This window comes from Cryptomeria japonica, chromosome 3 (genome assembly GCF_030272615.1).
Source record: "Cryptomeria japonica chromosome 3, Sugi_1.0, whole genome shotgun sequence".
Classification (NCBI taxonomy): Eukaryota; Viridiplantae; Streptophyta; class Pinopsida; order Cupressales; family Cupressaceae; genus Cryptomeria; species Cryptomeria japonica.
In genome coordinates, this window is record NC_081407.1 from 646,171,841 (window position 1) to 646,232,788 (window position 60,948).

At 36.9% G+C, this 60,948-nt stretch overlaps 1 long non-coding RNA gene across 1 annotated transcript; it reads right to left on the minus strand.

Moving 5' to 3' along the window:
- Window positions 1-39,846: 39,846 nt before the first annotated feature.
- Window positions 39,847-40,561, minus strand: LOC131874515 (uncharacterized). Its single transcript, XR_009371869.1, has 3 exons — window positions 40,484-40,561; window positions 40,111-40,375; window positions 39,847-40,007 (listed from the first exon to the last, which is right to left on the minus strand). It is a non-coding gene; the product is annotated as an uncharacterized LOC131874515 (long non-coding RNA).
- Between the last annotated feature and the right edge of the window lie 20,387 nt (window positions 40,562-60,948).

A 60,948-nucleotide genomic window follows, 5' to 3' on the forward strand; every position in this document is an offset into this window, starting at 1 on the left:
TAGTTAAAGGTTAGAACCTTGTTAAAGATTACCTTGCAAGAGGATTTGAAGAACTCAATGATTTTGAGTCACCTTGTTAAAGGATTTACAAAAAGCCTGTTAAAGCTACCCGGTAAAGGGATTTTCAACTGCTGAAATGGTTAGAAGTCAACAGGTAATACACTGATTTGATAACAACACTTAATGCCAAGGTAGATCCACTTTAGTTCCTTCACATCTGCAATCGCACTCTGCAGATCTCGTTGCATCGGTTTGGCAAGAATCAACTATCTCTACACTTGGATACACACAAAACATTTGCCAACTTCACAATGCAAATCATCATCAACCTTATAGACAACAATTAGGTCGGTAGCCAAAACCTAAAACCCTAAGCATTAAGGTTAACAATACAGTCGGTCCAATCCTGACCATTTAATCACATTGCATAGAGTAAAACAATCTTGAAAAAATCTCAAGATGTTCTCCATCATTCGTTCTTTGTCGCTTCTAGAAGTTGATAACCCATCACGCGTTCTTTGTCGCTTCTAGAAGTTGATAACCCATCACGCGTTCTTCAGTGTTTACAGAGACTTTGCACATTCCTGAGGTAGATAGGATCAATCTTCTTCATGCAAGATCCTCAAGGAAATTCTTCATGCGCACAAGACTAACGTGGCAACATGATTTGATCTTAATTTTGATGCTAACTCATCACCAAATATCGTCGGCCGAATCACACAGACTTGGAATACATCAACCGGAAACCCTGAAGTTGAGACTATCAACCGGTAGTCATATCAAATGAAACCCCGATACAAAATTTGCATATACCAGTTCACATTCCAACATACCGGTTCACCATTTCACATATATCAGTTCACAGCATCGTACTGGTTCACTTCATACCATCATATCGGTTCTCTTGCCAGTTGCTTTCTTCAATATACCGGTTCATACTTCAACATATTGACATTAATGACAACATACAATATCATCATGTCATCAAACTCTACACATATGATAACAATCTCCCCCTTTGGCATTGATGGCAATATACAAAGATATCTCTCCGCTTCACATCTTCTCCCCATATTATGTCTTCAAAACTGCAGATATCTTCTCTTCTTCACATCTTTCCCCCTTTGACAATAACGCCAAAGTGGAGGCACAGACATCCATGTTCCACTATGTTTCTCCCCCTGAGGAGTAGCATCCTTCAACACACCAATTCTGAAAAGTTTTGAAAATGCAATACCTGACTGATGTGGAGCACATACCTTTAGTTCACCTCTTGAAGGGGCAACACCCCTAATTCACCTCTTAGATAGATAAATGTAGCCTTTGGTAGAGGCTTGGTGAATATATCTGCCAACTGCTCCTTACTGGAAACATGTTCCAATACAACCTCTTTGTTCTGAACTTTCTCCCTCAAGAAATGATAATTTAGCTCGAAGTGCTTGGTTCTGGCATGCAATACAGGATTCTTGGAAATATTAATTGCACTTGTGTTGTCACAAAATATACTCATCGGTTCAGATATAGGGACTTTGAAACCACTTAATACATGATTCATCCAAATTATCTGAGTGCGGTTCATAAATGTTGCTACATATTCTACTTCTATTGTATATTGAGAGATACAACTTTGCTTCTTACTCATCCCTGAGACTAGTCTATCACCAAGAAAGAATGCACCACCGGTTGTGCTCTTTCGGTCATCCACATTACCAGCCCAATCGACATCGATAAACACTTTGAGATTGAAATATTTATTGTATGGATACCACAATCCATAATCTATAGTTCCCTTTAGATATCTCATAATCCGCTTGACTACTACCAAGTGGGATTCTCTTGGACTTTTCTAAAAACGTGCAACAATGTCCACTGCATGTGCTATGTCTAGTCTGCTGTGTACTACATAGTGCAACTTACCAATCTTTGATCAGTAATCTTTCTCATTCACCAATGCCGAGTCATCTTCTTTTGACAATTTACAACCAATCATCATCGGTTTACCAACCGGTTTGCTATCTTCCATGCCAAAGGTCTTCAACACCTCTTTCACATACTTGGACTGAGTGATAAAGATACCATCTTTCATTTGTTGAATCTGTAGTCCAATGAAGAACTTAATCTCTCTAATTAGTGACATCTCAAATTCCTTCTTCATCTCATTTGCAAATGCATGGCTCATCTTGTCATCTCTACCAAAAATTATGTCATCAACAAACACTTCATAGATCAGAATTTGATCTCCTTCTGACTTTGGATAGATATTGCTATCTTCACTTGTTCTTTCAAATCCAATCTTCACAAGATGTGAGTGTAAACATTCATACCATGCTCTAGGTGCTTGCTTCAATCCATACAAGGATTTATGTAGCCTCCACACCATATCACTATCTTCTGATAGGGCAAACCCATCTGGTTGTTCTATATACACTTCCTCTTCAAGTATTCCATTCAGGAATGCAGATTTCACATCCATATGATACACTCGGAATCCCTTAAAGGCTGCATATGCAAGTAGAATTTGAACTCCTTCCAATCTAGCTACTGGAGCAAAGGTTTCTCCATAGTCTTATCCTTCTTCTTGATCATATCCCTTACATAACAATCTTTCTTTGTTTCTTCCCACTATGCCATCTTCAATCAGCTTGTTTCTAAAAACCCATTTGGTGCCAATAACATTTTTATGCTCCCGTCTAGGTACCAAGGACCATGTACCATTCTTTTCTATCTGGTCAAGTTCCTCTTCCATAGCCTTAATCTAGTCTTCATCTTTGTGTGCCTCTTTAAATGTTTTGGGCTCAAATTCAGAAATCATGCAAGAACTTTCTTTGACCTTTCTTCTTGTAAGAATTCCTACATCCTTATCTCCTATGATTTGCTTTGGATCCTGATGTAGCTTTACATACCTAGGAATGATCTTGGCTGATTCCTCTTGTTTTTCCTCTTCATCCTCATCTTCATCTTCATCTACATCAACAACTATTGGTGTAGAAGTACTGTTACTTGTACTTGGTTGTTTTGCAACCGGTTCCAAGAAGGTTACAACCGGTTCATCTACCGTTCACTCACTGTCGATTTCCTCAGGTTTCTCAAAGGTTTCATCAACTCTGACATTGATGCTTTCAACAATTCTCCGAGTCTTATTGTTAAAACACTTGAGATCTTTTCTCTTGGTGGAGTATCCTAGGAATATTCCCTCATCACATTTGCTACCAAACACTCTAAAGTAGCTTACCATTGGAGTTTTACCAGTCCAATACTCATAAGGAGTTTTATCCTTACCTTTCTTGATGAGTACCCAGTTCATAGTGTAGACTGCAGTGTTCACCGCTTCTCTCCAAAAAGTGTGAGCAACCTTCCCTTGAATCAACATTGTTCTGGCTGCTTCAACTACAGTCCAATTGCTCCTTTTTGCTAGACCATTCTGTTGTGGAGTCCGGGGGGGTAGACAACTGCCTCTTGATGCTATTCTCTTCACAGTACTTATTGAATTCTCCAGAGGTGAACTCACCTTCTTGATCGATTCTAAGGCATTTGATCCTTTTACTGCTTTCCTTTTCAACTAGTGCTCTGAAGGCTTTGAACTTTCCAAAAGCTTTAGACTTGTCTTTCAAGAATGCGACCCACATTATTCTTGAGCAATCATCAGTAAGAATCATAAAGTACCTATCTCCTTGAACAGACCTAGTTTTCATAGGACCACACAAATCAGTATGCACAAGATCAAGTAAATTATCTGCTATGAAAGATTTACCTTTGAAGGTTGAGGAAGACATTTTCCCCAGTTGACATTCTCTACACAAAGGATTCTCTGGTTTGTTCAACACATGCAATCCTCTAACTGCCTTGATCTTACTGGCCTTCACAATGTTATCAAAATTAACATGGCAGAGTCTCCTATGCCATATCCAACTGTCATCAAACTTAGCAATTAGACATCGACTGATATTTGTATTTAACTGAAATAGGTTACCTTTGGTCTGCATACCGGTGGCCATAAGTTCACCATTCTTTCCTTTGATTTTGCATACTCCATCTTTGAATTCCAGAGTGAGCCCTTTATCATTCAGCTGAGCAACACTCAAAAGGTTATGCCTAAGACCATCTACCCAATACACATTATCAACACTGCTTTTTCCATTTAAAAAGATGGACCCTTTGCCTTTTACCATACAAGGTGCATCATTACTGTAGTCACAGAAATCTGTCCAATTTAATTAAATGAATATTTCCTATTTATTTGATTAAAAATCCACTAGCCAATAGTTAATTAAATTAATATTTAATTAATTCATCTTCAAACATTCTCCTATTAATTAAATAAATTATTCAATTTATTTTAATTAATTCATTAAACCAAATTCACAATCAATTAAATGAATAAATCATATTTATTTCATTTAATCCCCTATTCCTCTTTTAAATAAATTAAATAAAACGTTTATTTAAATCATTCCCTCCCCCCACTTGTATTTTCCTACAAATGCAACTTGCACACATTTATTGAAATAAATGAATTTTATTTTAATAAAATCCTATTTTCTCTCACCCACCAAACCCATTTGCAATCCTAACCCCCTTCTAGATTCTTCTAAGCCCTTCCTAATTAGCCTAATTCATCCCCTAATTATTGTCACATTCCTAAGCAACTTGGAGTCACTTCTTAAAGACTTCAAAGTCTTTGAAAAACATTTAATGCTTTGTGTGTTCAACAATTTAACCTCTAAAGTCTTCCAAAACCACTAATGGCTCTTACATGACCATTAATGGCTCTTACATAACCATTTATGGTTATTTCAACTTGGACTCATGTGTCTCCTCAAGCATTTATTGCTTTGACCATGGTTATCCCTTTTGCCTTTGCACAAGAGTTTATCCATTGGATAAAAGCTTTATTCTTTGAATAAAGAATTTATCCATTCAACCAACCTTGACCCTAACCCCCAAGTTAACTCCCAGGTCATGTCAAGCATTTAATTCTTATTCCCGCTCCTCTCAACCTATCTCACATTGACACTTGTCATCCTGGGATTGGGTTGAAAGCCCTCACATGGATTAAATATCATTCAATCCTGACCCTTGTTGAGATTACTCAATCTCAACCATCCATTGCTCCATTTTTCCTATAAATAGAGCCCATTTCTTCATAATCCAGATCCTAAAAACTTGTATGCATTTAACCTATAGTGAATTTTAGAGAGCATTTAGCATAAATAACTCATATATTGTCATCTTGGACTAAAATAAATCTTAGTTCTTTTTCATAATATGTTTTATTAGTTTGTTTTACACTTGCATAGCATAAGCTTGAGATCATTTACAATCTTGAACCTCCATAAGCATCCATAGTGCAAAAAGTTGCTAAGAGCTACACTATTTTGGAACTTGGAGAGGAGAGGAACAAGGAAGGATAAACTACCAGTATGGTAGAGAGCGTTTGGAGGAGCTTAGTTGCTTTTTGTAGATTCCTTAAGCTTTCTTTTTGCTTAGTAGTGTCTTTCTTGATATTCTTGCTTAGGATAGTTTTTAATTTATGATTTTCTAACATCTAACAATCGACTCTTGTTGTTTTTTGTTCAGGTGTTTGTTTATCCTAACCTTGTCCTTTTTGCAGAGCATCAATTACCAAATCGACCTACACCTCCATCATACTCTTCCAGAGACAGAAACTTTCTCTGGTCACCAGTCATGTGGTGAGAACAACCACTGTCAATAATACACTCATTAGAATTATCAAAGCAAGAGACAAGAGCCTTCTTGTCTGACACATTTCCTTAACGGCTACAAACACTATGTCTTCACTTTCTTCATCTTCTGATTCATCATAAGTGACACCTTCATCAACTACTACAAGACAGTTTCTCCTATTTCCTCCTTTGAACTTTTTGAACTTCTTTGGTTTGTCCTTATTATCACTATTAGGATAGTTGACAACAATGTGTCCTATCCTATATCAAGAAAAAAATTTCAAATGGAGCTTACCTCTGCATTTTCCAGTTCCCTTAGGAAGTATCTTGGCAAGAAGAGATTCAAATTCCATCATGATCTCCTCATCATCCATATCTCTGCATTGTCTAGGTTCACAGCTAGTACCAACTTCTTTTCCCTTTCTAGATAGTGCAATAGATGCTCTAAAGGCTAAATCAGTCTTCTGAACATTGCCATCAAAATTGTTTAGCTCATATGCGGTCAACTTAGCAATGATAGAATCAAGGGATACCTTTGTCTTGTCAATAGATCTCAACTCCTGAACAGCAGCAACCCTTATTGCATAGACTGGTTATAAGGTTCTCAAAACTTTGCTAATGGTGGAATCATCCATTATACCTCATGCACTCTTGATTTCTCCAACAACAGTTTCAATCCTTATCCCATATTGTTGAATGGTCTCTCCTTCAACCATCTGCATGTCTTCAAACTTTCCTCTAAGGCTTTATTCCTTAGCTTGCTTCACATACTCATCACCACCATAGATAGTCTCCAGAGTATCCCATACATCTTCGGGACTATCTTTTTCTTGAACATCTATAAACTCAACATCAGATAGACTGTTGATAAGAGCTTCCAAGACCTACCCATTCTCCTGAATTTCTCTTCTTTGATCATCGGTGCGAGTACCAGTAGGGACACCATAAGTATTCTCAACATAGTTCCAGTGTTGAGCACCCATGCTTTTAATGTATATCTTCATTCTATCCTTCTATATCTTAAAGTTATCTCTGTTGAACTTAGGACCTTCCCTCTTCATCATTAGAATAGGATCTTTTCCTCAAGCAATTAAGCTTATAACACAGAGGACCTGGAGGACGCTCTGATACCAATTGATGAATAATGATGAACAGTAAATTCTCAATAGATATTGAGAGGGGGGGTGAATCAATATAGACAAAAACTTCTTTCTCAACTTAAGCTGCAAAAACTGCACTAATTGGCAAACAGTATCACCGATCTAAATCAGGGCACTACCGGTAAAACATAGTGAGACTATGAAAGACATAAACCGGTAACACTTAGATCTTCACAAAACCTAATATCTTATTTCCACTTTACCCATATGCATAAATAAGTAATACATCATCAGAAATATAATGACCATTGGATCAACATGCTTTACCACTTAACAGAAAACACTAATCATCACATGAAAAAGCATCACACATGACACACTGATTTTTCACGTGGAAACCCAACTGGGAAAAACCACGGTGGGGATGAATACCCACAAGTTGTTCTTGAACTCTTCTGAAGTCCACTCTATTAGGAGCCTAGTCCAGTTAAGGACTTTACAATAGGTTCTACTAGTAACTGATCCTGCTAGGGATCACCCGGTTAAGGGATGGCTAAATACCTAGTTAAAGGTTAGAACCTTGTTAAAGATTACCTCGCAAGAGGATTTGAAGAACTCAATGATTTTGAGTCACCTTGTTAAAGGATTTACAAAAATCATGTTAAAGCTACCCAGTAAAGGGATTTTCAACTGCTGAAATGGTTAGAAGTCAACAGGTAATACATTGATCTAATAACAACACTTAATGCCAAGGCAGATCCACTTTAGTTCCTTCACATCTACAATCACACTCTATAGATCTCACTACACTGGTTTGGCAAGAATCAAGTATCTCTACACTTGGATACACACATAACATTTGCCAACAACTCCACAGTGAAAATCATCATCGACCTTATAAACAACAATTATGTTGGTAGACAAAACCTAAAACCCTAAGCATCTAGGTTAACAATACAGTCAGTCCAATCCTGACCATTTAATCACATTGCATAGAGTAAAACAATCTTGGACAAATCTCAAGACGTTCTCCATCGTTTGTTCTTTGCTGCTTCTGGAAGCTGATAACCCATCACATGTTCTTCACCGTTTACAGAGACTTTGCACATTCCCAAGGTAGATAGGATCAATCTTCTTCATGAAAGATCCTCAAGGAAATTCTTCACGTGCACAAGGCTAACGTGGCAACGTGATCTAATCTTCATTTTGATGCTAACTCATCACAAAATATTGTCGGTTGAATCACACAGACTTGGAATGCATCAACCGGAAACCCTAAAGCTGAGACTACCAACCGGTAGTCATATCAAATGAAACCTCGACACAAACTTTGCATATATCGGTTCACATTCCAACATACCAGTTCACCATTTCACATATACCGATTCACATCATCATACCGGTTCCCTTAATACCATCATATCGGTTCTCTTGTCAGTTGCTTTCTTCAATATACCGGTTCATACTTCAGCATATTGACATTAATGACAACATACAATATCATCATGTCATCGAACTCTGCACATATGCTAACACAACTTTTCTATTATTGGCCTAAAATGCAGCGAGATGTCAGAAGGTATGTGGAGAAATGTATGGTTTGTCAGAAGGCAAAAGGTACTACTTCTAATGCTAGTCTTTATCAGCCTCTTCCAATTCCTACAAGGCCTTGGGAATGTGTTAGCATGGATTTTGTGGTAGGCTTACCTAAGACTCAAGCTAGTTTTGATAGCATTTTTGTGATTGTGGATAGATTTAGTAAAATGGCACACTTTGTTCCTTGAAAAACTACACATGATGCTAGTCATATAGCCTATTTGTTTTTCAAGGAAGTGATTAGAATCCATGGTTTACCTTCTAGCATTGTTTCTGAGTGAGATGTTAAGTTTCTTGGCCATTTTTGGAAGACATTGTGGAAAAGATTGGGTACTAATATTTCTTTTGGTTCATCTTATCACCCATAGACTAATGGCCAAACTGAGGTGGTCAATAGGACTCTTGGAAACCTCTTGAGGTGTTTGACAAAGGAATATGGCCAAAGTTGGGATCAGCTCATCCGTCAGGCATAATTTGCATACAATGATAGTGTTAACGGGTCAACTGGTAAGAGTCCCTTTGAGATTTTTTATGGTATGCACCCAAGGGGTGTCATGGAGTTAAGGGATCTTTATAACTTGCAAAAAAAGAGTGGTACAACAAATGATGACTCAATTAATGAAGGAAGTTCATGCGCAAGTGAGAAAGACTCTTCAGGATACCTCACAGAAAGTGAAAGCTAGAGAGGATGCATCAAAGAGGGATGTTCAATTTTCAGTTGGGGACTTTGTGATGGTGCATTTGAAAAAGTATATATTACAAAAGGGAGTTCCCAACAAGCTCCAAATGAGGAGTAGAGGTCCTTGCAAGATATTGGCTAAGTATGGTTCTAATGCATATAAAATTGATTTGCCTACTGATCTTTCTTTGTTTCCTATTTTCAATGTTTCAGATTTGGTGGCATTCAAAGGTTAGCTTCCTAAGGAGGATGATAGAATTTCAGATGTTCACAAGTCACTTTCAGACCTGTCTTTGCCTCCTCCATCCATTCCTCAAGCTGAACAGGTGTTGGATTCAAGAGTTTACAAGAGGACTCGCCATCAAGTGTACATGGAGCATCTCATCAAGTGGAAAGATAAACCACTTTCAGAAGCCACTTGGGTACCTGAGTCTGAGCTCTCTAAGTCCAGAATTCCTTCTTCTTTGTTTCCTCACAGAGTCACATGACTTCTTTGTCTTTGGGGGAGTATGGTGCGGGAGCACCTAGTTTTGCTTATACTCTCCATTTTTGGTATTTTTCATGCTTAAGTGTCTTGTTAGTTTTGAAATGTTGTCATAGGTTGTTTTGATTCATTTCATAGATGTTTGATCTCATTTTGTTCTTGAGAGATCAAGTTTTGTTTTCCTAAGGTTTGAGTTGTCAGTTTTGTGCTCCTAGGCCAAATAAGGCTAAAAAGTGGAAAATTGCCTTATAGGCTTAGCCATGCTTTGGAAAGCATTGAAACATGTTTAGAAAGTGTTTTTTTATCATTCCTAGGTGATTTTGGAAGGTTGTTTGAGTTAGGTTGCTCAAATTTCCACTTGGAGCAACAAAAGTTGTCATTCTTGCTTGTAAAAGTTGTCATTTTGGACACTTTTTGTAAATAGAAGACAAAAATGCCTTATGTCCGTACAGGACTTGATAAATACCTTCAAATTCTATTTATATGCCTCCCTCTTCTTGGTATAGGGTTGTCTTTTGTACTTTATATCATAATCAATTGAAAGAGCAAGCAATTTTCTATCTTTTCTCATGTTTTGAACTCCATTTGGACAACAGTCCATACTAGGGCTTCTCATTTCCATACTGTACCTTTTGGACAGTGATTTTTTTGTATATCCAATGCACTTTATGTAATTATTTTGCAGGTTTTGAATTTGGAAGTTGGTTGTACAAAATAGTTTCATTTTTGCTCCTTGACTGCCCTGTCAAGGGTTTTGGACTCCAAAATGCATCAACTTGTCTAAATCCAGGTTTGGGCTCCCATGGGTGGACTTAGACAAGTTGTATTGCATATGTACAGTGTAAATATTTCATATTTTGGCCAGGGTTGTGCAAAAGAAGTGCTTTTGAGCATATGCTAGGCAAGTTGGAGATGGATTTGGCTAGCAAATTTGAACAAAGACTCAAAAAAATTTGTGCTCAAAGGTCAATTGAAAGAACAAACCTAAGAAAGAGGTCTGCACTAGTCTTCTTGGAGTTTTAGAGGCATTTGGAGCTCCAAACAATGTCTTCTTTACCTTGTAAATGTGTTGAGTTATAACTGGCAGCGAGCTCCCTGTTTTGGGAATTTAATGTCTTTTTGAATTCAAAATTGCTTTATGAATATTTCCATGCTTTGGGATCTTGTGACAAGTGATAATAATGTTTTTTGGAAGTTTATACATGCATTGGTGAAGTTTCCATGAAGTTCTAACCTTTCAAAGTGCAGAAAAAATAGTGAATTAGCAGTGATAGTGCACATAACAGTCATCTTATTGTTTGTATGGCAAATGTTTGATATAATGTATATGGTGAAAATGGATTAACAATATTGAAAGACTAAATGAATTCAACCACAAAACCCTAGCCTAACAACAACAAAGATCCACCATAACATATGAAGATTACCTAAGACAATGCAAATCAAATGAAATCACAAAGATTACACCATCACATGTCCAATAGGGTTTGAATATTCATTCTTCCTATCTCCATTGATATTGCTTGATATATTTGCTCTCAGATTTTATGTGCATAAGAGCTCAACAAAGAACGAAAATGTGGTTGCAAGTAGGCTTGATTGCATATGCAAGTTCGAAAGCGTAGTCGGGGCTGAATGCATAGAATGATTAGGATGCATAGATTGATTAGGGTTGATAATGAAGGAAGCATCTTCTTATATAGAAGACACTATAAGAAATGGAGGGATAAGATTGAGAGGTGTAAAAGAGGTTGGCTATGATTAGAGGGTAGGTAGAGAAAATAATAAAATAATGAAAGGGGTAGGTAGTGTAGGAATTAAGAGATGAATGACATGTGTCATGGGTAGAAAAGGATAATGAATTAATTAAATAAATAAAGATTTATTTAATTAATAGAAGAAGTGGGATCAATTAAATAAATAAGATATTTATTTAATTAAGGAAAAGGATAATTTAAATAAATAAATCTATTTATTTAAATGAGAATTAAGGCTAGAAGAGGATAAATGAATTAATTAAATAAATAAGAATTTATTTAATTAATAAAAGAATTAGGATAAAATGATTAAATAAATAAAATATTTATTTAATTAGACTGGACAATTTTAGGTGTCTACAAATGTCATGCAGGGAAGAGTTGGAGAATGGTTCCAAATGATGTGGTAGAGGTTCTACAAGAGTTTGGAGGCTTGGTTTGTGGTTTAGAAGTGACTTCTTTTGTTTCATGAGCAAAACCGTCTCAAACCCCTACTTTCTTGCCTAAAAATGTGGACAGTCATTATACCATCTTCTCAGGAGCTAAAGCCATAAAAATCCTTGAGTTTAGACCTTGTTGACACCTTCCATGTCAGGTTCCATGGTTTTTGTGGCTATCATTTCACTATACAAGCAAAATTCCCTCCAATTAGGCCTCCACGAGCTAGTAGCCTTTTAGCCCTGTTTTAACTAAAAAGTGAACCTGATTGCCCCAAGGGTGTTATAACCTTCCAAACTTGTGTAAAACAATTGAAAGACACTCAAGGAGGCTAATTCAATCAAAATTTACCATTTAGATACCATCTTGCAATGTGGACCTATGGTGGAGGGTTTGAGTAACAAGCTAGTGTAACAACATAATGGGGTGGTTGCTTGAGAAGAGGTGTGGGTGTTGAATATTGGCATGGCAAACACTAATTGAACACAAAGAAAATCATGTCGTTTGGGTCCTTTTGATTGATTAAACCAATTTAGACTTATTGAGCAACTTCTCACTCAATCTCCCTATCAAAAATCCATGCTTATATCCTCCCAAGGTCTTAGCGGTACTGTCAATGGTTTATACAATCCCACACTTTGACTACTACCCTTTGCCACTTGACAAACTTTACAACTCTGCACATATCTCTTAACATCCTTATGAATCTGGGGCCAAAATTACTGCTCACTCACCAATGCTACTATTTTGTCAATGCGAAAATGTCCAGCTAGTCCTCCATTGTGTTTCTCCTTTATCAGATTCTCCCTAATAGAACTCTTAGGTATGCATAACTGAACTCCTCTAAATAACATCCCATCCTGAATGAAATAATCCTTCCATTTTCTTATGTCTACCATAACCGGTTCTCTACATGCTTTTCAAGGTTTTGCAAAATCCGGGCCTTCATCATACAAGATCTTCAAATCTTCAAATCCTAATACTGTCACTCTCATCTCTATCAAAAAATTCCTTCTCCTACTCAATGCATCAACAACTTTGTTAGATTTCCCACTTCTATGCTTCAACACAAAGGTGTAACTTTGGAAGAATTCTACCCATCTCATATGTCTTTGATTCAACTTACTCTGACTGTTCAAATACTGCAAAGCTTCATGACCTGTATACAAGACAAACTCCTTAGGCAATAATTAATGTCTCCACTTCATCAAGGCTTGAACTACGACATAAAATTCCTAATCATACACTGAATATCTCCTTCGGGCATCATTCAATTTCTCACTAAAATAAGCTACTTCTCTTCCTTCTTGACTCAAGACTGCTCCTATTATTGTTCCACTTGCATCACAATCCACTTAAAATACTTTATTGAAATATGGTAAAGCCAACACAGGCTATTTAGTCACTTTTCTCTTCAACAGTTCAAAACTTTTGTTTCTCCGGTGGTCCACTTTAATTCTTTCCGATCTCCTCTCATGGTCTCAGTCATAGGGTTACAAACTGAACTGAAATTTCTGATAAACTTCCGGTAAAAACTAGCTAATCCATGAAATTATATTACCCCTCCAATGCTTTTCGGTGTAGGCCATTCAACAATTGCCTTCACTTTCTCAGGGTCCATCTTCAAACCATCCTCAGATATCACAAATCCCGAATAGACTAGCTCATCCTTCATGAAAGTACACTTCTTGATATTGACCAACAACTTCTCTTCTCTCAATCTCTGCAAAAATTGTCTTAACTGGAACAAATGCTCATATTTTATCTTACTAAAAATCAGAATGTCATCCAAATACACAATAACAAACTTACCCAATAATTTCTTCAATACTTCATTCATCAGCCTCATGAAAGTACTCGATGCATTAGTAAATCCAAAAGGCATCACCAACCATTCATACAATCCTTCATTTGTCTTCCACTCATCACCTTCTCTGATCCCGATCTGATGATATCCACTCTTCAAATCTATCTTTGTAAAGTATTTTGCTCCAATCAAACAATCCATTATGTCATACATCCTAGGCAAAGGAAACCGGTATTTCATTGTGATCTTGTTTGTTGCTCTTGAATCGATACACATCCTCCATTCTCCATTATTCTTAGGTGCTAATACTGTTGGTATTGCACAAAGGCTCAGACTTTCCCTGATCAAACCTTTCTTCAATAGCTATTGCACTTGTCTATTCAGTTCTTCATTCTCTGCCGATGTTAACTAGTGTGCAACTTTGTTAGCAAAACTAGCTTCGGGAACCAAGTCCATGCAATGACTAATACTTCTCACAGGTGGCAATCCATCAGGTACATTATCTGAAATGATGTCCTCATATTTTGATAGCAAATCTCTTATCTCTTCTGGGTGTTCTCCTTCCGGTTCCAGTTTCTCAGTCTTCTTAGGAATTAAGGAAATTCACACATTCTCTTTTCTCAATCCATCCAGGAATTTCCTTCCATCTACCAAACAGATTTTAGAATTTGTACAGACTTCATTCTTCAAAGGTTCCTCCAAGGGCAACAAGGTTTGCTTCATCCCATTGGCCACAATAGTGTATGTATTATTACTCCCATCATGTACTGCCTATTTATCAAACTACCAAGGTCTACCCAACAAAAGATGACAAATATCCATAGGCATAATATCACACAAGACTTCATCAAGATAATTTCCAATTTTCAATTTCACCGAACATTTCTCACTTACTAACAACTTATGTTCATCTTGAATCTATTTTATCTGATAAGGCTTAGGGTGTTTCAATCTCTCCAAATTCAACTTATTCACCATCTCTTCTGAAACAAGATTATCTGAACTACCACTATCAATAACAAATTTAAAACACTTACCGGATACCTTACATCCGATCTTGAATAGATTCTTCCTCTGCAAGGGCTCTTCATCTCCTCCAGTATGACACAAAGCTCTCCTCATCACCAAGAGTTCTCCATCTTCCAGTTTATTATCTGATCCGGTGTGGTTTTCTTCCACCACTGCTGTTGTTCCGGTAGTTTTTTTCTTTTTACACTCGAATGCATGATGTCCTTCTCCTCCACACTTAAAGAAGGTTCCTCTGAATGTCCTCTTGTCTTGTCTTTCAAAGTTTTCATTCTGGTAACCATCTAGTTCTCTTCTCCGGTAGAAATTTCTATCATCCTTCCAGTCTGAATTACCTTCTTTTCTCACTTCCTTGTCCTTGTTCTAATCTATACTGGTTCCTCTTCCTCTGATTTTATCCTCTTCCTCCTTGAAATCTTCCTCTGGTAAACATTCCACTTCTACCTCTCTGCCTCTGCTCATGTCTTTTATTCAACTTCTCTTCTGCCTTTAGGGCATACTGGTAAGCCTCTTCAATACTCTCCAATTTGATCATACTCAATTCATCTTGTATAGACATTCACAATCCATTCAAATATCTTGAAACTTGTTCAACTTCATCTTCAACATGTCCAAATTTGATATTCAACTTGTAAAATGCTTCGGCGTACTCCTTCACACAAGATTCCTTATGTCTCAAATTCTGCAACTTCTAGAACAAATCCACTTCATAATTCGACGACACAAACTTTGATTTCAACTTAGAAATCATCTGATCCCTTGTCTTAATCTTCTCTTTACCTCTTCTTTGTTTATCAACTTGCAAATGCTCCCACCAAAAAGATGCATGACCTTTCAACCGGGTATAGGCATATTTCACCTTCCTCTCTTCTGCAGTGTTTTCAAAATCAAAATACTTCTCCATCTCCGAGATGCAATCCATCAACTCATCTGAATCTAACTTCCCATCATATTCCAGTGGGGTAAAATGAGGTTTAGTATTCGCCCTACTCAAAACCCTAAAAAACCTTTCCTCATTTGGATCAACTGCCAGTAGGTTTGCTTGTTCTATCAGGGCTTCTTCTTCTTCATCTTCACTTATATCTTCAATATGTCAGCCTCTTCTTTGGGCTATCTCCACGGCTTCTAATCGGATTTCTATTCCTCGCAACATCTCCATCACAATAGGGTCTGCATTCCCATGCGCTCCACCATTCCTAGCTCCTCTTCGCGCCATTGTTCACACTATTCCTCTACAGCTGCAGGTCGGATCCATAATCCATCACCCTACAACAAAATTTTAGGGCACGCAACCTTCGAGATGAAAGTTCACTCTGATACCACTTGAAGCAGTCACTGGTGAGGAGGGACCTCAAAGGGATCTATCCGTACTGGTCAACAAGAGTAAACACAACGGAAACACAAAGATATGATGGAGGCAATGCAAAATAGATTGTTTTAACATACCGGCTCACAGGCCTGGTAGAATAGGCCACAACCGGGACCTTAAATCTCAAAATCTATCTTCTACGCATAGTCTAGTTACTTTATTCTCTCCCTCCTTACAATCTAATGCGAAGAACAAGACCTAACGTGCAAAAAAAACAAGGTCAACCTCCGCCAAGAGATTCCTTTGGAAAATCCAAAGGATGAAACATAGATCGTAGGAAAAGGTCAGCCACACGCCAAGGAACATCGGAATAAATGCCCAAGGCTCCACAAGCTTCAGAATAGGTTTCGGTAGATCACCAGAATAGGTCTCAGGCAACTGGTAACAAAGGAACAACCGATAACAAGAAACTGTCATGGAAACCAGTAGCAATATCTTGCCAAAAAATGATCCAAATGCGATGCGGTCTAGAAGGAAGAAAGATGATCAAGTTTTCAAGTAGAATCCAACTCCACAGGATCTGGTGAGCCAAAACTGGGACATATAGAAAGGAAAACTAAAACTGCAAGCAGAAAACAAACATAAAGGAAAATGTTTTTGGTTGATGCAAGATTGCAAAGAATCGGGGATGCTCCTGCATCACCTTCAATCTTAAGATCTATCTTCTACGCTCAGTCTAGCTACTTGATTCTTCGATTGTTAAGTTCTAATGCTCAACACAATTATTTATACGATCCAAGGGGATCCGACCGACCTAAAAAGGGATCAAAACCCGAAGAGAAAGACTTAACATGTAAAACCAACAAGGTCAGCCTCCGCCAAGAGTTTCCTCGGGAAAAATCCAAAGGATGAAGTGTAGATTGTGGGAAAAGGTTGGCCACATGCCAAGAAACATCAGAATCAATGCTTAGGGATCCACAAGCTTCAGAAGGGGTTCTGGTAGATCACCAAAATAGGTCCAGGCACCCAGTAACAAGAAACTGTCAACTGGTAACGGGAAACTCTCAAGGAAACCAATAGCGATGACTTGCCGAAAAATGATCCAAATGCGATGCAGTTTGGAAATAAGAATGACAATCAAGTCTTCAAGTAGAATCCAACTCCACAGGATCCAGTGAGCCAAAACCAGGACACACAGAAAGAAAAGATGAAACTACAAACAGAAAGAAAAACAAAAAGAAAATGTTTTTGGTTGATGCAAGATTGCTATGAACCGGGGATGCTCCTACATCACACACACAACCTTTAAGTTTCAAGATGCAACTAGAGTATCTAAAGGAAAATCTATATTATCTAATTCAAATTGTTATATTACCTAGGATACTTTGTGATAGTCCAAAAATCAAAAGAGAAGAGAATCTATATGCTCACATATAAAGACTCTCACCATAACCATTTAAGAAATCTTGCCTTGGATGTAATAGATGCTTTAATCTTCATAAAACCTTTGAATAAATCACCCTTGACTAACATACTAGTTGCCTAAGGGTTTAATCGATTCCTCTTGATAAATTATTAGAGAATTTATAGCATATATTGGCACTAACACACTACACAAATAAAAAATATTATTTCTAAACATAAAACAAGACAACAATAAATTAGTTGTTCATTTTCTTACTTGATGAAGGAAAGTGCATTGCCCTGAATCTTAGAGTATACGTTGGGTTATGAGTAATAAACTTGTGGCTACCTTAAATCTTAATTGAGACATATTATCATTATTATATTGTTATTTAGCTATTTAGGCTGGCCTAGGGCTTATATTTGGTTATCTAAGTCACCTTGCATGATATCCTAGCCTTAAGTATGGTGTGTATAGAGAGGTAGTGAGTTTTATTTTCTCATTAGATTGTGAATTGTGATCTCAATGGATATATTTGGAGGTTTTCCCCCTAAAAAATGCTATTTATTTTAATCTATTATCAAGTTTTTGTAAAATATCTTATATTATCTTCCTCTTTTGTGCAAGTTATTTTATTGCAAGTGGTATCAAAGCATGATCTTGACATTATGAAGGAAAGGCATTTTTTTAAAAAAATTGAAGGTCATTTTGGAAATTGTATACCTCTTCAATTTTGACAAATTTCTATTTGATTTTTAAAGGGCTTTTAAGAACACACTAAAGCAAATACAATCCAAATTTTAGAGGAATTGTAGTAGTATTAAGAAATTTGTTGCCAAATTAAATTTTCTACTAATTTTATTGGGAATAACATATCTCTTAGATCTAGGCGAAGTTTTTCTTAGTTTTAAAAGGGTTTTTTAGGAGCACATTAGAGAGTATACGATAAATTTTTTAAAAAAATTGGAGTGTAATTAAGTGGTTTATGAAAAACTAGGGGTTCCAACAAATTTGCTCTCACTTTTTGTAGATCAACTAATTTCTTGAAGATTATTTTGGTACAATGACACATAGGGCCTAGTAAGTTAAAATAATTTTTTTAGATAATTTAGATTTCATTTGTGTGATTTATTACAAAATTATTTTTTTTCATCATGATAGAACTTGCAACAAGAGGCAAAAAGAATGTTCTCACACATGAGAAATCTCATAATAAGAATGAGCTAATAATTGACTATATTACTCCTAATAAGGAAATTAAAAAGGTTAAAAGAAAAAAATCATTGATGGATATGGAGATACGGGAGGATATACAATTGCTAATAGGACATATATCATGCATACAAAGCATGTTAAATGCTAATATGAAAGGATCATAAACGAATGTCTCAAATAACCACGGTGAATCATTGAGGTCATATAATCTTTATCCAAATGATAATTCTCATATGAGATCTAGGAACTTGTTACCAAAGGTGGATATGCACTTTAAGGAAGTTAAAGTAGTAGAACACTTTCCCAGACTAATCTTGAGAGGAGGGTAGAGCAAAACTTTTACAGATCTTTACAACAATTACTAAAACTTAACAAAAATAAACAAGAATAACATGCATACTACAACACGATGATTTAAGTGGGGAAAACCCTTTTGGGAGAGAAACCTTGCACTCCAAAAGTTGCCCAATATATTATTTAAAAATCTACATTTAATTACAATATACTTGCAGAGCAATCTCCTCACAAGAGTATCACGAATATAGATCCAAATGTAACTCAATAACTATCAGATTATGAGATTACATCACAATACATAGTTGTAATACAATACCCTCATAATATAGGGTTGCCTTCTAAGGAAAACAAAGATAACACAAAATTATCCACCATTAGATCTTGTACTCCCCTTCCAACTCCCTACACTGACGTACATAAAAAGTCATGCATAACAAATGTCTAGAAAGTAACATAAAAAATATAAATGAAAAAGTGAAGTATGCACTTTTCTCCTCTGCATATAATATGTTTATCATATTCAAACTATTATTTCTCATTTTGAATAAAAATTGTACTATAAAAATTATAATTCAAAAATTTTAGATGGGTATTTAAAAAAATATATAAATTATTATTGTTTAAGATGGATAAATTTTACTTTGAAAAAAAGATCTTGAAACTATGCTATCATTTAAGACACAAAATTTTTTTAAGATCTTCCATATATTATGTAATATTAAAAATAAGGCAATACATATTTTTTTAGATTAATTAAAAAAAGAATCTTGTAATATATTTTTACTAGATGTTTTATATCTTACATATTTTTCCTTTATTTTAAACAATACAATATTAATGCTACTTCCCTAACTAAAATGGAGTTCTTAGTACATGTCATAGGCAATACTATAGCATTGACTTGAGCAATAACTAGTTATTACTAAATTGGTTTTCCATCAATTTATAAAAAATATTTTTGTTCAATGTGATTGACCAAAATCATTTGAATGCTGTAGGAACAAATTTTTAGGAACATGATAAATTGTTTAGGATTTTTTCAAATTTATTTATATTTAACAAATAAATGCCTATTTTAATTTTTCCCAAATTTTTACTTCTCAAAGTATTTTAATAAAATGAAGTAGCTATTTTATAGGGATTTAGATTCACACTATTAAAATAATAAAATAAAACTTAAATCAAAGCACATCCTTAAATTATCACAAAATATAATTAAAATAAAAAATTTAACTATTTCATTTCAAACATTATACAACAAACATTTCTATTAAAAAAAGAAACCCAATTATTGTATGGATTCTTTATAATTATAATTTTGTATAATTCTTTTCAAATCACTATTTTAAAACTTTTTGAAAATCATAATTTATTTTTTAATCATTTTAGTACATACAAAATAATTTGATAACTTCCAATCATAAATTTAAATATTTTTTATTTAATCATTTAAAAAATGCTTATTTTCACAATTTTCACTCTAGTGTTTATATCATATTATATTATTAATAGATTTTATTAAGATCAATTATAACTAATATTACATAAATACATTAAAATAATATAATTGTAAATTGATAGCTAATAATTAAGTTTAAGATTAATATTATTATTATAGTTATAATTACATAATTTTTTTAATTAAATTAGGATTATGTTTTTATGAAAAAAGTATTTTTTCACTATAATATTTATATTATAATTATTAATATTATTTTATTGAGGTGAGAGTTATAGTTAATATTACATAAAGATAATTAAAATACTATAATTCTCCCATTAATGAGGCTCGAACGGATAATCTTCATGTTAACCCTAAGGTTGGAGTGAGGTGGATGGCCCTTGAGCCAAGGTGGGTAAAAAACAACTTTGTTGGTGCCTTAAAGAGGAACTTGAGTCTGAGTGGTGCAAAGCGTGAGGCCAGAGATCATACAATAAGCAGGGTGTTGAGTGAGAAAGCTGAATTCTTAGAGGTTCAGGACTAATAATGACACAAAATTCAAGTCACCATACATGGGGCTCAAAAGTGGACTAGCTTTGAAAGTAAGCAAGATACACTTGGAAGGAGACCATCCAGTAACGATAAATGCAATTCAACAAAAGGCCACCCCAAATTGGAAATTACAAAAATGGCTCAAACTATTTGGAATCTGATTGCTAAATTTGGTGAGTTCAAACTATTTCATATCTACCGAGAGGGCAATGACTTGGCTAAAAAGGCAACACGGTATTTGTTAGCATCTAGCCAGCCAAGGTTGGTGGGCAGATAGAATTGGCAGTGTTATGTAATCTTGGTCGGTATTGTCGAGATGGCAGTTTGATAACTTATATGAAGTCTAGGAATCCTGGTGGAAAGTGTGTGATTTGATGAGGCTTCAATGTGGATGATTATTCTCCTTGCCACCAAAGCATCACGTACAACAAGCTCGACCAGATTTTGATCTACTTGTCTGGAGTATGCAGGTTCTATTGGCTTCAAAGCGGGTCGTTGATGATGTGTGGGGCAATCATTGGGGGCTGAGTTGGCCAATCCTCTGGCCAACTCAGCACTAGGAGTTCGACATGGTTGAGTAATTGCTCAGAGATATTTATTTACTCTGAGATGAGTTCACATTAATGATGAACAACAGATGTGATGTATGAGGGTGATCATTTATTGATTACAAGTGAAGAATTTTCAAGACATCAGCGTGTGAACTTATTTACACCCTTTCTCTAAGCTTTTGGCAACAGTTTGGCGAGTCACTAGTCTGGTAGTCTGTGACTCTGTAGAGAGCAACATCTAAGAACACTCCCCTGTGTTTGGTGTGTAAAAAGAGAGAGATGGTATTTCTTGGGAAAGTCTTTGACAAAAGGCTTAGGAGGAGATTTGAAATAGACCATGATGTAATCATCCATGCTATCAAGGTGTTGTTAGGAGAAGGATTCTTGAGGTAAAATCATTGCCACGGAGTGAAAACTGATGTTTCAACATTATTTCTCGCCACATTGTTGAATGTGCGTGAAATGAAAGCCTCGGTGAAGACCATGTGTAAGTTGTTGGCTCAGGGAAATTTTCTAGGTGAATTGGATGATGTTTTAGAAGATGTGGACCTAGAGAATGGGGTCCCTCTGTCAAAAGATTACAGCATCCTTTGTCGACATGGTAGGGAGGTGGCCAAGTACCCATTTATCCACTCCCCGTACCCTTCTATCCTCCCATGAAGGAAGCTTCTGGTGGAGAGGAGTGTGTCTTTTTTGAAAATAATGTTGCAGATGGCTCTGAAAGAAATGAACAGATGGTTCCAAAATTATCTCAAGGAAGAAGGCTTGGTGGGTTTCAAAAAAAGAGGAGACTGAATTCGGCGTGGACATTGTGCAAGAAATTGGCGAGGCTAACACTCTGAAGATGGACCTGCAAGATGTGGCATCACTGGAAGATGATGCCAATTGTGGCCTAGACTGTCTTTTCAAAGCTTGTTTGGCTTCTACAAAGTGTGTGCATCCTTCCGTGTGAGGTTGGGGTTTGGTCTAGTATGGGTTGGGTTTCTATTTAGTTTTTAAAGTTTAATGCTCTATATTATGACTTTTGGTATAGGATGGTCAACTCCATTTTTGTTCTCGAGAGCTCTAGGGTAGTGTCTATGTTTGGTTGGGTTGCTCTTGTATCTCACTTTCTTTTGTTTTTTTGGAGTTGGTTTGAGTTGAGGATCATATGTTAATGGAATCTGGTGTTTTGGAATTGCGGTTTAATTTGGGGATGGTAGTTTTTTCAAAGGTCTAGCGATGACCATATTTGACTGTAAGCATATGTGAATTTTAATTTTATATTAATATAAACAAGTGTAGCTCCATAGCTGCTATTAGTCTATAAAAATAATAATAATAATTTAAAAATAAAAATAATTAAGATCTACAACAAGATTTTTAATTTTTTCATTACAATACTATGAAGGCAAGTACTCGTCAATACGTGACACCTATTTATCTTAACAATTATAATTATTTTTATTATCTTAGTAAATTAGAAAATTAATATACTTTATGTTCAAATAATTATATTATTTATATATGTTGATATATATAATCACTTTATAATTTAAGTATGTTTTTATTAAAAATTATAGTTTTTCATAAATAAATATTTTTTCTTGTAAATAATTTTATATAATGAATATTAACTTATTATGACTAACATAGAAAGATACTTTAGACAAATACTTGGTCTTTCTACGGAGGGCAAGAAGATTTTCGAGGACTGAAAATCCACAAAGCGATGGTCCAAAATTTCGTTAAAGGGAAAGAAAGCAAGCTTCTAGTGAAGTGGGTAAACAGTAGTTACGATATCATCTTTGAAACCCCTTTGGGCGACAGTTCTCAAGGTACTCATGCAGTATTTTTTTCTTGATGGTCTATTTACTATTGTTTATGATCACCATTTTATTTTGATCAACCACTTTTGACACAAAGATATAATTTATTTTTTGTTTTATCTTCTCTCCTTGCTTAGTATGGGAATTAAGGATCATAGGAAACGAAGGTTTAATTTTGTTAATAATGGAACACCTGAAATCTATTCATAAGTCATCCAAGAATAAGATTAAGAATCCCTCCTGTTTTGGTGAACTCTGATAATGAAGATAGTATTGATTTTGAGGAGGAGGGTTTGAAGATAATTTGTATTCGGAGGAAAAGGGGTGGCAGACTGAGGATGATGATGATTCTAATTTCCAAGGACAAGAAATGAAAACTATGGTTCGGGTAAGAAGAAGCAAGTCAAAAAATGAGGGTTTCCAGTAAATGCTCTATTTCCAGGGGGCATGATGTTGATGCTAATGCGTTGGAGGATTCTCTTTTGACCATTGATAGGGAGTAGACCTCCATTTCCAAGAAACCTTAGTAAAGACTCCTCGTTTGTCAATTTAGATAGAGAGGACGTTGTTGATCTCTTCAGGGTGGCAAGAAATGTTGCGGTTGATAGTTTTAGGATACAAAAGTGGATTTTCTATGAAATTAATCTTTAGTTTTGGTCCCTTCAGAATAATGTTGATCTTACTCAAACTAAGGGTGACTTGTGGATTGAGAATGAGGGTAAAAATGTGGTTATTTCTCTGCAGAAACCTGTTAAGGATGTTGAACACATGAAGGAGGACTATGAGAGTAGAATTGTGAGCTTCTAATTTAAGCTTAAGAAGATTAATGATAATATTATCACACTTGTTAATTTTAGTTATAAAGTAATCAAGAGTAGTGCTGATAGTATAAAGGTTCTGATGCAAAAGACTTTTGAGAAAATACATGAAGTAAGCGTGCAATGTGTTAATATGGATGCTTCTAATAAAGATAAATAGGTTCTTTATGTAGAAGACAAAAGACCTTGTAGGCATATGCATGGTCATCTCAAAAGCGTTGGTGAATAGTTGTCTCATGACTTGTAGGATATCAAAAAGATATCTCTTAATGTTTCACAGCTTGAAGATGAAGCGGTTGAGGCTTAAAAAAGCCTAAATTAGGACTTGAATATTGTTCTTTGTTTTTTATGGTGTCTTTTATCTTGCCATTGTTTTTTTGTTGTGGGTTGGCTACCCTTTTACTAATTGTTTACTAATGGCGACATTTTGTATATAGGGTTTTGGGTCCCTTCAAAATTTGTTTGAACCTTAATAAAAAACATAGAAAGATACTTGGCTTACATAAATGATGAAACATTATTAGTTATATAATTGATTATTACTACTATGTTTATTTATTTATAAATTTATCTTTCACTGAACATTTAAAAACTAAAGCTTAGATAAATTTGAGTAAATTTTTAATATGATTTTTAAATGTAGATTATGAAAATGTATATAAAGAATGCATGGTATAAAATAATCCTAAACTTGTTGATAGGATTAGATTCAAATGTGTCATGACATTGAATCATGCCAAGCTACTAGGTTATAGTAACACCTCAAGGGATGAATGGGAGCTTTGGAAACATCAAATAGGAACAATGATATTGTGATAATCAAAGTAATGATGGGAGAATGCTATAATGTTAATGGACTATGAAATTAAACTGAAAGTTCTCTTGGTTAATAATGGGGCATACAATAAAATTGATTACAATTTAAAATCGCTAGTTGTAAAGAGATTTTATAAACCGCTAAAAATTCTTCATTAGATAACTTCATGAAGTATATTCTCATCAAGAAGTTTACTCCTAGAATTTATAGAGGTCCAAAGATGTATACAAAAGGAAATTCCTTTCCCAATAGTTAACACCACTGACTCCTCATATGTCATCTTGTTGAATGCTTAGATGATAAGCTTAAGTACCTTAATATGGGTATGTCCTTTTCTATTTATAGTTATATGATCCATTTTTGTTGCTCTATAAAAACTTAACATGTGGGTAATAAATTATTAATAATATTTAATGTGGCCTTGTTCCACATAGATATTTTGATTGATGATGCAATGGAGATGGTCAAATCATTTATTAATGAGGAAGTATTCGTTAGTGGTATTTTGTTTGAGATTCACTTTCTTTTCTTTTAATTAAAGAAATGGAGAATAGTTTGATCAATCCTCAATCTAGGAATCTTGCCTTGGTCATGCCATTAGATCCACATAGTGTTGGAAACTCTATAGTGGTGAACTTCATTGCCATATTTCTAGAAGAATAATTATGGGCCATAACTCCAAAAATTCAAGTACTCCTCTAGCACCTCTCTCAATGCTTCACTCAACAAGAAATCCACGAGTCATCACTTAACACACAAGCCACCCATTAGCATAGTTGTGACAAGAACTATAATGGTGACCAATATGTGACACATTTGAAAGATAAAATAACACACTAGTAAAAATGTAAAATGCAAACTATTGTAATTTTTGGAATGTTTTGTAGTACTTTGTTGCAACTACTTCTTATAAATATATACATACATGTATACAAACTCTTAAGTGTTGGTGTGAATAAGGTTTTGTAACTCATAAAGTCTTGTACCTAGCTAGTTCCTAGTAGGGGACTTATTCACGTGACTTAAGTTTACTTAGGTCTTAGGTGTTATTCTAGAGCCTTAGATGTCTAGATAAGATCTTATCATATCTTATCTTTATGACTTGTATTTAGTTCTAGTTACCTAGGCCATTTAATATACAACACTTTATTTATCTCATAACATAAGATTAATACATATGTCATAATTTTGTTAAATCTTATCCCTTAACCTTGTCTTTATTAGTAAGCTCATCTAATTGTATATTTCATATTCAACCAATATTAAATCAATCAATCAATATTGCATTGTTGAAGGAAGTTATTCTTGCCATTTTCACTTTTGTGGGAGATATTTTGGTCTAACAATTGATCCTAAGCGTGTTGAGGAGTCACACCATTAACTCCTTCATGGTGTCAGAGCTCTAGTGTTGTAGATTTCTTCCTAGTTCTGAGGGACGTCATCAAGTTTGAAGAATTTGTTGGGTGCAAATTGTTGTTTCAAGGAACTCATGGTTGAATCAAAGGCATAAAAAAAGGTCAACTTTTCCTTTTGTTTCATCAAATTTCATAATGTTTTGTCAGATCTACAAGGATTTTAAGTAGGGTTAAAGTTGCTAGATCCAAGAGGTAGTTGAATTTTTGGAGCAATTTGGGCTGAATATGACCCTACCATTGCATTTGAAGGGCCTGAAAAATCTTAGGATTGATTATCAAATAGTTGAAAAATGAATATTTTTGTTTAAGGGGCATGAGAAGTTTTTTTGTCTAATTTCCTCACTGCGTGAATTTATACTTGGTCGTACAAGTCCTATATGAATCATATGACACAACTAACAAAGATCTCGAGTGGAGTCAATTGAAGCTAAAATAATAAAAACAAATAATACAGTGTTTTCCGTCATTTTCAACACTCAATGCATGGCTAATATATAGCCACTTTCATAGACAAACAACCTCCTATTTAATAGGGAGGTGTAATAACAAATATCCCTAAATACAATTCACGGGTATAACATATTAACCACTAACTATGGTGATATATTGTTATTTCAACAATATATACGACTAACCATCCAAACCTATATTAGTGAGTTGTTTATTAACAACATCACTATTGCAATAGTAATTACCTTTCTACATTTTCATAATTACTAATACCTCAAATATAATGTAAACATTAATTTTCCTAACATCCCCTCCCTTAATGTTTACATGGTAGAAAAACATTCACACACTCTTTTGTAGTATGCTCACCCTTGTGGCATGTCCAACTATGTGGCTCATGACCTTGATCCAAAAGAAAGGCTCTCTCCTCCCACAGTTTTAAACAGGCTTACCACAAACCTTGACATGAATAGGAACCTTCACTCTTCTATTCCCCTCATGTGGTTTTCTGGATCCTCTCACAAACCCTTTCAAGATCCATGAACTGACTTACTTTGGTGCTTTTGCTCGCCATTATGCTTGTACATCAGGGAAGTTATAGAAAAACATACATAACACAAATTGGAAATGGAACGTTGTGCATTATCCCCCTCCCCCCCCCCCCCACAATGTGAAATTTCCACTTATTCACACAACCTATAACACTGTAAAACAAACTGCATAAGAGAAAACAAATTGCCACCAATGCTGATAAGCGACCCCATTGTTGGTGACTGGCAAGGGGTCACCAAAATTCCTCCAGCCTCATGTGCCTCCAACCTCCAATTTTGAAGCTATCTAAAGCACATATTCTTCATCACTAGGACATGATATCTCTTCATCCTTCGCATGGTTTTCCGAATCAGTTTCTTCAACTAAGGAAGCATGATGATCCAATTTATCATCTAATAGATGTTGTGCCTTCTTCTTGCAATTCAAGATTACATGTCCCATTTCATTACAATAGAAACATTTAATTTTTCCTTTTGAAGGAATAGTTTGAGATTTGTACTTTCTTTTTCTTGCTTTGTTTCGTACAAATAAGACCTCTTGAGACTTCGACTCTTCATTTTGATCAAGTAGAGTAGATATTACTCCTTCAAGACTAATGGTTACCTTGCTCAATGTAAACACCATCCCAGACATACTTTTAGGCAAACTATTTAGAAGAATTAATTTGGCATCATCATCTTTTACTTTCTCATTAATCCCAGCTAGTTGATTTAAGAGAGAGTGAAACTTATTGATATGATCCACCATTTTGTGCCTTTTTCCATCTTTAATCCATACAATCTTTGCTTCAATGTTGTCTTCGCATTTTCTGCTTTGGATCCAAAGAGCTCGTTTAATGACTCCCAAATCTCTTTGCCAATTTTGCAAAATCCACATGATGTAAATATGCCTTAGATAAGCCAAGGCCAATCGTTCCCAAAGCTTTCTGATCTTTGATATTCCACTTTGTGAGTTCATTTGCATCAGTTGGGATGACTGAGTTTGGTTTGACAACATCCCAAAGTTATTTTTCTATCAAGTGTAGCTACATCTGTATTTCCCTTTTATGAAAGTCTCTACCATCGTATTTCTCAATGAAAGTTAATTTATCCATAACTACCCTTTTTATCAACAAAAAATAAAAAAGATGTCATATACCACCAAAATGCACCTTTAATACAATTGAAACAAGTTTATATTAATATTATAAACTTTTAATCTATACAACATATTGAAATTCAATCTATAAAAATAAACTTTGAACTCTCACAGTAATTTACTTTGAGATTGAATTAATTTTGCACCACACATACTAGCAATCCCTTATATATCTTGTTTAGCCATCTCACCAGCCAAATACAATGCATGACGCTTACTTGGGATAGCGCTCCAATCAGCCTGCACACCTCACAACACCACGCACTTGTAGAAAGCAAGATCTCTACAAAAGAACTTCATGCTGAATAAATTCAATAGAGCCTCATTGATGCAAAATGTATTGATGATTAAACTCAGCAACAGATATATTTCCGTAATCCAATCGGCTTCCAAGACACTCTTCAGGAGGAAGGTAACTTGTGATGACAAGAACACAACTAGGAAATCTTTCACACAGCTTACTCCATGAACCAGCCAATGAAAGATCAGACCACCATGAAAACACATGCACCAATAGGGCGAAACAATGAGGGGCAACCAAGGTAACTAGGTGTGAGCAATCTATAGTGTAAATCCGGAAGTATCCCTTGCCATGTCAAAAATGACCTCAACAACAGGCATCCGACTTCCACATTCAACACCTTCGTGTGTAGAGACATATACTACATCTTCGTCCCTTGGTCTGCTCTCATATATACCATAACAGAGATCTCGAGTGGAGTCAATTGAAGCTAAAATAATAAAAACAAATAATGCGGTGTTTTCCCTCGTTTTCAACACTAAGACATGGCTAATATTAGCCACTTACATAGCAAAACAACCTATTATTTAATACGGAGGTGTTATAACAAATATATTGGGTATAACATATTAATCACTAATTATGGTGATATATTGGTATTTCAATAATATATACGACTAACTGTCCAAACCTATATTAATGAGTTGTTTATTAACAACATCACTATTACAATAGTAATTACCTTTCTACATTTACATAATTACTAATACTTCAAGTACAATGTAAACATTAATTTTCTTAACATTAACAAAAAAATATTGCCCCATCTTCAGCTAATGTTATTTGAAAATTCATGTGCTTGTGTTTTTTGTGTCCTTTGTCTACATCATATGGTCAAATCATTTGCATCATTGTCGAGATGATATGAATTTTTTTTTAATATATTTTATATTAATTTTTTTTTTAATATTTGGTTGGTCATGCAGTTTATTTGGTGTGGCCCGAACCCCTATCCCCAATCACATCGAGGTCCTTGCACTCTACAAGTGGATGTTTATCTTTGGTGACATGATGACTGCTCGTTGCTTGTAAGGAAATGTTTATTTTTCTACTTGGTTGCCACTTGGTCATATAGGCTTACATGTCCTAAGCGCCTTGGAAGCCTATTTTGAACCCAAGTACCTAAAAGGGGTTTTTTCTAATTGCAATAACATTGGAAAATGGTATCAATTTTCACAAGATATTTTTGGAAGTTGGTTCTATGAATTTTCTTGCAAAGTAAGTTAGTTTCCAAAATTTTGCTATTTGACAATAATAATTGTTGATTAAATATAAATACTTTTTTTACTCCTAAGCTCATAACTGTTTGTCACAATCTTTGACTTTCATGATTCTTGCAACATAGGAAAGGTATTAAGGAGTTCTTTACAACCATCCATGCACTTTTTTTAGATTCTTTTTTTGTTGTATGATACGTTGAGGCATAAAATTTTATTAATATTCAATAAATATTTATGTTGAGACAAACATTTTCCCCAACACAAGAACTTCAAACAACCCCACCAACATACATCAATAGGGTGTCGATCTAGTCGAGCCCCCCAAAAAGAAAACACCAATTGGGATCATGCCACCACTACCAAGTATCGAGCAATTGCAATGCTATTTACAAAAAAGCATATAGTATTTCCTTTGATAGGGCTTATGACACTACCCTTGTAAGTAACCAACCAAATCACCTAGGGGCTTTCCATCACAAAGGCTGATGATAATCCAAAACAAGACCACATGAAGGATACTGATGATTGTCACACGAGTTGCCCCAAAGCATATCTTCACTGCAATCGAACCAGGGGCATCAATCAAAACATAAATCCAAGAAACACATTTTCCAGATTCCATCCCAAGTATATTTTATTTAATCTTTGTCATATTTGCATCTTGGTGGATTACTTGGACATTTTGCTAGTTGGAGAGGTGTTTCTTTGATCAAATTACTTCATTTTTAGCATATATCATATTAAGAGTTTCTATTTCTGTAATATTTTGAAGATCTTGAGGAGTGAATCATGTATAAGAGTTGTCATTGTAAATATTATGGGAGTAATCAACATGGGCACGGATGGAATCCTCATCTCTCACATTATACAATTCAAAGCTTTCTTGAGAGTGCATTTGGTCCATCATATGATACCTCTTTAGAATCTCAAGTTGTTCCTCCACCTATAAAGAGTTGTGTACCTTCTTTGATTTATACTCGTCTTTCTTATTAAGCATGATAATACATCTTTTGTTGTTTGTTCATGGAGAACTTCTAGTGAGTCACTACAATGGGTATATAATTATCTTCTTGATTTAGATTCCTATTTATTAGACATTACATCTTTGTTTGTGGAGTCTCGCATTTCATTTTTGGAGGACCAATTAGAGGGTTTATCTCTCCTATTTGATGATAATTATGACACAACTATTATCGCATCATATTATCCTTTGGAGCTAGTTCAAAATTAGTTTCTATTTGTTCCTTGTTTGTCACCTACTGTGACACGCATATACCTAATTATATTAAGGATTCATTATATATCAAGGACTTGGCAACACATGAGCAAATTTTGGAGACATCATACATTTGGATTTTACTTCCTACCAATTCCCATATGAAATGGGAAGCATCATGCATTTTTACTTGGTTTATTTTCTTACCAATGGGAAAAATGTTGTTTGAAGACATTGAATTATGTTTTGTCTTCAAACGCTCACTATTTTTGCAAGATATTATACATTGTGGGGGGGCTATATGGGTATGTGCAGGATCATGGTGTGTCAAAACAGGCCCTTAAGTGGCAATGAAAATTCAGAAAATCAGAGTTATGCAACTTGACATGAAAATTTGAATAAGTTGTGAACATTATTTTTAAAATATGTAAGAATAGAATATGTAGAAAATTCAATGTAGTTTCTAAGCTACTAGTTGTTTTTTGGAAAAAAAAAATATTATTTGATGAAAATTTCAAATTTCAATGCAGTGGTACTAAAATTTCAGGAAAAAAATAAGAAGTAGACGTATGTCTGACCACCCTAGGTAATCACAATCAAATTATAATATTTATAATATAAGTATTAGACTCATGTCCGGATGTGACACATTTTTTTTTTTATACAGTAAATAATTATTTATGAATTTTTTACTATAGCTTTTCAGAAATTCAGAAACTCCTACGTCTGACCACCTTAACTTGGTCAAAACATTATGAAATTTAATTTTTTTTAATTTTTCCCTATAGAAGATGAAGCACAGGATGTGATGCATGTTTCAGATTCAAAAAATGTTATACCGTTTGAAAGTTGTGAGTGTTTTTCAATCAGTCTATCAATCACGACTATTGTTTGAATTCAATTAGAAAATAAATAATAATTATTTATTAAATTTAAATAAGACAAGCCTTATATTGTTGGAAAGCTAGGAATGTCCTTAAAAAACCCTTTTCGTTTTATCAATTTTGGCTACAAAAAAAGTTGTCAGCCACCAGTGTAAAGTCTGGAAAATCAAGGAATACTGAAAAACACGTTTTTTTTAGTTGGCTTTCCAGGCTTGTCACTTCCAAGTCAAATACCAAAGCATTCCTGAGCCGAAATTTGAAATTTGAAAATTTGACAACAAAAATCGGATATCCGATTTTAATAAGTAAATTCTCTAACTAAATTTGCCCATAATTAATCTAATGTTTATTAATATATTAATATACTAATTTATAAATAAATTAGTATATGATATTAGAGAGAGAGAGAGAGAGAGAGAGAGAGAGAGAGAGAGAGAGAGAGAGAGAGAGAATAGGGGAGAAAGACAGAGACAGACAGAGAGACAGAGATGGAGAGAGAGAGAGAGAGAGAGAGAGAGAGAGAGAGAGAGAGAGAGAGAATAGGGGAGAAAGACAGAGACAGACAGAGAGACAGAGATGGAGAGAGAGAGAGAGAGAGAGAGAGAGAGAGAGAGAGAGAGAGAGAGGGAGGGAGGGGATGGAAGGGGGAGAGAGAGATAAAGAGATTAGTGGAGAGAGAGAGAGAGAGAGAGAGAGAAAGAGACAGAAAAAGAGAGAGACAGAGACAGAGACAGAGATAGAGAAAAAGAGACAGAGACAGAGACAGAGACAGAGACAGACAGAGACATAGATGGGGAGGGGGAAGGGAGAGAGAGATAGAGAGAGAGAGAGAGATTAGGGGAGAGAGAGATAGATGGAGAGATTAGGGGAGAGGAATAGAGATAGATTAGGGGGGAGAGATAGAGAGAAGAAGAGGGAGAGAAAGATTAGGGGAGAGAGAGAGAGGAGAGGGAGAGAGAGATTAGGGGAGAGAGAGAGATTAAGACACCATAGGACCCAAAGTGACCCAATATGGTGTCATAACGGGTCGTATGGTGTCCTAAGGGGTCATAAGGGTTCATGGGACACCATATGACCCCTAAGGACAACATATGACCCCTTATGACACCATATGGTGTCATTAGGAGTCATATGGTGTCCTAGAACATCATATGACCCCTTAAGACACCAAATTGTGTCGTTATGGGGCATATGGTGTCCTAAGGGGTTGTAGGACACAATATGACCCCTTAGGACACAATATGACCCAAAGCGACCCAATATGGTGTCATTAGGGGTCATATGGTGTCCTAAGGGGTCATATGTTGTCTTAAAGGGGTCATATGACACAATATGACCCATTAGGACATAATTTGACCCATTAGGACACAATATGACCCATAACAACCAAATATGGTGTCTTAAGGGGTCATATGTTGTCCTAAGGGGTTGTAGGACATAATATGACCCCTTAGGACACCATAGGACCTAAAGCGACCCAATATGGTGTCATAACGGGTCGTATGGTGTCCTAAGGGTTCATAAGGGTTCATGGGACACCATATGACCCCTAAGGACAACATAAGACCCCTTATGACACCATATGGTGTCGTTAGGGGTCATATGGTGTCCATAGCGGTCATATGTTGTCTTAAGGGGTCGTAGGACATAATATGACCCCTTAAGACACTATAGGACCCAAAGCGACCCAATATGGTGTCATAATGGGTCGTATGGTGTCCTAAGAGGTCGTAAGGGTTTATGGGACACCATATGACCCCTAAGGACAACATAAGACCCCTTATGACACCATATGGTATCATTAGGGGTCATATGGTGTCCTAGGACACCATATGGCCCCTTAAGACACCAAATTGTGTCGTTATGGGTCATATGGTGTTCTAATGGGTTATAGGACACAATATGACCCCTTAGGACACAATATGACCCAAAGCGACCCAATATGGTGTCATTAAGGGTCATATGGTGTCCTAAGGGCTCATATGATATCTTAAAGGGGTCATATGACACAATATGACCCATTAGGACACAATATGACCCATAACGACCAAATATGATGTCTTAAGAGGTCATATGGTGTCCTAAGGGGTCATAGGACACCATAGGACCCCTTATGACACCATATGGTGTCGTTAGGGGTCATATGGTGTCCTAAGGGGTTGTAGGACATAATATGACCCCTTAGGGCACCATAGGACCCAAAGCAACCCAATATGGTGTCATAATGGGTCGTATGGTGTCCTAAGGGGTCATAAGGGTTCATGGGACACCATATGACCCCTAAGGACAACATACGACCCCTTATGACACCATATGGTTTCATTAGGGGTCATATGATGTCCATAGGGATCATCTAGTGTCCTAGGACACCATATATGTCCCCTTAAGACACCAAATTGTATCGTTATGGGTCATATGGTGTCCTAACGGGTCGTATGGTGTCCTAAGGGGTCATAAGGGTTTATGGGACACCATATGACTCCTAAGGACAACATAGGATCCCTTATGACACCATATGGTGTCGTTAGGGGTCATATGGTGTCCATAGGGGTCATATGGTATCCTAGGACACCATATGACCTCTTAAGACACCAAATTGTGTCGTTATGGCTCATATGGTGTCCTAAGGAGTCGTAGGACACAATATGACCCTTGAGGACACCATATGACCCAAAGCGACCCAATATGGTGTCATTAGGGGTCCTATGGTGTCCTAAGGGTTCATATTAAGACATAATATGACCCATAACGATCAAATATGGTGTCTTAAGGGGTCATATGGGTTTATTGGACACCATATGACCCCTAAGGACAACATACAATCCCTTATGACACCATATGGTGTCGTTAGGGGTCATATGATGTCCATAGGCATCATATGGTGTCCTAGGACACCATATGACCCCTTAAGACACCAAATTGTGTTGTTATGGGTCATATGGTGTCCTAAGGGGTCGTAGGACACAATATGAGCCAAATCTCTCTCTCTCTCCCTCTCCTCCTCTCTCTCTTTCTCCCCTAATATCTCTCTCTCTCTCTCTCTCTCTCTCTCTCTCTCTCTCTCTCTCTCAAAAATATGACTAATAAAATCTGATATCGGATTTAATCAGATATCTGATTTCTGCAATTGCCATTAATGTGGCAGTTCAGTAAAAAAAAGACAGCAACGGCAAAAATTTTGCGGACCATAAATTTATACATTAAAATAGGATATCCGATTAAAATCGGATATCTGATTTTAATGTACATAAAAAAGAGCCTTGTGGGCCATTTTGTGGATTCCAACGGCCCACAATCTGCATATTCTGTTTTTTGTCGATGATCACGGGCTTTCAGATAGGTTGAGACAAATTTGTGCTTTTGGGAGATTCTTAAAGTCAAATCTTACATTGTCAATCATGTAGGAGCATTTGTGTGGAGGGAAATGGGGAGTAGTAGTCATTGGAAGTCTAAATGCAAAATAAAACTTTCAAATGATCAAATTGAAGTGTATAGAAAAATAGATAGAGGATGTCATAGGAGGAGAAGACAAGGTATGTTAAATATTACTAATGTTACTTCAAGTGAAGAGGAAATTGAATTTGAAAATGTGCCACATGTTATTGAAAATGAAAATGTAGATTTTGAAAGTGAAAATTTTGAAAATGTTGAAAATGTTGAAAATGATAATGAAAATGCTCAACATGTGGAAAATTTTGACATAGGAGGTGAAAATGTGGAAAACTTTGACATTGAAGGTGGAATTTATCAACCAAGTGAACCATATGTAACACCTAATTACTTTAGAAATGAAGACCCTCTCATAGATGAAAGACAAATTCCAAATCCAAGACCTTCAAGAACCCCAAAATGGTTATTTAAAATTGATGAGAACATTATTACGAATCTTGAAGGCAAGAGGTCAACAAGAACCGTTCGGTTCTGGGCTACAGAACTTTTCAACCAAAATTTTAGCAATAAGACATTGACCAAGCAATGCCAACTCTTTGTTCAATTGCTAAAGATGATAAAGATGAGACCACTGCTAAACAAATTGAAGATTTGTATGAACAAGAAGATGGAGAGAAATTCTATTATTGCAAAAAATCTATTTGACGCTCTCAATTCTATTGGAAAGAATACCAAAGAAAGAGATAAGAGAGTCGCTCTAAGAGTGATTACAACCTCCTTAGTAAGCCATCAATTGAGGAAGGCTCGTCAAATGAGACAAACTTGTGTTTATTTTAACATAAACCTTAAAACTTTGGATATAGCACTTGCACGAAGAGAAAAACTTGACAATCCACTTCAACAAGATACATGGGCTTTTGGTGGGAGGCTTCCACGTGTTGATAGAAAGTTGACTGACAATGTGAAGGATGAGATTCAACAATTTTGGCACTCTAATTCTAGAGTGTCACCCAATGTAAAGGACATTTTGAAATTAAGAATCGGCAACCGAGACCGCACACCGCATCCCAAACATTTCTTGGAATCAAGCCAAACAATGTACAATTTTTTTTGTGAATTACATCCAACCTTTCAAATATCACAAAGGGCCTTTGAATCTTTGAAACCATTTTATTGTGTTCCTCTTAATATTCTCAATACTTGTTGTTGCAAGTACCATGTGGATTTTTCAATGTACCATAAACTTTTATGTCATATTCATTCTACGATGCATACTAATAAGATGTTGCAGGAGTGTGGTGCAATGCTATTTCCGAGATCATCAAGAGACTTGCAAGATCTATTTTTATGCCCTAGAGATGATGGCTGCTATTTCTATAGAAATTATTGTTTGAATGAGAAGTGCTTAGAATGTGGTGGGTTGTCAAAGTTTGTTTCATGTTTTCATGAGGGCAGTGAACACGAGTTTGCAAAGAATTATGTTGAGAAAAAAAGATATGAGACAGTGAAATATACTTTGAAGAGTGGAGGTGAAGGTTCTAGGTGCGAATTAGTCTTAAGAAAAGTGAGTATTGTTGATTTTATTTTGGATTTTAAGGAAAATCTTTTCTACATGTATGCAAGGCACACCCATAGGTCTCAGTGGTTGGATCAACAATTCAGGATGTGTAAGAACTCTTTCCCGATTGGCACTATTGTATCGGTGGTTGATTTTGCAGAGAACTATACATTGCAACCACATAATGAGGTACAGTCTCAGCAATTCAGTCCAGATTTCTATTTTTGTTCACATTACATATAGACATACTCCCGATAGTACAGAAGAGGACAGGAAGATAATCAGGGAGTATCATTTTTATATGAGTGATGATAGATCACACTCCTCCGAGTATGTGCAACATTCTTTCGAGAATTTTTTTGAGTTCTTGCATGAGAAAGATACTACAATTGACCGACATATAATATGGTCAGATAACTGTATGGGTCAATTCAAGAATGCTTGTATGTTTTATTGGTTGAGTAGAATGCATGTAGAGAGGCATATACCTCATATTTGGTGTTTTTTTGAGGCAGGGCATGGGAAGGGAGAGCATGATGGAGCAAGTGCATGTTTGAAGAGAGCTCTAGTTAAGGAGCAATTGAGGATTTCATGTGCAAATTTCTTTGATGCATATTCTATTGTTGATTGGTGTAGTTCAGCATTGTCACATGGAGGTACTCTTGATTCAGCAGTGACCAGATTCTTTTGGTTGGTTGAGGAGGGAACAGTGTGAGATAGATTGGATTGTCAAACAATTAAAGATTCTTCAAAGATGCATTCATTTCTCAGCTCAGATGCAAGTACATGGACCATTTGGACAAAAGCATTGGCTTGTTTTTGTTAGAGTTGTGTTCGGTGTGATTGGGATTAGTGCGAGTCAAGTGAGTGGGTTGATACGTGGGTTCCCCACTATCTAACTCCTTTATCTCAAACAATATCCTTGTCAAACGATGACATGGAAAGTTCACTTGAGTATGACCGTCTATCAGGACATGTTTTTGCAGTTGTCGCACCGCAAGGGAATGAAAAGAGATCAGAATATTGGTTGGGACGATGTGTACAGGGAAAACAAAAGCTAACACAACCAGTGACAGATGATGACAGGTTCACATATCCTACAAATTCAGTTGTTGTTGTGGAAACTTGGTTGCAAACATACATGATTAGAAAGAATGGCATACCTCCATTTGAAGACTATGAGAGACACAAAACCATAATAATGTATTCACACCTTATTATAGCTACAAATGTCAAGTTGTTGAAGCATCAAGCAAAACCAAAGACCAAAGAGCTATGTACAGTGACTAATGTTGATCATGAAGCAATACTGGATACTCTTAAGCAAAGAGATGACCCTTCAGACACACTTGAGTAGTAGGTCTTTAATGGTGCCTTATTTTTTTTATCATGCATTTCATTTCAAACAATGATCATTAAACCTTAATGTTCAAGTTTGTTGTGTGTATATTAAGGATGTGTTGAAAATGTAGGTCTATTGAGGAACGTGTTTTTTGGCAACACGGTTTTTGCATGCACATAGCAGGTACACTTGATATAATTGGAAGGGACGTATTTTTGCAACACGACTTATTATCATGCATTTGATGAGATTTTACAACTTTTGTTATTAGAGAACACTATTTGACAATTTTTGATGATATAATTATCACAAAACCTTTATGCTCATGCAGGGCTTTTTTGATGATATACAACAGTATCACATTATGATTTTTGTGTCAACATAGTGGGTTCTATTGATATAATTTGAAGGGACATATTTTTGTGGTATATAATTCGAAGGGAGATAGGCTTTTGTATGGACCCCTCTCATGGCCCCGTAGGTTCAAACAGATTGTTCGCAGGTGCCACAAATTCCGAGTTAGGGCGCGTCAAAGTTTGACAATTTTTAGCACTTAGGGCGCTCAAGGGATGACGCTAGTAAGGTATGACCCCGAGCGTTCGATCGAGTGGGGGGGTAAAATAGGAGCATGCATAGGGTAAAAATGCCTAACTAGACATGTCGGAGCTAACGGTTCATCATCGCGATGAACTGAACGAGAAATTGGCCACGCAAAAACATTCGATTGAGTGAGACTAACAATTTTTTCGTCAACCAAAAAATTGTTGCCCTAATAAAACCATAGGGCAACTTGAAAAATCGAGATAGGCTTTTGTAGGGACCTTTCTCATGGCCCCATAGGTTCAAATGGATTGTTCACAGGTGCCACAGATTCTGAGTTAGGGCTCGTCAAAGTTTGACATTTTTTAGCACTTAGGGCGTTCAAGAGACGACGTTGGTAGGGTATGACACCGAGCGTTCGATCAAGTGGGGGGCCAAAATAGGAGCATGCATAGGGTAATAATGCCTAACTGGACATGTCGGAGCTGACGGTTCATCATCACGATGAGCTAAATGAGAAATTGGCCACACGACAACATTCGATTAAGTGAGACCGACGATTTTTTCGCCAACCGAAAAATTGCTACCCTAATAAAACCGTGAGCGTTCGACCAAGGTGGGGGGCAAAATAGGACCATGCATAGGGTAATAATGAATTCTATCAAGTATTATTCATTAAATGAATTGTATTGTATTGTTCATTAAATGAATTGTATTGTTCATGAATTGTATTGTTCATGAATTGTATTGTTCATGACTTGTATTGTTCATGAATTGTATTGTTCATTAAATGAATTGTATTGTATTGTTCATTAAATGAATTATATTGTTCATTATACAAACAACACTTACGATGAAATGAAATGAATTGTATTGTTCATTAAATAACCATTATTAACCATTTTTAATTATTGGAATGAAGATTAAATATTTCCATGATAACACCACGCACAGATGAGCAACAATTTATATGATCAAATATCAACTTCTTTATATATAAAAAATGTCAAATGATTACAAATGTATGTCCATACACAAATATGGCATAAACGCCAACTAGAACAAAATGTATGTCTAAATATGTGAATGTATGTCCATATACAAAATAGACATGCCAACTAGACATGTAAGCATCCCAAAACTATCTATAAAATCCTAAGTTGTTGATGGATCATCAAAATCGATCCTCTTCGCCGCACTGCTTGGCTCTGAAGGATCCTGCACAAGAAAAACAAACCACGATTAATATTACTTATACTATATAATTCACATTTGAAAAGTTAACATAAAAATGAACTATAATTGAACTATTCATGTTTACCTCGTCTCCACGTTTTCTCTTCGGCTTTGCAGGACTCTTGATGTATGTCTTTGGTAGACGAGGTATGTTTTGAATATTTTCATACACAAGCTACATATGTTCAGAAACATGACATTGATACAAGCTAGCATATAATTGTCACTGATAATAACAAATTATATCTACTAATCACAAAATAAAATAAACACACATCTACTTGAGGCATCTCTTCTTCTTCTTCAGGTATACTGGGTGTAGTCATCAAGGATGTGAAGCCAAGAATTCTCTGTATATATACACAACAAGTATATGAAACTATCAATCTATATCTAGATGTGTATAATCACTATAAGTTATTTAAACTATTCATTCAATCATATTTGCATTCAATTACCTTTCCCTTGTCTCCAATTGCACTACCAGATCCTAAATCACACTGCACCGCACTCATGCTGCTTGTGCCCTACAAGAGTAAAGTAAGATATACATGCAAGTTACTACATAATCTAATTAATACCAATATAAATGATAAGCATGTATGTACAATAAAATACAAATGACTAGGTGCAACAATATATGTATCGTCAAGCTATCAAGGTCAAATAAAATGGCTAACAAGGTGCCCTTCCGAATCTGTCTCAACTCCTCCTCGATCATCAACTGTTAAATAGACCATGTAAATAAAAATTAGCACTTAATATTATCTAGATTATACATATTCATTTAAAATATAACATGAACTGTGAAAATATAAATCTTACCACTACATCATCAATGTGTGATGACGGTGCCTCCTCACCTCTAGCATGTGAGGACTCCCTAGGGTATCCTCTAGTCTATGTAATAATATATGGTGCATCATGCATCTCATGAACCTCATAATCTGCACTGTCCCCAGGAGGATTAACGGGCTATCCAACTGGACCCAAGCATACGTGCCCACACATGACACAACTATGGGGCACACATATGCGTGGAGCCGAGGATGACGTGTCAGCGCCACCAGATGCATCACTACCATCAAGAGTAGGCTGAGCTACTGACCCAACCTGAGAAACCAAAAGGCTACTCAAAGAGTGAATAGTCGATATGGTCTGTGAAGCTGCCTCACAAATGATATCAGGATGTTGCACTGTAGGTGGGGGATCAATAGGAGGAGGGGGGACATATGGGCCCTAGACTACTCTAACTACCCCAGGTCTATTTTGGGGCATACCTAAACCTACACCCTGGAAAGGTTGGATGTCAAAGTAGTTAACATGTTTGCATAAAACAAACTCAGCATACAATTTTTTTTTGAAATAGAAGGGGACATCAAGATTATTGTTGGGTGGTTTGTCAAAAACCTTCCACCAACGATCCCAAAAATTTTTCACAATACCATCATTTGTGCACCATTTAATAGAAAGTTGTATTTTTGGGGGATCTACAGGTTGACCAGTGCGGGGATTCACAAACAATGAGGTGATAGCGGCTTTGAATATCTCGAGATCCTTGATATCCTTATATGATAAGCCATCTGCATATTTTTCCCTCATAGAATCTCGCTACAAAAGGGCGGCATTGTGCTCCTTAGTCATGGTTTCCATACTCTTTATGATCGACGTGAGAGGATCAAACATTGGGTTTGGACGAGGGATCCTACGATATACTTCTGCAATCCCCCTCAATTCATTCAAATTTTGTGCAATCAAATCCTGAATTGAGGGGGGTTTGGCAAAGGAGGGTTTGGTTGTTGCAGTTGTGGTTGATCAATGTTTTCATTGTTATCCCCCATTTTTAACCTAATTGAATGTAAACAATTAAATTTAGTTAACAAATTTAAACAATTAGGTATTTGATTTAAAAAACCTAGTTTTCATGAAAAAAAACCTAGTTTTCAATGAAAAATCAAATAACATTAACAAAAAATACAAAAAATAAATGAAACTGATTGAAAACAATAAAATTCTTACCTTTCAATCTATTTTTAGCAATTTTTGGCCAAAACACAAGATATCGGATTTTTATAAAATCGCGCAACCCGTGAGTTAAAAATGACTCACGGGCTGTCACTGTTGAAATATATTTGTCTCAGAAAATCGGATATCCGATTTTTATACTTAAATTATTTTAAAATAACATATATAATATACTAATATATTATATAATATAATAATATATTATATAATACATATTGTATTATATTATAAAATATAATTATACAATACATATTAAATAATATATATAATGTAATAATATATTATTGTGTATGGTGAAAATGGATAACAATAATAACAATATTGAAAGGTTAAATGAATTCAACCACCAAACCCTAGCCTAACAATCAACAAAGATCCACCATAACATATGAAGATTACCTAAGACAATGCAAATCAAATGAAATCACAAAGATTATACCATCACATGTCCAATAGGGTTTGGATCTCCATTCTTCCTATCTCCATTGATCTTGCTTGATATATTTGCTCTCAGATTTTTATGTGCACAAGAGCTCAACAAAGAACGGAATGTGGTTGCAAGTAGGATCGTAGTGTAGCCAATTGATCAAGTTGTTAGCTCATTAGGATCATTAGGGTTTGATAATGAAGGAAGCATCTCCTTATATAGAAGACACTATATGAAATGGAGGGATAAGATTGAGAGATGTAAAAAGGAGGTCGGCTAGGATTAGAGGGTAGGTAGAAGAAATAGTAAAATAGTGAAAGGGGTAGGTAGTGTAGGAATTAAGAGATGAATGACATGTGTCATGTGTAGAAAAAGATAATGAATTAATTAAATAAATAAAAATTTATTTAATTAATAGAAGAAATGGGATAATTAAATAAATAAAATATTTATTTAATTTAGGAAAAGGATAATTAAAATAAATAAATGTATTTATTTAAATGAGAAATAAGGTTAGAAGAGGATAAATGAATTAATTAAATAAATAAAGATTTATTTAATTAATAGAAGAATTAGGCTTAGATAATTAAATAAATAAAATATTTATTTAATTAGACTGGACAATTTTAGGTGTCTACATTTTGCCCCTCTTTGAGACAATGCGACTTGTCGCGTTGTTTCAAAGAAGATAAGATGAACTGATACAAAGTTGCCCCAGTATGGGAATGATATGCCCCCTCGAGAGATTGGATGAAAATGTCTGAAAAGAATTACAAACAATCTCTCGATAAGAAAGAAAGGCTAGAATGGATTGACCGGATAAAGTGACAAAGTCACGGGATAATGAAGACTGACTCAGAAAATGAAGGCGAGGGCTAGGGTAGGCTATAAGATAGACCACGAGCAAAAGACATCCTCATTGTCATCTACACCTTCACGAGATCAAAGTGCAGAGCGAGAAAAAGAGCAGCAGCAGTCAGCAGCGATGGCTTTCGTACACAGATTCAACCGCGTTCACCGATTTCAGAGACCAGCAGAGGCAGGAGAGCTGGTAAGTACCACTAAACCTCCTCGTACTTTGACGCATTTGCTTTTGTCATTAATGCTTGTCGAATAGAGCAATAAATGCGCCTAGGAATAATATACAAAAAAAGTGCAAAAACGTGAAATCGCGTCTGCGTCAGTGCCAGGCGCGTCTGTGTCCGACAGGCGCGTCTATGTCGGTGCCAGGCACGTCTGTGTCTGGAACCGCGTTTGTGCCAAATGCAGGCGTGTCTACGTCCTTCAGGAGCGTTTATGTTGCGAAGTCGCGTTTGCGTTGAAAAATGCAAGTTTGGTCTTCTAGGTCAAATCAACAGTTCTGTGATAAACATATGTTGTCGATTGGATAAGCTGCTGAGAGGATACACTCAAGCAGGTCCTCTAGGAAGACTATGATAGATCAAGGCACTTTGTGATGAACAGGGAGCACCAAAATAGAGTACTTTGTGATGAACAGGGAGTACCCAAAGTATGAGCAGCACTTTGTGATGAACAGGGAGTGCAAAATGTGAATAACACTTTGTGATGAACAGGGAATGTCACACACGTAGTACTTTGTGATGAACAGGGAGCACTACTAGGATAGATAGCAACACTTTGTGATGAATAGTGAGTGTCACTAGAATAGATAACCATATGCATTTAGATAAAAAGTAGCATTTTGTGATGAACAGTGAATGCCACCATGACTGACATGATTAATTTGTTTGACTGCAAAAGTATTTGCCTATGCTAGAGTCACGGGAGAGATTCTCGTCCACATAGAGGTTGCGACCAGAGTTGTCTTTTCAGGATAGAGCTGCCATCGAGGAGATGGGTTTGAGACACGTATTGTATGTGCCTGAGTTTCGGGCAAACATGGGTTTGCTGACTGCGCTGGCCGAGAGATGGCATTCAGAGACATGCACATTTCATTTGCCGATGGGTGAGATGACAGTCACCCTTGAGGATGTTTATAGGATTCTACATATACCGATCGATGGAGAGCTGATTCCATACGATCGCGATGGAGACAGAGAGGCTTTCAGACGGGTGTTTCAGGATCCCGGCCTAGAGATGAGAGCAGGACATGTGGCATGGGACACCATGACCGCAATAGGATTAGCCTTGCCAGCTGTGATTGGAGGAGCTATCAGTGGGTTCCTATGTCCGGACAGAGCGACACGGGGGTTGGCAGTGGGCTGGGGAGGAGCACTAAAGATATTGGTGACGCAGCACACCAGATATGCGTGGGGTCCATGTGTTTTGGCCCACCTATATTATGAGCTTCACCAGTTTGTCTACCATGGATCAGTGGGACTGGGTTGTGGAGTGACACTATTGCAGGTTTGGGCATACGAGAATCTGCCTATCACGCGGCCGATACACTTCAGAGGGAGAGGTCATGGACGAAGTTTTGTTCATCTGTACGACATGATCACTTCACAGCCTCGGATTGGCAGGTTAGAGCATTGGCGGCGAGTGATAGATGACATTGACGTCGTCATCTGGAGGCCGTATCTGGGATGCGAGGAGTGGGAGGATGATGCAGTGGAGCTGCCTTACACCTTCCGGAGCAGGTATTTGATTGAGCGGATGCCCTATATACTGGAGAGGCAGCTGGTGGATAGAGTATGCAGGCAGTATGGCAGGATCCAGAGGATGCCACGAGACTCGGGTATGTATGCCCGTACAGTTAGGGATCAGGCGCAGTTCGGGCCTTTATTGTCATATGATCAGGCAGTCACACAGCTGGCAGAGATGGTGCCCCTACCTTGGGATATGTGGCCAGAGATCGAGGACACCGGGATGGATGCAGAGTATTCCGCATATTGGGCAGAGCATCCGTTCCCACGGTTGATAGATCCAGGAGAGTTACTGGAGGGCGATGGAGGAGGCGATGATGATGAGGATGGTGGGGGTGATGGAGGCCGAGGTCGACGGAGACGGAGGGGAGTAGTTGGGGAGAGGAGGGTGGCACCTCAGAGAGAGGGTGGACAGGAGGGACAGGCCCAGGTGGTGAGGGGTCGCGGTGGAGTGCCCCTGCAGGTACCAGCAGCACAGGGTCCTAGAGCACAGGGACAGAGACAGGGACAGGTGCAGGGACAGGTGCCAGTACAGGCACAGGGACAGAGACAGGTACAGGGACCTAGGCATGTACCGAGACAGGTACCCGTTCAGGCACCAGTACAGGTACAGGGACAGGTATGGGGGCAGGCACCCACAGAGGGAGAGCCACAGGCAGAGGCAGAGGGTGGGGATCCAGAGGAGGATGAGCTGATTGAGCTCAGGGAGATCTGCCAGGGCCAAGAAGACGAGATCCAGGAGCTGGAGAGGGAGAGGGACCAACTCAGGATCAGGCTCAGGGATACTGAGCGGGAGAGGGATCAGGCAATTCAGCGCTACACTGAGGCTGAGACAGCGCTGAGGGCAGGGAGGCAGGCGGCAGAGGACACAGGAGCAGGCTACGCATATGTCCTGCGAGCCGGAGAGGAGATTGCCTACTGGAGGGACCTGTATTATGGTGTCGTGCCAGCAGATCAGCGGGCGAGGAGCTTCCATAGACCATCGCGGACAGCGACAGCTACGGGAGGGAGCCGGAGGAGACAGGCATCGAGTGGTGGGGCCATGGGTCCTCCACCACCACCAGATAGGGGGAACAGGCAGGATGATCCTGGAGCGGGTCCTTCTAGGGCTCAGATTCCATTGAGGCCAGGCAGCTCCGAGGGAGGGAGTTCATCATAGCCATAGAGGGCTCCCTTGTATCAGTATTTGTACCATTTTTTGTATTGTAGACACCTGCGGGTGATTGTAGCCATATGATTTTTTTGACATCATTGTATCATGACACTTTTGATTATATATATGAGAGATGATTCATTTTTGCGGCAGCTATATGCATGTGTACCTATGTGATGAGATGTTCTTATAATGTATGTTTTATGATATGGATGCTTATGATATGGATGCAAATATATACATGATGCAATGCAATATTTTTGTTCTTTTATGTTGTATATGTGATGCATGATGCAAATGTGAATGTATGTGATGCAGATGAATATAATAATGTAAATGTAAATTGTGCTAACAGGTGTTGTGTGCAGGATGTGATGCAGTTGTGATATCTATATGTATGTATGAAATGCTTATATGTGGTAATGCAGGTGCAGCTACATGAAATGCAAATGTTTTTGGTGTGTCATTATACTCAGTCATGTGATAGCGGGCTACGCGGACTCAAGAAGGACGGTGGAAGTCAATCAAGAAAGGGGGATGAAAGATAGAAGATATGAAAGTGATAGAGATTCTTGTGCGTTATCATCATTGAGCTTATTATGGCAAGTAGGTTATGACAATCGAGGCATTTGTTCGACCCAGAAAGTCATTGTACCTGTTTGCATGGAGATAAGACAGTCACAAACAAGGAATGCCCCAGTTCACACTAGACTCACAGTGTCCTCATATCCTTGGACAAGTCATAGCATTACTAAAAGACAATCCACAGACAACAATTACAAATAGGTGACGATACCCCATCCTCGCCTTTCTAGTCAAAGACATCCTGGAGATAGAATCTCTAGTCAAAGACATCCTGGAAAAGCTAAAAGACATGTCACCAAAAGATAAAATCAACAGAAAACCAAGACTCGACACCAACATCCACTGTAATCCTCAAGTTTAGTGTCTTTTGTCACTTGTATAAGTCGTATTTGATTGTGGTCACAATGTTTACTTTCACAAAAAGGATAGATAGCACTGAACCATATGTTGTCTGAGTCTGTTGAAAGATTTGATTTGTTGAAGCCCATTGTTGCTGCTGTGTCTCATCTGAAACTGATACTTTATTGCGGAGAAGACGAAACTTTATTGCGAATCTGTGATGCAAATGTTGCTTTATTGCGGATTGTATGCGGACAGACTGAAGGAAGCTGGAAGAAACTGTACTCCTCGAAACATGTGATGTTCTCAGTTCCACACCCATTACTAGACGTAGGATTTGCCTTAGCCACAGATAGGATCTGATTTATTATGGATAGAAAGGGAGTGAAAAAGGGGGGTTTATTATGAATGGCTAACCAATCTTGGGTAGATCAATAACAAGCCATGATGGGAATGGGTAAGTTTATTGTGAGTGAATAGGTTGTGAGTGTGTGCAATGTGAAGTGATGAAAGTGAATCCTGAAGGAGGGAGGAGCAATGTCTCTACGCATGGCGCTGGTGACCCAGTTTTCACCATGGTACTTGCCCAGGGCGCCACCGAAGTGGTTTTCACTGTTGGACGAAATTATTTCTCTTGACTTTTTTGATTTTTCAATGTTTTTTGTGTCATAAGGCGCCTGTTTGCCAGGTTTTCACCAAGTAACGATTTTTTTGTTTTATAATTTTTTTTTTAATTATTTTTGAATTATTTTTGATTTTTTTGTATTTTTCGAATTAGGATATTCCGAAGAGCTATGCGTAGAACCTATGAAGGTGCATGTTGTTGATAGGATCCTCCAAAGGTTCACCTTCTGTAGTTGAGAGCTGATATGCACCAGATCCATATGCTGTTATAATAATGTAAGGACCAAGCCAGTTTGGTTCGAACTTGCCCTTCTTCTCTCTGTCTTGCTGATTTTTGGGATTTTCTCTGAGAACCAAATCACCTACCTCAAATGTGCGAGGCTTGACTTTATGATTGTAGCTGTGACGTTCCTTGACTGAATGATGTGTAGCTTGAGTGACTGTCTTCCTTGATGAAGGAACTGAGATAGAATTACTAGTGTGTGGACTACATAGGCCCATATGCGTGTCACCTAAAGAAGTTTGGGCATCTCTGATAACAAAGTCCTTCAAGGAAGCTCCATTAAAGGTCCATGATGTATCGCCAGAAGGGAAAGGATGTGTGGAACAAGTAGATGAGTGATGAAGGCTTATGATTGTGAAAAGAAGTGAAAGTAGGATAGCATGATGGAGACTTAGGATCAACAAGTATGCTTTTTGACTTAAAATTTTAGAACTTTTGCCCCCAGTTATTTTGATATTAGGGGAGATCAACTCTTGCTCTTTTTCTTTCATTGGATTTTTATCCTTGACCTTGATTTTTGCAGAGTCCAATAGCTTTTGATTTTGATTTGGACTAAAGGACTTTTTTTTATTATTGACTTTTAGATTTTTCTTTTCAAATCTTGATTTTTGATCCCCAATGAGTAAGGGCCTTTGTAATTCTTGTTGATCCAAGTCTGGAAGTGGAGTGGAAATGGAATGAGTGGATGATATGGTAAGGCTATGTGAGTTATCAAGAGGGCTGACGATATGCTCAATAGATTCTTCGTAGGAACCACTCTTAGGACTATTGATATCAAGAGATGCTTTCACCACTAGAGGAGATTTGCATTCAGACTTAGTAGCCACAACACTAGGTGGTTCACACCCAATTCCTTGGCATTGCAAATTGTTTATAGATTGTTCCTGTCGACTGAATGTCTTAGGAGATAGTGGGAGTTGATCAACATGAAAGATATACTCACCACATCCCATGTCTTTAATCTTTAACTTTTCTTTTAGCTCTGTTTGCTTTGATGTAGAAGCTTTTAAGGATTCTGGATCCACATATGCTGAAGATGGAATAGCTTCGCGATTAGCTGGAATTGTTATTTCTGATCTAGGTCGCAGATTGTTGCAATATATGAATAGATTTGGATCCGCTTTGACGGTCACTTCAACTCCATTGTGTGGAAACATCACGCATCGATGATATGTAGATGGGACTGCACTCATCTCATGAATCCAAGGACGTCCTAGCAATATGTTGTATGTGAGATCAAGATCAAGTACTTGACAAACCACATCCTTTGTAACTGGCCCAACTCTGAGAGGTAAGGTGACTGTGCCCTTGGATGAACGCTCTTCGTCATCATATGCCTTGATGGTGATTTGATTTGTTGAATTCACAGCTTTATCAGAATATCCCAATTGTTTAATGGTGCTCAATGTACAAATGTTTAGACCAGCTCCTCCATCTATCAAGACTCGCTTGATTCTATGTTTGTGTATGAAGGCTTCAATGTGTAGAGGTGAATTATGTGGCTGACTTACAGAGGCGTCATCGACTTCTGTGAATGTAAGGGAATGTGGAATGGAAAGGTATCCCACCATGGCTTGAAACTGGTCCACGTTCAGATCAGTAGGAATGGCGGTGTCTCTCAAGATTTTGTCAAGAATAGCTTTATGAGCAGGGGATATGCGTAGGAGCTCAAGGATGGAGATGAGCGCGGGTGTCTTCCCTAACTGTTCTACAAGGTCATACTTAGGTTTGGTTGATGAAGAAGCCGTATTTTTAGTGGAGGCACCTGGCAACGTAATCTTACCTCGACGAGTTGGAACATGACATTCAGAGGTATGTTCGGAAGAAGATCCAACACCTCTTAGGACAATCTTGGGTCTCTGAGGAGGATTCTCAGGATTTTTGTTCTTGATGGTAATAGTAGAGATATGATTGTCCATTGAGATGTGATTGATAGTTGAATCATAGTTGTAAGGTGCTCTAGTATAGTTGGCTTGATCATCTGTGACTTTGGTTTTTCCCTTGTCATGCTTTGGGAATGGTTCCTTAAACATCTCATGTTCTTGATTGGATGAGTGTCCCTCAATCTCAATGTCACCTCTATCAATGAGATCTTGCACAATGTTCTTCAGTCGATGGCAATTTCCTGTCTTATGACCCTTGCTCTTATGAAACTCACAATACTCATCATCATTCCACCAATTTGGTTTGACCTTTGGTTCATATGGAGGAAAATCTGGAACTGTGATCACTTTGTTTGCCACTAGCTTTTTGAAGACTAATTCAAGTGGTTCTCCCAATGGGGTGTACTTCCTTCGTGATCTAGAAGTTGTTCAAGTATTCACTTGATTGTTTGTAGAACTTGATCCCGAAAAGATGAATTTGGGTCTCACTGTATTGGCATCAACAACACCATCATTGACTGTGTTCTTGTTTTTATTCCAAAATCTTGGCTTGTCTTTTCCTTTAAAGTCATCTTTGTTTTCCTTGAATATTTTAATGACTCCTTGTTCAATTAAGACTTTTTCTGTTGCTAAACCCTTTTCAATAACATCCTTGAAGGTGGACAAACAAGCTTTCCTTAGATTATAGCCAATATCCTTGTTAACATTTTGAGTGAACATTTCTACCATTTGTTTCTGTGGAATTTCGCAAGAGCATCTGCTAGCTAGATTTCTCCATCTTTGTAAAAATGACGCAAAAGATTCTCCCTCCTTTTGCTTAGTATTGCACAAAGTAGTGACTGAGATATCTGTCTCAATATTGTAGGAGAAATGTTGAATAAATGCCTCTGCTAAGTCACCCCATGACTTAATACCAGGAGGTAATTGAGAGAACCATTCCATAGCTTGATCGCCTAAGCTTTGCGGGAACAACCTCATCAAATATGTTTCTTCTGCCGCTACCTCTATGCAAGCTGTGAAAAATTGTCGTATGTGTGCCTTGGGGTCTCCTTTTCCTCTATACTTGTCAAATTTTGGCGTCACAAAGTGTGCAGGGAATGGAGGCATTGGAATGCTCTTATCAAATGGATAAGGACATATGTCTCTCATAGTGTATGTTGGTTTTGGTGTACTCATGTCCTCCATTTTTTTTTGTAAATCTCTGATTTGTTGCTCCAAATTATTCTTAGGTGGCGATCGATTTCTTGTAGCATACCCCATGTTTGAGACACCAATTTGAGGAGGAGCTTGTTGCATGTATGGATGATATTGATCATAGACATGTTCATATGGAGGAGGTTTATATTGATGCGGCATATAGGGAGCACTTGGTATAGCTTCATGTTGAGGAACCCCATATCTATTTTGTGCATATATACCATATTCTATAGGCACGTCATGTTCTATTGTGTTGCCCCCAAATTTGACATGAGATTTCCTTGTGTCCAAATTTTGAGCATGCCTTTGAATGTCCACTTGTTTTGATTGATCCATAGCTTGAGCATGTGATTGAGCATATCTATCTGCATAAGACTTCCATAATGGTCTTCGAAGGTAAGTATCATATGTTTGACCGTGTGTATGTGGGATTTCTGGTTTTTGAAGCAAAGCTGATGGTGATTCAGGTACCATATGCGGTCCTCTATTTCCTCCACTATTGGGTCTCCTTTGATCCATGTTGGAGTGAGTTTGTTGCGAGAGTCGGTTTTCCATAAGTTGAGACATGTCAAAGTCATGAGGTATTTTAGCTCCACTTTGTGCCATCATGTGTAAGAAGTATTGTCTATCCCTCTTCATTATCTCTTCAACCAATCTATTGAAATGAGGATTCATTATGGATTCTTCTACATCTGCTGATTGTATTGAAAAGTTGTCCACATTGTCATTGTGTGTAGCCTTGTTGTTTGTAGTGTCTGTGTTTTCCACATTTGGAATGTGTCTATAAACATCCATGTCAGGTAATGTAGTGTGCTCAGGATTGAAAAATAAATCGTTGTCATACTCATAAGAACTCATGTTGGCGGACTCTTGAGCTTCTTTAGCTTTTCTCCTAGATTTTTGAAGACGGGTTTCAACCATGAACTAGGTGTTTGACCAAGATGTGAGAGACTAGATGAAAAATGGAAAGAGTATGGAAGACCAAGAGTTGGATGAAATGTAAATGAATCTGAGGTGTACTTGCAAATGTCCAAAGTGTAAGACCAAGTATGTATGTAGTAGAGTAGGTGTGACTTCCAAAGAGAGGATAGTTTCTCTTGATGAGGTAAGTTGACCTTAACTCTAAGTAAGACCAAATGAGACCCAAAGGTAAGAAACCTTGATGAGGGACCACTTAGCAAAGTGTTGTTGTATGTAGTGTGTTGACAAAGTATGATGAGGACAAGCAAGTGACCTTTTGACCCAAGTTTAGACAAGTATGAATGTAAAATGAGATGTGAAGCAATGATGGACTGTATGAGACCCAAAGACAGGTTGAATGCTAGATGAAACCTGAAGAAACAACCTAGGAAGCTCAAGTATTCCGAAACTGATTTCTCTTGTTTGCCGGACTGTAAAAATTTTCAATCCTGGACACAGACGCTTCTGTAGACTTCACAGACGCGATTCCCAGACACAAACGTGTCTCTGTTCGACACAGACGCTTCTAGACACACAGACGCTATTATGCCCTTCACAGACGCGCTTAGATGACTCAGACGCGGTTAAAACAGACACAGACGCATTTCTGTAAACTTCATGCAATTTTTCCAATCTGTGAAGTTGTTTTGTTGTGACCAAATCCAACTGTGTGACTGTTTTTCGTGACAAGAGGACACAATGTTGATGAGGACTCAATGTTTGCAAGTGTTTAGACTCCAAAAGTGTGTTGTTTGATGTAAAATGTTTTGCATACACTTGAAGACACAAAAGACACAATGTTTTGTTGTTTGGTCTTGAATGTTTTGAATATTTAACATAAGACAAGCACAATTCTTATGGCTGGCCAAGACAATAGTTGTTGATCCCACATAGGGTTTTACCCCCGAGGCTACGCTATTCAGAGCGGATACTTAGATGCTTGACCTCACTGGCTCCACCCTCGGCACTCACTTCTCAGGTCAGCCAAGCATCAGTCCCCATGAAAACTCCCCATGGCGAACTTTGTATCTCTACTAGGAATCGTATGTGTGTGGGCCGCTACCAGAGGTCCGACCTCCTGCCCCAACAACTAGAAGGATTTGGGCTTCTAAAACAAAAAGGTGCTAGTAAGGGCATCCGCTCATGTGGCCATACATGCGGCACTTTCAGCTCTGTAAATACAGAAGGCTCCCAGCCGGTAGGGGTTACGCCCTACAAATGATCAAATAAATTTGATCAAACGGGTTTATGGGGAGACATAGTGTCGGTATGAACTAATCAGCACACGTTATTCATAGTTTTCACCATGAATACATTTGATTATAGTGGTTTGGATGAGATGGGTTTTCCTCGCTACCACTTGGATCGTTCTCTTCTCACTAGTAGTCCTAATGACCACACGAGAAGACAGGCCCTCTAAAGATTAAACAAAAAGAGTCTATTGCTCAAGACACAAAAGACAATGATTCAATTTTAGTGCACCAATGGAAGTGTTTTCTAGTCTATAAAAACAAGGCACACAACAAAATTTCAAAACCCTAGCCAAGGACCTGCAACAAAATTTGTTAGTAGTTTGGGTTGTTTCAAATGATCACCCCTTCCTGCAAGCACACAAGTTAGGTAAATTTTAGAAACCCAAAAGACTTTGTGAAAGAGGGGCCTTCAACCAAAACATTTTTGCTTCCAAAACAAGCTGCACAAACTTAGTTAGCTAGATCTGAAAGGGTTAGTCCAAAAATAAACCAGATCTGAAACCCTAAGTACGAAATCCGAAAATTGAATCAAAGAAAATTTGAAAATTCCGAAACAATAAAAACACAGACGCTGTTACCCACGACACAAACGCGTTTATATGACACAGACGCGAGCAGAAATAACACAGACGCGCTTATAAAACACAGGCGTTCCTGTTTGAGACCTGCAAAATAAAACTTGTCAAAAACACAGACGCGACTCCAGTATCCGCAGACGCTCCTGAAAATCAGAGACGCGATCCAAAAGTTCGCAGACGCGGAAAAACCTAAAATGTCATCGAAAAATGTCCAATCTGCAACTTCAAAAACGCAAAATCTGCAACAAAAAGGTTAAATGCAAAGGGACAAGAGTCCCACCGGGCGTGCCAAAATGTGTATGGTGAAAATGGATAACAATAATAACAATATTGAAAGGCTAAATGAATTCAACCACCAAACCCTAGCCTAACAATCAACAAAGATCCACCATAACATATGAAGATTACCTAAGACAATGCAAATCAAATGAAATCACAAAGATTATACCATCACATGTCCAATAGGGTTTGGATCTCCATTCTTCCTATCTCCATTGATCTTGCTTGATATATTTGCTCTCAGATTTTTATGTGCACAAGAGCTCAACAAAGAACGGAATGTGGTTGCAAGTAGGATCGTAGTGTAGCCAATTGATCAAGTTGTTAGCTCATTAGGATCATTAGGGTTTGATAATGAAGGAAGCATCTCCTTATATAGAAGACACTATATGAAATGGAGGGATAAGATTGAGAGGTGTAAAAAGGAGGTCGGCTAGGATTAGAGGGTAGGTAGAAGAAATAGTAAAATAGTGAAAGGGGTAGGTAGTGTAGGAATTAAGAGATGAATGACATGTGTCATGTGTAGAAAAAGATAATGAATTAATTAAATAAATAAAAATTTATTTAATTAATAGAAGAAATGGGATAATTAAATAAATAAAATATTTATTTAATTTAGGAAAAGGATAATTTAAATAAATAAATGTATTTATTTAAATGAAAAATAAGGCTAGAAGAGGATAAATGAATTAATTAAATAAATAAAGATTTATTTAATTAATAGAAGAATTAGGCTTAGATAATTAAATAAATAAAATAAAGATTTATTTAATTAGACTGGACAATTTTAGGTGTCTACAATTATATAATTATATAATATAATAATATATTATATAATACGTATTATATAATATATTATTATATTATAATATAATATTATATAATATAATATAATATATTATTATATTATAATATAATATTATATAATATAATATAATTATATTATATTATATTATTATATAATATATATTATATAATTATATAATATATTATTACATTATATATATTATATAATAATATAATAATATATTATATATTATATAATATGTAATATATAATATATTTTTTAATTTAAAATTACAAATAAAAATCGGATATCCGATTTGCATAGGTAATTATCATGCCAAGGTGTACTGACACCCAGGCCAAGCAAAAAGTCAACATGGATTTTCACATTTTTAGGCGAGTGAAGAAGGCTATTTTTTTCACATCACCACTTTTTGGCCCCCCATGATCCTGCACTAACCCATATAGTCTCTCTCTTTCCCTCTTATAGGAGAATTATTGATTGTATATTCATTAATGATGTAATATTGGGGATATCATTGAGTCCTTTATGTTGAAAATATGGTTGTGTTGTCATTGATGTAACAAGTGAAGATGAGTTTGTTTGTTTGGGGCTTGCACCCCTACTTGGTCTGTTTAAAATTGACAGCCTCTTGGCTATGTAAAGGGTCGGCGCCCTAGTTAACGCTGCTTTATTAATAAAAAACAAGTGAAGATGAGTTTGTATTGACTATGTTTATGGAAGAAGAAGTTACATTTCTTTAGTTGCACGGTTGTGGTATGTGGTTTGAAAATGAGTGTTTTGATGTTATTATGTTGTCTAGAGGTGACATTAAGTAAATATGAAGTGTTACAGAAGATGACAATAGTTGAAGTTACAATATCCAGGAAGCCTTTAAGGAGAACGCTCTTCTTTCCTCCAGTTTTTGAAGATGATGACTTGCAGTTTTGGATATAATGTCTACGTTTGGTGGATATTACAATATCATATTTCCAGGTCCTTTGTTGCTCAAATGATGAAGTCAGTGGTTGCAGTTTGCATACAACAAAGTTGTCTGTCATGATTGGTTTAGAGAACGCTATGCATTTCTCCACTTTGATTATTGAAGTGATGCAGCTAGGAGAACATGCTAATATGGTTCATCCAATGTTCTAGTTCAAACTTTATGTGTTGGTTTTCCTGGCAAGTTATGTTTTTTGTTGTCTGGCGTGGTCAGTTGTGTGGGTCTTTGGCTGATTCGATTGATCTATATTATTTGGATCATGGTCTTTTAGTCCAGCTATACATTGGAGGTTGAATTAAGATGTTGTTATGGGTCTTATCATGGCATGTGAAGATCCACATTAAGTAATTTGTATTGGGTGATGTTTTTGGGCTAACTAGTTAAAGTGCTTTATTGTTTATCTACACATTCATTTGAAGCTGACTTTGGAGGATGTGTCAGTATGTGTGGTTCATTGGAATAGACCTTGGAAGACTTATTATTATGCATTTGGGTCCCTTTTATCTCCTGCAGTGGACCGCATTTGGTGTAGTTACTATTTGCGGCCAACATTGTGTAATTCATGTATATTATGTCAATGGCTGACCTAATTGAGGATTTCAATGAATAAGCTAGTATATAAAGTTGAGTGGATGTGTGAATTGTAAAAATGGATTGATATGGATTTATTGTGAATGATGTGAAAGCATATGTGGAGAAGTAGAAGTATGATTTTCAGTTTGTGTTGAACTTTGATAATCGTATCCTTGAATGTGATAGAGTTTTGAGATAGTGAATGTGTGAGTTATGTTTTCCATGATATTGTTCGCTTGAAACAGTTGTTCAAGGGTAGTTTCATGATCGTTAGATCTTGTTCATTTCAATTCATCTTTAATCTAAAAGACACTATGTCCTTTTGATAGCTTATGCAGATTTGTATCATGTCATGGAGTACTGAGATTTGCAACTACATTGTATCTTGCTTTTAGATTGTGTCTCAGTAATACAAGTCCATTGTATCTTGCCCTAAGGTTGTGCACCTTATTCTTGCAAGTCCAAATTAGGAGCAATGAGCTACCTTAGCATTGAACCTAAAACATTATAATCAATTATTCATATTGTGAGTGTGTTTCTCATTGTGGTTTTTCCTTGCTTAGTGTTTTCCACGTAAATCCGATGTTCTCTTGTGTATTATGTTTTGTGGTTTCATGTTTCATTATTATAGAGATAATATTATTGTGGTTTGAACTTTAAGAGCCTAAAGATAAATTAGTGATGCATCCATAACCAATGAAACCCTAAAGAGAGTCAACTAGCTTATGCAGCAAGACCAACACAACGAAAGCAGCAAGAAAACATAACCAGATTACATAAACATATCATATTATTGTTTTTGAAATTCCAGCTATCATCATATAATCATCAAAGAACATCCAACAATTAACTGGTTACATGTAGGCTATCAGCCAAATACAATCCAATCTAGGACTCTAAGAATCAACTAGATCACAAAATGTGAATCACAATCCTTATTCTCAATTCTACTTCCTTTGTCCCTACAAATGATTACATAATGACATATTTATACCCACCGGAACATATCTAGGTCGGCCTCATAAGATTACACTTACCAGTGCAGGAAAATAAAACGTGTAATTAGGTCGACCCTAAGAATTAAATAAATATTTCTAGAAAATAACAACCAAGAGATGCAGTTCAGTAGGAAGGTCGGCCACACACCAAAGAACATCTGACAAGACCCAAGATAGATCCACATGCCAAGAATCGTGTCGATAATGAAGGAAAAACAACCGGTAAGCACAAAAACTGTCCCGGAACCCAGAAACAGTCAACTGGAAGTGATAACTAACCGGAAAAGAACCCAAATGAACTGGAAATCTGGAACTAAGCACATGAAACTGAAAATAAGATCTGCCACAAAAAGAAAGCAACTATTGGTGCCAACCAGTAAGAACACAAAAAACTGCATAAAGAACTAAACAAGAACAAAATTGAAAGGAAATATTTTTGGATGATGCAAGATTGTTCATCGACCGGGGATGCTCATGCATTAGACAACCTAGGTAGAAAATGATGTTCCATGAGAGGAAACTCATGAACATCTAAAAGGGTTCAGAATAAAGATCCCATGCTCATTTCTGATCCAAACATCTTCCTTATCTGCCAACCTCTGATTTAGCTCCTCCAGTGCCTCGACTTATTTCTCTAACCTTTGACTCTCTTTGTTCCTTTGCTTTAGATCTGCACATTGTCTCTGTTTATTGCTCTCTTTCTTCTGCAACTCTAGTTTGTTTCTGCCACAAGACCTCATCTAGTTTGTCACCATAAGCTCTTTGTCATCCAGTTCCATCTGTCCATCAGGCTCAACTGTCAAATCCTTCTGCAAACTCATCTCACCCTCTGGTACAACCTCTGCAACTAGTTCCATCAGATCTTTCTTCAAACCTTCCGATATAACCTCTTTCATTAGATCCTTCTTCAAACCCCCCGGTATAACTTGTGCCACCAGTTTCTCGGTACTGCAACTTTTCTCAAGACTCAAATTCTTCACCTCCTTGTCTTTCTCCTTCAAAGAAATCAATGTGAACTTTTTCCCATGCTTCTCAATAGTGAATAGGTTTCTTCTATAGTCATAAATAGCTCCTCTATCATACAGCCAAGGTTTTCCCAACAAGACATGACAAGCACTCATTGATACAACTTCACACAAAACTTCATCTCTAAAAGGCCCAATGTTGAAATTCACCAAACAATGCTCCTTTATGTCTATATTTTGCTCATCTTGTAACCAACTCACCTCATAAGGACAGGGATGCTCAAGCCTCTTCAATCCAAGCTTCACAACCATCTCCTCAGATACCAAATTGTCAGTACTTCTACTATCTACAATAACCTTGCAACACTTACCACCTAATTTACACACAATTCGGAAAAGACTCTTCCTCTGAGTAGATCCGGCATCCTTTCTTCTAAACATAAGGGATTCTCCTTGCTCCGGTGCACAGTCAAATATGGTACCTTCACCTTTTGGTTCCTCACTTACCACACAACTTCTTGTCATTCCTTGCTTACATTCATAGAATCTATGATCGGTTTCTACACACTTGTAACATTTGCCAAGAAATTCTCTATCGATACTATTGCTACGTTTCCTTTGTGTTTTCTGCTCCAATTCTTTACTCCACTTAGGTTTTGATTCATCTTCTTCAACCGGTTTCTTCATACTGTCACTCATTTGTCCTTTGAATTTCTCCTTCCCTCTATTTGGTTGTCTTCTCCTCATCTTATCCTCAACCTTCAAAGCATATTGGTAAGCTTCTTCAACTGTGGAAACCTTCAACATACTCATCTCATCTTGAATGTTAAAAGCAAGTCCATTGATGTACCTTGCCACCTTTTCTCTGTCTAGATCTAATCACCACCTTGTAGAATTCCTCAGTATATTCCTTCACAATCATGTTTGTTTTAGGTTCTGCAACTTTTTGAACAATTTTAGTTCATAGTCTCTCGGTATGAACTTGGCCTTCAATATTGCAACCATCTGTCTTCACCGGGTGATCTTCAATTCACCATTATCCACTCTGTGTTTCTGCAGTTCTTTCCACCACAAGGCAGCATGCCCTTTCAACTTACTCTGTGCCAACCAGACTCTCTATGGGTCTTTGACATCCTCAAACTCGAAGTAATCCTCCAACTCTCCAATCCAATCGATCAAATCCTTTGGGTTCAACGTTCTGGAAAAGTTGGAAACTTCAACTTTATGAACTTTACTCGCTTGCGCCACTTCTCTCAGGAATCTTTCCTCTCTTTCATCTTCCGGTCCTTCAGCTTCCTCAAGCTCTTCACCGGCTTCCTCATATTCATCCTTAGAATCAAGGTTTCTCTGCGAACCAGCCAAAGCATTTCGGATTTCGTTCCTCACTTCATTCTTGAAGTCTTCCATCATCTGCTCTACCCTTTGGGGGTTTGTCCTTCTAGGCGGCATCTCCTCTTCCACTCCAGTGAACTGCTTCAACTTGGTGATCTAACTATCGGTTTCAATTGCCTCCCCTCGGTGATCTATTGAACACATGCGCAACCTACCTCCAATCGGTGATCTATCCACCCAAAAGAATGCCTCAATGTTCGCAAACAATTCTTCCACCAGCCAGTCCAAAACCAGCTCTAATACCATTTGATGAAACCATAACTGGTGAAACTCTAAAGAGAGCCAACCGGCTTATGCAATAAGAGAAACACAACGAAAAAAGCAAGAAAACATAACCAGATTATATAAACAAATCATATTATTGTTTTAGAAATTTCGGCAATCATCTGGTTATCATATAATCATCAAAGAACATCCGGCAATTAACCAGTTACATGCAGGCTATCAACTAGATACAATCCAATCCGAGACTCTAAGAATCAACCAGATCACAAAATGTGAATCTCAATCCTTATCCTCAATTCTACTTCCTTTGCCCCTACAAATGATTACATAATAACATATTTATACCCATCGAAACATATATGGGTCGCCCTCATAAGATTACATTTACCAATGCAAGAAAATGAAACGTGTAATTAGGTCGGCCCTAAGAATTAAATAAATCTTTTCAGAAAGTAACAACCAAGAGATGTGGTTTAGTAGGAAGGTCGAGCACACACCAAAAAACATCGGACAAGACCCAAGATAGATCCACATGCCAAGAATTGTGCCGGTAATGAAGGAAAAACAACCGGTAAGCACAAGAACTATCTCAGAACCTAGAAACAGTCAACCGAAAGTGATAACTGACCGGAAAATCACCCAAATGAACTGGAAATCTGGAATTAAGCACATGAAACCGCCGAGAAACTAAAAATAAGATCTGCCACGAAAAGAAAGCAACTATCGGTACCAACCGGTAAGAACACAGAAAACTGCATAAAGAACTAAACAAGAACAAAACTGAAAGG